This window comes from Mauremys mutica, chromosome 5, assembly GCF_020497125.1.
Source record: "Mauremys mutica isolate MM-2020 ecotype Southern chromosome 5, ASM2049712v1, whole genome shotgun sequence".
Classification (NCBI taxonomy): domain Eukaryota; kingdom Metazoa; phylum Chordata; order Testudines; family Geoemydidae; genus Mauremys; species Mauremys mutica.
In genome coordinates this window covers 34,596,829-34,668,917 of record NC_059076.1, presented here as the reverse complement: position 1 = coordinate 34,668,917, position 72,089 = coordinate 34,596,829, and the positions used below count along the sequence as shown (strand labels likewise).

The following is a 72,089-nucleotide window of genomic DNA, read 5'->3' as shown; positions in this document are numbered from 1 at the left end:
TCTGCGTCCTACTTGAGCTTTTCTGAGTACATTACAAACAAAAATCACAAGCTTATTCATCGATTTCAAGGCCAGAAGGGACCATTTTGATCATCTAGTTCAGTGATTCTCAAACTTTTTTACTGGTGATCCCTTTCACATAGCAAGCCTCTGAGTGCGACCCTCCCTTATCAATTAAAAACACTTTTTTATATATTTATTACCATTATAAATGCTGGATGCAAAGCGGGGTTTGGGGTTCAGGCTGACAGCTCACGACTGCCTCTCCCCACCCCATGTAATAACCTCGTGACCCCCTGAGGGGCCCTGACCCCCAGTTTGAGAACCCCGATCTAGTTTGACCTCCTGTATAACACAGGAGGTCAAACTCCCCCCACCAAATAAATAAATAAATTAAATAAATAAAATTCCTAGAGTATATTTTTTAGAAAAACATCCAATCTTGATTTTAAAAATGTCCGCAATGGAGAATCCACCATGACTCTTGGTAAATTGTTCCAATGATTAAATTACTCTCACCATTAAAGATTTACACCTTATTTCCAGTCTGAATTTGTCTAGCGCCGACTTTCAGCTATTGGATTGTGTTTTACCTTTCTCTGTTAAACTGAAGAGCTGATTATTAAATATTTGTGCTCCATGTAAGTACGTACAGACTGTAATTGTCACCCCATAACCTTCTTTTTGTTAAGCTAAATAGACTCAGAGATGGTTCCCAATTTACATTTCATTTTGAGACCTATCAGTTAGCCAGTTTTTAATCCATTTAATGTGTGCCATGTTAATTTGATATCATTCTAATTTTTAATCAAAATGTCTCATGGTACCAAGTCAAATGCCTTACAGAAGTCTAAGTATATTACATCAACACTGTTACCTTTATCAACCAAACTTGTAATCTCATAAAAAAAAAGATATCAGGTTAGTTTGACAGAACAGAAACCCATGCTGATTTGCATTAAGTATGTTACCCTCCTTTAATTCTTTATTAATCAAGTCCCATATCAGCTGCTCCATTATCTTGTTCAGGATCGATGTCAAGCTGACAGGCCTATAATTACCCAGGTTATCATTGTTAATAGCAGAGCATTTCTGATTCAGATATCATAAAATCATAGAAATGTAGGTCTGGAAAGGACTTGAAGAAGTCTTCTGTTCCAGACTCCTGCACTGAGGCAGGATCAAGTATACCATCCCTGACAGGAATTTGTCTAACTTGTTCTTAAAAGCCTCCAGTGACAGAGATTCCAAGACCCTCACTTGGAAGCCAATTTCAAAACTTAACTGTCCTTTATAGTTAGAAAGTTTTTCCTAACATCTAATCTCAATCTCCCTTGCCACAGACTGAGCCCATTACTTCTTGTCCTACCTTTAGTAGACATGGAGAACAATTGATCATCATCTTTTTATAACAGTCCTTAACATATTTGAAGACAGTTATCAGGTACCTTAGCCTTTTATCAAGACTAAACATGCCAAATTTTTCTAACCTTTCCTCATAGGTCAGGTTTTCTAAACTTTTTATAATTTTTGTTTCCTCTGCAACTTCTCCAATTTCCTGGCATCTTTCTTAAGTGCGGTGCCCAGAACTGGACACAGTACTCCAGTTGAGGCCTTACCAGTGCCAAGTAGAGTGGGACAATTACCTCTCGTCTCATATACAATGTCCTGTTAATATACCCCAGACTATTAGGGTTTTTTGCAAGTGCATCTCATTGTTATTTCATATTCAGTTTGTGAGTCACTCTGCCCCCTAGGTCCTCTTCAGCAGTACTGCCACCTAGCCAGTGGGAGCCATGAAGGGGGTGGCATAAGAAATGTACAGTGGCTACATCCCCTGGAGATGCCTTTATATAGGGGAGATCCTCTGGGGCCTGGGTCCACCAGAATTAGGGTGGCTTTTTGTGCCAATGCAGTGGTGCAATGTGGCTGAAGCACCTGTTTAGGATTGTCTACAGCTGAAAACTGCTTAAGGTAAGTGCTGCCACGTGAGACGTTTACACATGGTTCTAAATGAGAGGATTCCGAGAGAGAAAGTGGGTGGGTAAATCAGTTGTCAGCATCCTGCCCATCCAGTTGAGATCACCAGGGTCCCATTTTAATGATAGAAAAAAATAAAATCTTTTCTGCAGAACACCTCTACGTTGAGTTGACTTTGAAGGAAATCATTTTGGGAATAGCACCGGTTTGACACAGCATTGAAAGTAGAATCGATGTTTCTTGTTTAGTGCAAGCTTATGCTTCTTTTTGTAAAGTTCAGTCTCTTAGCTTTTCTCAACATGATCGATGCAAGAAAATCCTTCTCAAAGGAGCTAACATTTCAGACTTCCTCTTCCAGGACTTTGAAGAACCCACTGCAGCTTATACCATTGGTATTTTTAAAAGCCCAATTTTCAATCACAGGTCACTCCAGTCTTTCCAGCAACCATAGCCACATGTGTTATGTGATAGGGTGACCATAGTACCAGTGCATTGGACCAAATGTTCTGGGCCCTGACATTTTCAGGATGCTGTGAAATCAAGCTAGCTTTGTGCCAATGTAGCAGACTCTGCAGTTCATCTCAACAGCTGGTGTCATGGTTTGTTTTGCTGTTCTGCTTAAAAATGATAGCTGCTAGGACTTCAAAGATGGACTGAGGTTTTCACTGATAAACGTTGATGTAGGCAAAATGCTTATTGGTGCAGCCAGTTGATGGGTAAAGGTGAAAAGCTGGAAGTGCAGATAAAATCAGGACCAGATTGAAGAAGCTGCTTAGACACCTAGCAAATTGCGAGAGTTAAACAGTCAAATGATATAGTAGATGAATAGGGAATGTTTGGAAAATTGATTTCCATATTGCTGTTATTGTAGAAAAAAAATTAATGGAGCCCTCATTAATTTATAATTAGTTACTAATGATTATCTCGACCGACAAGATGGTACAAAAGTCAACAGGTACGAGGTTGTATATGTAAAACCTTTAAGCATCAAAATCAGCATATGCTTCCATTCATACACACACACACACCCCTACATCAAAAGGTCCTGCAGCTGGATCTTATAGTTATCAGTCCTTAGTGTTGCTTGGTCAGTTCCAGTGGCCAGCTGAAACTGCACATGAGGGAGGGGAGGATCTGGGTCTCTGTCAGACACGTCTGACAGAGGGGTGTGTGTGTGAATGGAAGCATATGCTGATTTTGATGCTTAAATTGTACTCTCAATAAACACGGCGTATTGCCTTATCCCCTTGAAAAAGATTGTGTGTGCTTCTTATAAGCATAACACTAGTAGTATCACAGCTGTTGGCACTCATTAGCCCCCGTGTTGGCAGTATCAGCAGAGAGGCCAAGAATCGAAAGGGCCTGGAGCCCTCTTAGGCATAGAGAATGCCAATCCAGATCAGAACTGAGAGGAATATGGGGGAGGTGGTGCTGTCTAGATATACCTGGTCTGTGTCTAAATAGAGAATGCAAGTTTCTGCTGCTGTCAGTTCATTACCTTTCACCAGTATTTTAATTTAAGAAAATTCAAAATACATTTTAAAAAAACTAAATTAAAGAAAAAGTGACTTCTGCCAAACCATGAGCTCCCACTCAAAAATAACTTCCCAGGAGCTAATATTATTAACCGGCTTGGGACGTAATCCATTATCAGATAAAGCCAGGACTGAACAAGCAAGATTCTGCTTTATTATGAAGTCCCCTTTTATCTTGACTTCCTCCCCAGCTCTATGACTTGCCCCCTGACTTTAGCCCCCTTTGCACCTTTATGTTTTTCTACCAGCATGTCAACCTGCTCTAAGGGTATTTTCCTTAAAGTCTGCAATGTGACTAGAAGAAAGCAAACAGAAATGGCTTCAATCACTCACAGTGCTTAAAAATTCATAATCATTTCTACAGCTAAAGGCAGAAAAGCTAATTATTTACTGTCCCAACCAGTCTCAGCATCTCCTGGGAGAATGTGCTACTGAGTTGCTGTGCTGATACATCTGCAGGAGGGAACACTCATAGCTGGAACCCAAATGTATCGGGCAGCATCACTGGTGGGGATGTTTTCAGCTTTGAACAGAAGTGCTGTAGCAGGTTAACTATAAAGTCGATGAGCTCAGCCGTTGGGGACAGGGGAGAAGGCAGCGCCTCGCGTTGCTCTCTAGTGAGCCTTCCAGCCATTTTAGGAGTGGCATCAACTATAGGGCTGGATTATTAAAACTAGGGGAGGTATTTTAAACCACAACCTAGGGGGGTGGAGGTAAACAGGCTGCTCTGGTGCAGAAGCTCCAGAGGAATTCCCTGATTCCCCTCATCCAGCCCCACAAACAAATTCTTTCCCAGCCCTCTTCTCAGACAGACTCATGCTCTTTGTCTCTTGCCCCATAAACAATATACTGAATGTGTCCATATCAGTGAAGATAAACATGAACATTCACAGGGGGTAGCTGATACTGGTGGATGCATTTCTACACTTGGGAAAGTCCTGTGCATTCGTTTTCACTGAGAGAATTTGGTGCTGCATCCAAAAAGGACTGATATGAACTAATAAATAAACTGTTACAGAGATATACTGTACCTGTCACTGAGAGTGACTGCAGGCAGGGAATAATGGCAGGACACTTCCCTTGAAAATGAACGTGACTAGCGACTTTCTCCTGAAAGGAAGGTCCTTATTCCCCTAACCCTCTGCCTCCTTCCTCCTTGGATGGCACACAAGCATACACAGAGCGCAACTTAAAACTGTGTTGGTAATGTGAGTGATGCAGAAGGAGGATGATATTTGAGTGGCAGCAGCATGTCAGACATATGGCCAGCATTGCAGATTCCCTTTTTTTCGAGATGAAAGAGTCATTTTCAAAGTGCGTTAAAAGAAAATTAGTGAATTGGTGCCCAAGGCAACAAACAGAATAGGTTGAGTTGTGATTACTTTTTCATCCTGTACTGCCCTCTATTGATGATGAATTCAACTGCAGGGAAAAATCTAAGTTGCCCTTATTCACTGTGAATAATAAGAATAATTTTATACTGCTATTTTCTACGTTCAGCTATCTCACAATTTAACCCCTACCCTGCCTCCAAATCACAGACTGCACTTGTTGGCAGACATTTTCAGTTCAAAAAAATATTTTTTACTTGCTAAGCTTAAAAGTATCAATGGTGATCCATTTAGACCCCTACTGTGTGCAAGTTCAGTAAGTGAAGGCAGAGTTTTCAAAATACTCAGAACAATGCTAACTGAAAACCTGATATGTACAAAATATTTCTGAGACGTGATGGTGCCAGGAGAGTCTCATATGGAACACAACATAACATAGCAATGTGTCTTCTCTTTCTAGGTTAAACTAATCAACTCACATTTCAGCCGATAAAACTTAAATCAAATAACAGAAAAACCTGCTAGGAAACAGCAATGAGAACAATTTCATCTAGCCTAAATAAATAAATAAATAAAGATCTGCCACCTTGACTTTGCAAAGGAATAAACGTTTTCAAGTAATTAGAGTGGGAAAACTGCAGAGGACAGAAAAAACCTGTGATGAATACCAGAGACAAGGCAGGGAAAAATAGTAATTAATAAGAACTCTGTATTTCTAAAGCACTTTGTACTAAATACTTTACAAATAATTAATTAAGCTTCACAACATCCCTGTATTTAATAGATGTGGGCAATTGAGACACAAAAAAGTTACGTCCACAATGTTTAAAGCAGGGGTGTCTAAATTTAGGGTCCTACCTCCATATTTTGGCTCCTCAATAAAAGTGGCCTGATTTTCAGAAGCACTGAGAACCTGCAACTCCTATTGAAACCAAAGGATTCCCACTCCTATGCAACATGACTTAACATTGAAAGTGAAAGTGGCCCATTATATTCTCCTCTTACATAGGATTCAGCTGCAGCTTAAAAGTAGCACATCCCCAAAGTGTATCATTATTAATATGGACAAAGCGTAGAGGACTTGGAAGTTCATTTTGAAGAAACTTCCAATAAGTATGGATGCTGATTCCAATCCTCCCAGGCCTGGAAAAGCTGGACTGAAAATCACATAAGAACAGGCTCTCTGGTGAGATTATGGCTACTTCCTGCTTCTGGTAGGACTGGAAATATCAAGGGAACAAATGGCCTTTTTTACTTCTAGAGAGAACCCATGAGTGCGCAGAGCTGTATGGAAATACAGAGTAATTTAAAAAATTAGACAAACTTATTTCGTCCCCTAAAAAGATTCTTTTCAAGTGGAAGAACAAAGGTTTTGAGGGAGAGGGGAGGAAAGTTCTTATTTTTTTCAAACTGTTTTTCATATCCCTAGCCTGTTTCTTATTTGCCTATTGCTATTTCTAAATCATCCTGTTTCTGGTGCACCTAGAGTTTGGCAGGTTTCCCTGTGTAAAGATACATTGTTTCTGCCTTGTTTACTAAACTGCCTAATTTTGGGGAGGAGTTGGACTAGATTTTCATTTAGATCATACAAGCTATTCTGCATGAAGGGAGAACAGGGAAGTGGCAAAAGCACCATGTATGAAATTCCTGAGTTTGCTGGAATGATAGGTTTACATTCTGGCAATCTCAGGCCTTCTACCTTAAGTAGAAAAGTTGAGTTCCAGGCAGTTTACTGTGTGTGTGTGGGGGGGTGTGTGTGTGTGATCTTTTTGAGTTAAAAGACAAGAGTCTGCTCCATGTGGACATTAAAGGTCCTGTGGCACTTTGCCAAAAAATTCTCTCTCACTGCTGTTCATTGCCGCAGAGTGTCTTTGTGATTCCTATATGTGCATAATTTTCAAACTGCTTTGGGATAAAATCTGCTATATGAGTCAAATTGTGACTGCTCCAGCATAGGCAAATGCAGAGGATGCAGACTACTCTTGTCTCATAGTGCACCCATAGCCAGAGGAAAACAAAGTTTAGCTGCAGGCCTTGGCAGATGCAAGTCAGGGCAGCTGAGTAAGGTTGCTAGCAGTGCTAGAAACTCCAGAAAGAGTGGCACCTGAATGTGATGCATCTATTACCCATTCTCCTGAACACCAGCAGAACGGCACTACGCCTTTTCGACAGACGTAGGAAGGCCATCTGCCCAGCATGCTCTCTTATTAGGGATGTAAAATATTAACCGGTTAACATTAGTCTTACCAGTTAACCCATCTTAACCGTTAACCCCTGGGCTGATCGGCCCGCTGACCCCAGCAGCCCCGGGCTGGCCGGCTCGCCAACCCCAGCCACGCTGGGTAGTCTGACGAACCTGACCCCAGCCCCGGGCCAGCTGGAGCAGCCCCAACCCCTTTCCCTTTAATTGGTTAAATGTTTAAATGATTAAAATGATATCATTTAAATGGTTAACTTTTTAAATGATATTTTACATCCCTATCACCTCTGGAGGAACTGCTAGTTGGACAGTGCCCCTTCTGCACTCTGGTTTAGCCTCTGTGGAGGCATAGCTGAGCCCTGCAGATGTAAGATCTTGTTGCTGAAGCTAGTGTCTGAATGGATTTCACACATTTTTGAATTATTTCTGCCAAATAAATCCCTCCAAGATACCCTTATGTTGCATCCTGGTGAGGTGATGCCAATGAAATTCTTCAGTCACACAAGATTCTGTCATGGACCCACCTTCAGTTGACAAGAAGCCCAGAAACACAGAAGACCTTACAGATTACAGGTATGGGAATCTAAGATGAAAAGAGGCAGAGCATAAATGGAGAGGTTGCTCACCATGGAACTCACAGTCCTATTCCAAGACTTCTTCTGAAACCTCCAGAGGCCTGTGCAGAGAATAAAAGGGTCTGATATGCTACTAAACTATACATGTAGATAAGAAAGGCTTTGCACAGCTCATAATTGTGCTGGGTCTGGGGAGGCTTCTATTTGGGTCCCCTATTATGACAGCTTCCTAATTGTTTAGAGTCACAGCTTGAGTTTCAGCCACGTTAACGTGAACACACGCAAAAGCACATCCAGCCACTGGGTGAAGGATGGTACTCACAGGACAAATCTGCCCTAGTGTTTAGTCACTAAAGCTCCAGAGATGTCAGGCACAAGCAATCAGGTAAAAAGACTGAATGAACTGTTTCTGAACTAGCAAAGTGGTTTGCAAAGCTGGGATCCATCCTGATTCCCATGACAAGTGGACTGACTGACCTCTTAGAAAAAATTATAATTGGAAAAGCAATGGGGTAAATTCATCCCTAGCATAAGCAGGTTCCATTCCATTGGTTTCAATGCAGCAGTGGTTGCTTCCCAGTTCACCAGATGGTGATTCAGAGCAGTTTACTAACAGAGTTTCTCAGGAATCAGAGGGGATTTTTATATTGGTCCCAAATAAAATCTCTTCTCTGGCATGAAATAGGAGAAATTGGTTGAAGATCTGTCAAAAAAAAAAAAAGGAAGAAGAAGAAGAAATAGTAAATTTAAAATTATGGTGAGAATGATCCATGCAGAATGATTACCACTGTCATTAAAATATGCAACTCATTAATTTTAATTTAATGTAAATGTGTGTCTTTATGGAGAGGAGGGCTGCAGCTGAATCCTATGTAACATTTCCCCATTGCTGTGGGGACTTTCCCATCCTGTCGTTGGAGTCCCATCCTCTGCTTCTGTAATGCTGAAAGCCTCTAAAACAATGAAAGCAACTGAGATTGAATAGCAAACAACAAAAAGTTCAGAGTTGATCAGTGCTGATGAGAGAACTCCAGCTGGGTTCTCTGGGGAGCAATAATCAAGAATTAAAGTCTTGATTTTTTTTTAAGCTAACAAATGAAGCTTCTTTATTCTACTTAAATGGGATAAAAAAGGCCTATTAAATAGAGCTAACACTAGTACTAATCTGCAAGCCACATCCCTGCTGGCCCCTGAGAGGGGAAAAAAAGGGATTTGAAAAGTGTTTAACAAAACCCACATGAAAAGGGAAGAGCAGATGATAACTTGACGTCAGAAATGGAAAGGAAGAGGCAGCCTGGTGCAGTGCAGCTTTCCTACCCTGTCCCCCAAATCCTATAGAGTTCGCACTCTTCAGGCCCTCTGCAGAGAGCCTTGCAGAGTGGGAGATGGGGTGGTCCCTGCCTTTTACTTCCTGGGATTTGGTCCCCTGTGGATCCTCCTTCATTGGGTTTATGTACGTTTCTGGCAGGAGTGATCTGAGCAGTGGGGTGGAAAGGAGTGATGTGCCCATTCCTGGGCAGGCCTGAATATTGGCTCACTTTACCGCCACATTGGTAGCATCTACTGTATGCTCATTTCCATATAAATATTGCATAGGCCTGATTTTGGCCCATAGGGTAACTAGTCCACCATCTACAAAGAGAGGAGGAGCATGAGTGAAGTTAGCTGAACAATCCACTAGTCTAGGGATTGTCTCACCCTTCTCCTGTGCGGATGCCAAGTAAATAGTACATGTGCAGCTCTCTGATAGGGAGGGGATTATTATTAAAATGAGATTTCAGGGGAAAAAGTCATTAATCTAGACCAGTGATTCTCAACCAGGGGTCTGGGGCCCCCTGGTGGGGCCACGAGCAGGTTTCAGGGGGGCCACCAAGCAAGGCCAGTGTTAGACTCACTGGGGCCCAGGGCAGAAAGCCTGAGCCCTGCCACGCAGGGCTGAAGCCCAGGGCCCTAAGCACCACCACCCGGGGATGAAGCAGAAGCCTGAGCAACTTAGCTTTACGGGGGCCCCTGTAGCATGGGGCCCCAGGTAACTGCCCGGCTTACTACCCCCTAAGGATGGCTTTTATATGCAGAAAATAGTTGTTGTGGCACAGGTGGGCTGTAGAGTTTTTAGAGCATGTTAAGCGGGGGTGGGGGGGGCTCAGAAAGAAAAAGGTTGAGAACTCCTGATCTAGAACACTGAAATAATGACAAACTTGCTCCCGGGGCCATATTCTGCAGTAGTTGTGCCATATTCTTACGCTATCCCTCCCTCAGCAGGAATCTATCCCGCAGCCCAGCATGAGGAGTTTGGTTTTTTTTTTTCACCTTCATTATTTTTTTATTTTCATGCACCTCTGCGCTTCCACCCAGGATTGGAAAGTGTTGACGTACCATGAGAGAGGCTGTTCCCATGGCCTACCCATAAACAGGAAACAGTGGACATTTTGCAAAGCACCCCGGATTCTCCACACCCTTGCACCCTTGTGTAGACATTTGCACCTTGCACAATAGCTGTAAAATGTTACCTTTCTCTTTTGGGAACATTTTACACCCACTTTGCACAAAGGTGCAAAGAAATGAATCTGAGCCAAGCAGTTTAAACCGTCTGGATAAGACAAGTCTCTGAACCTTAGGGCTTGTCTACACTAGCAAGCTTCCAGCAGCATAGCTGTACTGATGCAGCTGAGCCGCTGTAAGATCGCTTGTGTAGCCACTCTCCTGTCGACATAATAAAACCACCTCCACGAGCGGCGGTAGCTATGTTGGTGGGAGAAGCTCTCTCACCGACATAGTGCAGTCCATACCAGCGCTTCTGTTGGTGTAATTGATGTCACTCAGGGGGGTGTTTTTTCACACTCCAGACTGACATAACTTATACCAACAAAAGTGGTAGTGTAGACGAGCCCTTAGAATCTTCTAAGCTTCACCTGTTGCTATCACAACAGCTATTATTACAGAATAATGACATACAATAATCAAAGAAATCATCCCCTGACTAAAGCCAGCAGGCGTTTTGACACTGATTTCAGTAACAGCAGGATCAGGACCTTTGTCCATGGGTATCAGAGTGTCCTTTTCAAAGACTCAAACCCAGTGCTTAATTTGTAATGAATGAGGTGTCGGGACTCAAGCAATTAGGTGTCAGGGCTCAAGCAATTTTTTTATTTTCCTAACTGATGCAGCAAGCCCAGAGGTGCCAGGGCTCTGAACTGCCAAGCCTAGACGTGCCGGGGCTCATCCTGGCAAGCCCTGGCACAAATTAAGCACAGCCCAAACCTGATTTATATGATTAGAAATTGCACTCAACTAACATCACTGTATATTTTAAATGAAAATTCCTCTTAATAGCCTGATTTTAATGTTTTTTACAATGTATTTATTATCTCATGCAGTGATGTTTTGTAACTTGGATTTTTTGGCTAACGAGTAGCTCATCTAATGAAAATAATGATTTTTTCATGCTGTACTACATGGTAATTTAAAGCATTTCAATTAAACAAGCTGTCTCATTAGTGTGCCTTGATAAAACAGTTGCATTTTCTTTGATATGGTCAGAAATATCTATCATGCTTTTGGGATGCAATCAAACTCTCCAATAAACTTGTTGCTAAAGACGGCTGCCTTGTACCATGTACTTTCAGAGCAGTCAAATGACCTAGTTTAGAAGTGTTTGAAGCTATTTTATAATGTGGAATAAGAACAAATTAACCTTGTTTAACAAGTAGTTTTCAATTTGTGTTCCAACATTCCTCTAAGCTCTATCATCCCAGAGGCAGGTTATATAATATATATTTAATAACATTGGAAAGCACCCCTTACATGTTGTACAAGACCCTTGGTGTGTGGCACTTCCGTTACCCTCAAAATGTATCTTATGCCACAGGGTTCATTATTTGATTATTCTATTTGTATTTATGTGAGCAAGTCTAGGCACCATTCTTTTCCCCTTTGATTAGTTTGGCCATTTCTTCCAGGTTACAAAGGACTTATCTGAATTAATAAAAATGACAAAGGTTCTGTAGAAATGCTTGTAGCAGAAATAACTGTATGTGTATTTGTAGCCAAACTGAGTTGCACTTTCCTTGCAGTGAACTGCTATGACTGAGGCCAAATATTTCTTTGTATGTGAGGCCAGATCCTTGGCTGGTATAAATCAGTATCGCTCTATTGGAGGCGATGAAGCGATGATGATTTACACCAGCTGAGGATGTGGTTTTGATTCGCAGTGCTGTCATTTCCCATGCAAAATCCCAACACAGTGCCAGGTTGTGTTAAAGTGGTGACATGTAGGAAGATGCTATAATATAAACTTTTACTTTTGGAGTCTCTGCTTCAAATATAGTGTACATCACAGGGGGAAATGAATTATATGATCTCATTCTAATGATGGGATATTTTATCCGTGTCACACCTTGATTGGTTTTAACTGCTGAAGAGAAATAATCGAGGGCTACCAGAGAACTGTGGTTTGGGGTGGCTTGCAAGTCAGAAGGGAGATGCACTGACCGGACTGAGTAGTTTGCACAGACAAACTGAGTAGTTTGCACAGACAAATAGACAATGTGCAATGTCTGCTATAATTAGTCTTTTCAGGAAACAGAACAAACAAACCCAAAGCTGAAAAGCCAGTTCAAAGGGATCTGAATTTACGTGTGTATTTATGATACTGGTAGGTCAGGAGCCAGCTCATGTCAAGGTCCCCATGTCTCACACTGACAAATACTTAGCCGGAATCAGTCTGGCTCATCTATGTTACTAGTATTGTTAAAATAGGTATTTAGGATAGTAAGAAAGTATTTGGTGTGTGTGTGTGTGTGTGTGTGTTTAGACTTTATTGAATTCTTCTGAGTTGCTGCATGCTTTAATCTCACTTATAATGTCTATATTCCATATTGTAAGATTATATTTAAGCATTTGTAATGTAAGCCTCTGTGACTGTGTAGCTCACCAGACAGGAGAAAGACATTAACTAGTGTGAAATGCTGGTCTCCAACAGAAGGTGTTATGCCCTGTTGGACAAGGAAGGCCAGTTGACACCAGATGGACTAGTATGGAACATTAAAGAGGACAAAAGACTTTGTTGTTCACACACACACCCATGAAGATTAGTCATGCAAGTTAAAGGCTTTGTCTACACTGGCAACTGAACAACAAAACTTTTGTCATTCAGAGGTGTGAAAAAAACACACACACACCCCAAAGACAAAAGTTTTGTGGACGAAAAGTGCCTGTGTGAACAGCGCTTTGTGGGCAGGCGTGCAAGCTACCGCTGCTTGTTGGGGATGGAAGTTTTTTGTCGGCGGGAGAACTCTCTCCTGCTGACAGACAGTGGCTACACTATGCACCTTTTCGTGGCATGGCTTATAGCGGCACAGCCGTGTCACTAAAAGATGCGTAGTGTAGACAAAGCCTGAATTTGCAGCTCAGACCAGAAGCAGAGAAAGGAATAATATCCCCTAATAAGCGGAAATAGGATCTTTATGCTGTTTGCACTCTGAGGGGGCAAGGTTTTCTAGGCATAAGCAAGAGAACTCCAGTGCTTAGCCTGGGTTAGCCCTAAAGAACACATAGAGTTTGCTTATTATAGAAGCTTCTATTACTTTTTGAAATTTAAGGTTGGAACTTATTTGTGACTGTGTGTTCACCTGCATTAATCTTATAAATAACTCTCTTGTTTCCTTTATAATAAATCTGTATATAGTTTATTGTAGGAGTGGCTACAAGTATTGTCTTTGGTGTGAGATCTAAGGTGCAACTGATCTGGGGTAAGTGACTGGTTCTTTGGGAATGGGAATAACAAAAGGCAGGCTTACCTTTGTGGCAAGGCAGACCGGAGTACCCAAGGGAACTGTCTATGATTCCATGTTAAGGCTGTTACAGTGCCTGAGGAGTTTACACTGTGATAAGGTCAGGCCAGATGGCTACAAGAGCGTGGTCGAAGGTAGATATATTAGCTCCAGGTTAAGCAGGTCCCTTTTCCCTGGGTAAGATAACAGGGCCTATTCCAGGACACTCAGGAACTTTCTAGAACTAATTAAGGCTAATCAGGACACCAGGTTTAAAAAGGCTCTCACTCCAGTTAGTGAGGTGTGAGTAAGGAGCAGAGAGTGAGAGGACGTGCTGCTGGAGGACTGAGGAGTACAAGAGTTAACAGACATCAGGAGGAAGATCCTGTGGTGAGGACAAAGAAGGTGTTGGGAGGAGGCCATGGGGAAGTAGCCCAGGGAACTGTCGCGCAGATGTTCCAGAAGGCACTCTGGACAGCTGCAGTCCACAGGGCCCTGGGCTGGAACCCAGGGTAGAGGGTGGGCCCGGGTTCCCCCCAAACCTCCCAACTCCTGATCCAACACAGGAGGTTCCACCAGAGGGGAAGGTCTCTGGGCTGTTCCCTGACTCACATGGTGAATCAGCAGAAACTGCGGGGTTTGTTCGTACTCTTTTTTCTCCATACTAGCCAGTGATGAGATTATCTGAGTGAACAGCAGATTTGAGCCATGAAAGTGGCCAAACTGAGGGCTACTGTGAATCTCTGGGGCTAGCAACAATCCGCCAATAAGTGCAGGACCCACCAAGGGGTAGGGGGGGATCTTTGTCACAACCCTTGATAACTGGTTGGTGAAATCTAAGTATAGAACACAACCAATTTGGGGTTTGTGCCCTGGTTTTTAACCATCTGCTCTTGAGCCACTGCAGGACAGCTTGACAGTATTAAAACTTGATCATTTTATGCACTTTCAGCAAACAGACAAAAAAAGAAAAAAAATGCTGAGAAATCACAGGGACCCAGAGTGCCCTGCCTCCCCTGAGATCAGAGCATGGAAGGGAGAATCCCCACATGGATCACCTCCCTAACACACAAAGGGATGCTTGGTGGGCAGGAGACAAGAAGTATCTTTAACATCATTTTACAGATGGGGAAACTGAGGCACAGGGAGGTGATGTGACTGACCCAAGGCTGGTTAGCCAAGCATAGAACCCAGGTCTCCTGAGTCCTAGTTTAGCATGTTATCCAATAGGCCATCTAGCCTCCCTTAGAAGGTGGGAAAGGAAGGATGGCCCAGTGGTTAGGGCACTAACTTGGACTCAAGAGATCAACATTCAGTCCTCTGCTCCACCATACATTTCCTATATGACCTTGGGCAAGTCACTTAGCCCCTCTGTGCCTCAGTTCTCCATCTGAACATTGGGATAATAGCTCTCACAGGAATGTTGTGAGAGGCTCAGGAACTACAGTGGTGGCTACCACATAGGTAGTCAGACACCTCCATGTCCCTTTCTCACTCTGTGGACCCCAGAGAGACCTCTCTGTAGGTCCAATAGCTATGTTAGAGGAGGGGATGGAGACTAGGGATTGATATGATGCTGTAGAGAACTTGGATGAACACTTAATTTTACTCTGTCTCTTTTCTTTTTCAAAAGTGTGTAACTGACTTAGGAGCCTAAGTCCCATTTTCAAAAGTGACTTAGGCACAGGAGCCTCTCATTGAAAATCACTGGGACTTACATTCCTCCCTTCCTGAATCATTTTTGAAAACAGGACTTAGGTTCTTTGGGTCACTGTTAAAATAAACACCACATATTCTTTTAAAATCCTTGTCACACTAATAACATCTTTGTGATTACATATGACAGAATGTTACAAGTCAAATAGTGTTTACTTTCCACACTTGATTCCCCTTCAACAGTAGAACTAGACTGGACAATATCACTTTCTGTTTCTAACGGCTTTTGCTTGATGGTTCTCAAGCACTAGCAGAATGATAATCTATTTGGGTTAGGGTATTGCAAGGAAATATTTACATCCAACACACAAGCCTCTCATCTACCCACCCCTGCTTTTTAAGAAGGCCTAAATTCTAAGCCTAAAATAAGCTGACAGTGTCCCTTTAATCAAAATTTAATGCTTGTTTTCTATCTCCTCCAAGCACTTAAAAATCTAGAGCCTTTGGAAAGAAAAGAATCATTAGTGCTGCTGTTTTCCTCTGGTTTCCAGCATGTGGGAAGTTTGACCCTGAGGTATCATGTTAATTTGTTTATTGTTTTGTTCTACATAGAGCCCTTTTTGGATCCATCTGTCACAGTATTGCTTGTTTTGTTGTTTAATGGGAGCTGTCTTGTGGGGAAAGTGCAGAATGAGCTAAAATCTGCTTGAGCACAAGATTAGTCCAAAACATTCCTTCAGCAGGGTACAAAAAGCATTTGCTTGCTTACAGAATAGAGAGAGACAAAGAAAAACACTTCCAAGCATGCCAGAAATAGTCTGTAATGTTGTATAAAGGCTTGTTACTGGTATGTCTGATAAAGCAGAAGTTGGCCATTAGGCCAGCATTTTCAGAAAAGCTCAGTTCCCATTTAGGCATCTAAAAAAGTGGCCCCATTGAGTGCTGAGCCCTTCTGGAAATCTTTGGCTCTGAGGCTGAGAACTGAGCACATGAAAATCCGGCCCTTTGTGTGTCCACATACATCTCAGAGTGTCTGGTACAAGGAGCAGCTCACCCAGGAGAAGCCTAATTCAGATAACCAGCTTGTCACAAACTCATGAAAAGGTAAAATCTCCATACAGAGCGAGGTATAATGTTGTAGAAATATTTTGTGTGTTCTGTGCCATATATGTAACCACTGATCATAGGCATAGATGCCTAAGGCAGCCTTAGCTTATTGATCCGTTTTTTCTGCTACAGTGTGAGGTTTTGTGTGTGACTTGCTGTATTTTTCTTTACAAAACAGAAAAGGAGAATCTTTTGAATTAGCCATTACCTCCACGCAATCTGCTTAGTGCAACTGGAGACTGACAGGCACTGTATTGTATAGCATTATTTCCTTGTTGCAACACACGCTATCTAATTTTTTTTACAACAAATTTCCATGTGTGTTGCACATTGCATGGGTATAGATAGCCCTTAGTTATTTTATTTTTCTGGTTGTAACACTAGCTAGCTTAAGTATTTATACCACATACATTGCCACATTCTTGACAGCTCCAAACTTTAGTAATTTTTAGTCCCTAGAGGAAAATAATGTTCTGGAGTATGCTGTCTAGTCTTACTGTTCTTCCCTTTTCTATCAATGAGTAATGCCTTCCTCAGGGGCTGCGCAGGTTTGTAACTACCCCACAGTGTGAGCATGGAGCTCAAATTCGGCCCTAAATGAATGTGCAACACACTGATGTAGGGAGGGCAGACAGCTCTTCTTCATGTTTTGGCGTACATAGTAGCATGATATTCTTTGGCTCCCAGTGTGCCCGGTGCGTGGGATGATGTTGCTGTCCTTTTCAGCATTTCCACCTTGGTACATATTAGAAAACAAACCTGAGGTTTATTTCGGTTGTATTGTGGCACCAAGGCAGTTTTCTCTACATTAAGCAAAAAATCCTTACTTTGAGGAAAGAGGCATTATGGCCCAACAACTAGGCCACTCAGTTGTGACTCTAGAGATCTGAGTTCCATTCCTGGGTCTTCTATTGACTTGCTATGTGACCCTGAGTAAGTCAGTTAATCCCACATTTTTGAAGGTATTTAAGCATTGTTCTGCAGACCAAAGCCTGGTCTACACTATGGGGTTAGGTCGAATTTAGATGTGTTAGGTCCATTTAAAAATGACTGCGTCCACACAACCAACCCCATTCCGTCGACCTAAAGGGCCCTTAAAATTGACTTCTGTACTCCTCCCCTGACGAGGGGAGTAGCGCTAAAATCAACCTTGCTGGGTTGAACTTGGGGTAGTGCGGATGCAAATTGACGGTATTGGCCTCCGGGAGCTATCCCAGAGTGCTCCATTGTGACCGCTCTGGACAGCACTTTGCAGGGCCGGCTCCAGACCCCAGTGCGCCAAGTGCGCGCTTGGGGCGGCATTTTGCCGGCAGAGCGGCAGGCGGCTCCGGCGGACCTTCCACAGTCATGCCTACGGGAGGTCCACCAGAGCCGCGGGACCAGTGGACCTCCCGCAGGCATGACTGTGGAGGGTCCGCTGGTACCACGGCTTTGGTGGACCTCCCACAGGCATGACTGCGGAGGGTTCGCTGGTACCGCGGCTCGGGTGGACCTCCCGCAGGCATGCCAGCGGATGCTCCACCGGAGCCGCGGGACCAGCGGAACCTCCGCAGGCACGTCTGCAAGAGGTCCCCCGGAGCAACGGGACTGGTGACTGCCAGAGCATGCCCTGCGGCGCGCCGCCCTGCTTGGGGCGGCGGGATTCCTAGAGCCGCCCCTGGCACTTTGAACTCCGATGCACTAGCCAGGTACACAGGAAAAGCCCTGGGAACTTTTTCATTTCATTTCCTGTTTGGTCAGCGTGGTGAACTCAGCAGCACAGGTGACCATGCTGTCCCCCCAGAATTGTAGAGCATAGAATGTTTCTACGCTCCCCCTATCATCTCCATCCCTGAGGTTATCGCAGACTAGAAGGCGAAAAAAACACACTTGCAATGACATGTTTACCGAGTTCATGCAGTCCTCCCGCAGTGATAGGGCACAGCTTAATGCATGGAGGCATTCAGTGGCAGAGGCCAGGAAAGAATTAAGTGAGCGTGAAGAATGGAGGCAGGACGCAATGCTGAGGCTAATGGGGGAGCAAACGGACATGATGAAGCATCTGTTGGAGCTGCAGGAAAGCCAACAAGAGCACAGACCCCCCACTGCATCCACAGTATAACCACCTGCCCTCCTCCCCATGTTCCACATCCGCCTCACCCAGACGCCCAAGAACGCAGGGTGGGGAGGCTCCGGCACCCAGCCACTCCACTCAAGAGGATGGCCCAAGCAACAGAAGGCTGTTATTCAAACAGTTTGATTTTTAGTGTGGTTACAATAAGCAACGTGGACTTGTCCTTCCCTCCTCCTCCACCCCACCCAGGCTACCTTGTCTGTTATCTCATTTTTTTTAATTAATAAAGAAAGAATGCATGGTTTCAAAACAATAGTTACTTTATTTTGAAGGGGGGTTGGCTTACACAGAATTAAAATGAACAAAGGGGGTGGGTTTGCATCAAGGAGAAACACACACAACTGTCACACCGAAGCTTAGCCAGTCATGAAACTGGTTTTCAAAGCCTCTCTGATGCGCAGTGCGCCTTGCTGTGCTCTTCTAATCGCTCTGGTGTGTGGCTGCTCAAAATTGGCCACCAGGCTATTTGTCTCAACCTCCCACCCCGCCATAAACGTCTCCCCCTTACTCTCACAGATATTATGGCGCACACAGCAAGCAGCAATAACAATGGGAATGTTGGTTGTGCTGTGGTCTGACCAACAGCGTCAGCAAGCTTTTAAATGTCCAAAGGCACATTCTACCACCATTCTGCACTTGCTCAGCCTATAGTTGAACTGCTCCTTTCTACTGTCCAGACTTCATTAACGGATCCCCTGAGCAGGAGAGCAGAGTTGCAACGGAAGTGGTGGACGAGGACAGTTAGCAGTCCTACTGCACCGTTTGCTGCCAGCAGCACCCAGGACCAGAACGGATCCCCCGAACTTGTTGCTGGGGAGCAGGACAGCCGAGTTGCAGGAGAGCAGGAGAGGAGAGTTGCAGCAGAAGCAGTGGAGCCGTACACCATACCCTGGAGGTTGCTAGGAGCTGGGCAGGAAAGACATTCCCAGAACCCCCGGCCAAGCTACATGTCCGACAAGGACGGTTAGCAGTCCTACTGCACCGTCTGCTGTGAAGGCAAGGAGCTGCTGCTGTGTAGCAATATCAGCTGCTGCAGGTGTCGAATTCTGTGTCAAATGCTTGGAGGTCCGGGTAGGGCAAGGTACCTCGGCCAAGGCAAAAGAGCAAGAGCCCTGGAGCTGTTACATGTGTCAACCACAGAAGTGCTATGAGATATTACAGCGCTGACCGGACTGGAATGTACGGCTGCAAGACTTCTTCACCAGTGACAAAGGACAGGAATATGATGCACCTAAAATCTAAAAAGGCCTGCACATTTCCTAGAGTCATTACCCTTGATAACAGAACGTCAATGACTGCATTGGCTGCTTGGATCACAGCAGCCCCCACAGTAGACTTTCCCATAACAGCAGCGGTGATGGTGAGCTGAGCGGGCTCCATGCTTGCCATGGTATGGCATCTGCATGGGTAACCCAGGAAAAAAGGCACGAAACAATTCTCTGCTGTTGCTTTCACGGAGGAAGAGGCGACTGACTACATGTACCCACAACCACCCGCGGCAATGTTTTTGCCCCACCAGGCATTGGGAACTTAACCCAGAATTCCAATGGGTGGCGGAGACTGCGGGAACTGTGGGATAGCTACCCACAGTGCACCACTCCGTAAGTCGATGCTAGCCATGGTAGTGAGGACACACTCTGCTGACTTAATGCGCTTAGTGTGGACATATGCCATCGACTGTATAAAATCGACTTCTATAAAATCAACCTAATTTCATAGTGTAGACATACCCTAAGTGCCTAAACCACTTTTTAAAATGAGCTCTGGGTTCCTAAATCACTTAGGATTTGCAATGCTCAGCAGAGCAACACCTAAACACCTTTAAAAATCTGGGCCTTAATATCTCTGTGCCTCTGTTCCCCCTCTCAGTCTTAATCTGTTTTGCCTATTTAGCTTGTAAATTCTTTGGAGCAGGGACTGTCTCTTACTATGTGCTTATATAGTGCCTCACATAGTGGGATCTGATCCCGGGTGAGACCTCCAGGCAGCACAAATAATACATTATTATTATTATTATTCAGGGAAATGACAGGTTGGCCTAGTTGCCACTTTTGGTATTATTATTTTGTTATTTATTTGGTGCACCTAGAGGCCCCACTATACTAAACACTGTGCAAACGCCTAGCAGGAGGTAGTTCATTTCCCACAGAGCCTACAGGTTTAACAGACAAGACAGACAAAAGGTGGGTGAAAGGAAATAATATTATCCCCAGTCTACAAATAAAGACTTCCGAGGCACAGACAGATTTAAGGACTTCCCCAAGGCCACACTGGCAGTCTGCCATAGAGTTGGGAATTAAATGTTGACCTTCAGAGTCTCAGTCCAGTGCCTTAACAATAGATCATCCTTCAGTACAAGATGGATAATTCTGTGTCATTTTAACATTTACTTAGCTAAAAGCAAATGAAACAAAATGATCTTGTCACCCTCTTTTCCTCTTTTTAAAAAAAAAGACCTGGTAGTGTGGGGGTGGCAGTCTGTTTCATATTTTTAATTCAGTAATGTATATGATGAATGTGGGGATGCAGTCTTCTCCCTTCAGATGATGATAAAAAGTGATCAAAATAGATTTTTGTTATCCTCTGGGCATTAAGAGCTTAAATGCAAAATGCATGACTTATTCTATCTAGCCAACACTTAGGGGTAAATATTCAGCATGGGGAATTAGTTGTTGTTAATTGGAGTTGTGAGCTGAATTCCCAGGGCACTGTACCCCTTTGTTTTAATATTGAAATAGGAAGAAGCCAGCACTGTGATCTAGGAAAGCATGTGCATTATGCTTTTTAAGCTGCAGTGCATGCTAAAAATCTTCATCATCTAAATGCTTAATTGCAATTGTTTTGATACATATATTGAAAATGTGGAGATATACCTGTCTCATAGAGCTGGAAGGGATCTTGAAAGGTCATTGAGTCCAGTCCCCTGCCTTCACTAGCAGGACCAAGTACTTTTCCTGACAGGTGGGTTTTTTTTTCTTTTCCCCTGGATCCCTAAATGGCCCCCTCAAGAACTGAGCTCATAACCCTGGGTTTAGCAGGCCAATGCGCAAACCACTGAGCTAGCCTGCTCCCCCAATTTTGGGGGTGAATTTACTAAATGCACCCTAGAGGGTGTTTTTTTAATGGCTTATGAACATCTCTTCCATATATTATTTTGAAAACTTGGGGCCAGATCCCTAACTGGTATAATTACGCATAGCTCTATTGACTTCAAAGGTGCTAGCTGATTTATACCAGCTGAAGATATGGCCCCACTATTCTTTCATCCATTGTCTAAATGGATAAAACATTACATAGAAAATGCAGGGGATTCAATTCTGGTCTCAATGACACCTGTGCAACCCAAACTAAATTCACTGGGGTTGCATGGATGTAACTGAGAACTGAACTTGGCCTTTATCTTTTCCTAATAGTAGTTCCAGTGAGCAGGTTTCACTGTGAACAAAATGAGCAATTTTGTAATGGGTCTGCTTTACAGTGGCATGGTTGAGGTTGTTACAGAAATCTACATCCTTGTGCAGTATTTCAGTTTTCTCATATGCATTCCCTGTCTCTCTCTGAATAGTTTTTAATTACTACAATAAAAAAAATCTCTCTAAGTCATTCAAGAGACCCAAGAACACTCTGAGTCTGCACTTCAGGTTTTTGCTCCATGAGCCAATCCAGGCTACACATGCTGAGAAAATGATAAAGTAGCAATCCCTGAAGTAGAGGCCACAGGTCAGACAACTCACATAACATCCTCTTTTAGCTGATCCTCCTTGCATGGTTAATTGCTAGTGGTATAATCCAAAAAGTAACAGATAAACCCAGACTAGCCTTGCCTGTTCCTGTCAGTAAAACATCACAAAGAAATGTTCACAGTGCTCCTGAACGGCTCAGAAAAATAAGCTGAGAAGATGTTTAAATGATTTATAACCCCTTAACAACAAATCCTTCCTGTACCTCTTCCTGTACCTCCTGTACCTCTTCAACACAAATACATATTTTTAAAGATATAGTGACTCATGATTGACATTTCATAATCCCCTTCCCCCCGCCAATGTGCCAATATTTGATGCATTTGTTGATCCTTCGCTATTCTATAGGACTCAACGTGGGACACCAGCTCCCTTGGTCTCTTGTCCTGCTGTATGGTGTCTGCTCAGTCTGCAGCTCGGTCCTGTGCTCACTCACCGAAGTCAAAGGGAGTTTTTATTGCAATGGGACCAGAGTCTAGCCCATATCATTCTTCTCTGCCTTGGTGGGCTTTCTTTCACCATGTGGCCAAATTGTTTGAGTCAGATCTTATGGTAAACTCTGAATTGTGAAATGGACCAGCAGCTTCTCATATTCAGTGCTTGGCGTTTTCATAGCACATTTGGTCTCTTAACTGATTAATTATCCTCCTTGCAACATACCTCCAAGACAGGTAAGTAGAAGTTATTACCCTGTTTTGCAATTGGAGAAATAGGAAGCAGAGATGTTACGGGTGAAAATGTAATCAATTTTATTGCCTCAGGTTTTGAGTGCCCATCTTGAGACAGCTTAATGTGCCTTATGTTGGGCACTCAAAAATTGGGGCATCTAGAATCAGTAGCCACTTTTGAACATGTGGCCCTAAATGGCTTATCCAAGCCCACAGAAGGAAACTGTGTCAGAATGAGGATTAGAATTCTGTAGATCATGCCCTCCTGGTCCTATGTTCAGGACACTGAAGCACACATTTGCTCTATAATGTATGATAAACATAAGTATGTTCCTCACTTTAAGACACATCCATAAATGAGACAAAACAGGAGATCCTGAAGAACAGTGGAGAGGTTTCCAGCACGAACCTCTCTGGAAACTGTGAGCATATCATATAGTAATGTGGCAAACAAATAGCGTGCAGCACCTCCCAGCATCCTCTGTACATTATTACAAGAGGAGTTTTATACAGAGCGACATGAGCTACAAACAAAATTAGTTTGCATCTCCCATGAAGGATAATATGTAGCTAATGCAAAGGCCCTGCACAGTTATGAATGCCCCACTGCAGCCTCATAGTAGGGATCTCGGAGCAAAGTGGAGAGAATCCTGCACCTAGTCTGTGCTGAAGTGAAGGCATCTGCACTGATCACACATAGTCTGGTGTAGATAGGAGTGTGGGGGCTGGACCACGGTTGATGCCGCTGTATCAGCAATTACGTACCTTCAGTGGACTGAATCCACATGCATATGTGATGTGTTAGGCCAGTGGCCACTACAACAGCTCAGGAGGTGGAAAAGGCTGTGGCTGGCATCCCTGGAGGGTCCGTGATTCAACTCCATGTTCTGCCCACAGGTTGGGTGTTGTATTCCATCCCATACAACTCCTGTGTGGAGATGCACACAGAGCCCATTTAATTGGGGTTTAGTGCAAGGCAGGTTAAATTTCACCTCTAGAGAACAGGAAGATTGCAGGTCTCCTCCAGACGGTGAGACTATTTTTTCAGGGTAAAAGAGGAACTAAGCAGGTACACAAATGGGTACCTATGTTGGTTTTATTCAGGAACTTTAAGCAAACTTGGTGCGCTAATCAGCAAAAGAGAAAAATAAACAGCTGAGCACTGTAATTCATTTACACTTCAAATATACTTTTGAGTTGGTTATTCCTCAATTAATCAAATAGCTGGTGTATCCCTAAAGTAGTATAAAGTGACACACTGTGTGAAATCAATTTTCCCTTCCAAAATCATTAAATTCAGTAGCCTGTGACTACATCCCTGCTAATTCTAGTACCAGTCCTTTCATCCTCCATTAACTTTGGCGCGCCTAACAGGCTGTCAAAAATAATTTCCCAGAATGTAAATAATTCAGAAATTAAAAATTAATAAATAATAACAGAGAACTACTGGGAGATAGACTGGGTCAATTAGTCGGCTCTGCATTCTGTTTCTTCGCAGCAGGGAGGCAGCCACATTCGTTACTAGAATCTTTCCTCCGATTCCTAGGTCTGATTTACGGCTCTTCATTACTGGATCCAGTCAGACACAATTACCTCCATCACCATCTCAGTTCCTAACTTCAAAGAAACACACATTTTCTTGTCTGCTTTTTTTCTCCTTGCAGCAGCCTCAGCTTGACGTCCCTGGAATTTCTTCCACGCGGACTAATTAATAAGACTTTGACTTATCATATTCACTTCTCTTCTTTGATGTCCTACCTTAGTCAATCATCCTATTTAATTAGAATTTCAATGATAACTTTACTTATCTTGTGGCTAGATGTAAATTAAAATAACGGGATTGTAATTCTCTTTCTTATGAGGTTATGACATTTTTGACAGAAAAAGTTTCAACCCAAATACGACATTTATGTACTTCCTATGCTAGGCATGCATTCTGCTAAATTGTTTTCCCCATTGCTACAAAATTATTTTGCTTGTTTCACAAGCTCCACTGAAATGGAAATGAATCCGGTTACTTGTAATGTAATTTCTACAAGTCCATGTCATGAAAGGTTACATTGGTTTAGATGAATTCAGTTGAATCATGACACACCTCACACAGTTAACAAGAAAAGATTATGTGATTTTTATTTTTATTTATTTATTTTTTAGATGAAAGAGTTTCAAGGGGGCACCAGATTTTAAGACTTTTCCCTCTCTCTGCCCTTTTAGTCAATTGGTAGCACATATCCATAAAGATTTCTTGCTTTCTTTCCTTATTTAAACGTCCAGTTCTGCTGTTCTTATTCAACCAATACTCTGGGCCAGGTTTTCATATAGGCTAAGGGGGTTTAGTGTAAATGAGAGTAAGGACTTCCGTTGCAGTCAGAGAAAATATGGACTGAATGAGGACTACTAATCAGGCCCTTAATGAGAAATGAGAGACTTTATAGAACATGCATATGAATAAATCACAGGATGACTGTGCAGTGCATACAGCATTTTTTTCATCCCCAAACACATAACTCAAGAACTGCTTAACTGTGAATAGTAAAGGTATCTGGTTGAAAAAGGTGCTTAAATGTCATGCTTTTCAGTATGGTATCATGAAGTCAAAGAGCTTGTCCACACACAGTAAATTGTACTGCTTTAATTATACTGCTGTAGCTACAGCTTGGACACAGTTATACTAGTATAAAGTTGTCTTAGACCAATATAGCTTATGGGGGGGTTGTACTGCTTTAATTATACTGGTACTATATCTCTATAACCTATATTGGTACAAGATCATTTTAATGTGGTATAGCTGCATCTACACAAGGAGTTGTTCTAGTAAGTGAAAACTCACACCCTAAATGACACAGCCACAAAAACTGTGTATAAACTCAATAAATGCCACACAGCCATTATATATAGTGCATCATTTTACAGGTTTTCCTCCCCATTCATTTTCATCCCCTCCTGTCTAGTCTATTGTACCCTCTACCTGTGTGCATGTATCCACCTCCGCTGATGCAGTGGGTGCAATGTGAGAGCTCACACAGTTGAGTGGGGATTCACTGTGGAACAGAGCAGGCCGTGTTTGCACAGCTATCTTTCTCAGGGCTCTGCCAGTGGAGAACAGCTTCTGTAGCTGGGGCTCAGTAGATTCAACATATTCCCCAGTTGCAGCTCTGCTTTTTTCTCTTCCATACTTATTTGTGTGCACATACAGTACTTGCTCCCCTCACCCACCATGTCTTTTAGAATTTTGGCAGACTAGGTGAGTAAGTCAATGAATGAATAAGAGATGAAATAGTAGTTCAATCTTGAAGCAAATTTTATGAACTAGAAGAGCCCAGAGGACTGCAGAAGTCTACTAGAGAGCAAGGGATCAGCAACACCACTGGGGCAGAGGACCAGCATAATGGATTCACAGTGGAAGCCTGCAAGTACTAGACTACCAGAATGAGACAGGACAGCCAGGTAACGGAAAGGAGGGGGTGAGAGGATACCTTCTGAAAATCCAATTATGCAAGTCTTGGAGCTCTTACCCTGTGAATTCAAGGGAGCTGCTAGTGTGAGTGAGTGTTCTCCAGTGTGAGTATGGAGTTTGGGGTTGCACAACTGAGGATCCTGGGAAGAGAGATGGTCAAGGAGGACTGTGTAAGGAAGAAAAGAGCAGTAACTAAGTACGGGGTATGGTTCAACAGCCCGTGGATTCACTTCTGGTTTATGCCTTGTGTTCTGAAAAGGGTTTCAGCTGGCCTTCTGTAGGTCAGGAAGGGAATTCCATCCAATGTATTCTGGGGGTGGGGTAGTTTTGATCTCCTTCTGAAGAATCAGGTATGGGAACAGCTGGACATGAAACACTGGGGAGGTAAGCCAGGGCTCTGAGGTGGCACTAAACATTCTCTCTTTCAGGTGCTTGGCTGGTTGGTTCTTGCTCACATGCTCAGGATCTAACTGATTGCTGTTTGTAAGGTTGTGAAGGAATTTACCCCCTGGTCGGATTGGCACCTGTCAGCTTTCCCCCAGCCCTTGGTTTAAAAACTGCTCTACAACCTTTTTAATTTTAAGCGGCAGCAATCTGATTCCATTTTGGTTTAGATGGAGCACATCCTTCCTGTATAGGCTCCCCCTTTCCCCAAAGTTTCCCCAGTTCCTAATAAATCTAAACCCCTCCTCCCTACACCATCGTTTCATCCACACATTGAGACCCTGCAGTTCTACCTGTCTAACTGGCCCTGTGCATGGAACTGGAAGCATTTCAGAGAATGCTACCATGGAGGTCCTGGACTTCAATCTCTTACCTAGCAGCCTAAATTTGGCCTCCAGGACCTCTCTCCTATCCTTCCCTATTTCATTGGTACCATTGGCTCCTCCCCAGCACTACACATAAGCCTATCTAGATGTCTCGAGAGATCCGCAATCTTTGCACCAGGCAGGCAAGTCACCATGCAGTTCTCCCGATCATCGCAAACCCGGCTATCTGTGTTTCTAATGATCAAATTGCCCATTACTAATACCTGTCTCTTCCTAATAACTGGAGTTCCCTCCCCTGGAGAGGTATCCTCAGTGAGAGAGGAAACCACAACATCATCTGGAAGGAGGATCCCAACTATGGGATCATTTCCCTCTGCTCTAGTTGGATGTTCTCCTTCCCTGAGACTTTCATACTCCTCAACAGCACAGAGTCTGTCAGACCAGAGGTGGGACCAGTCTACTGTGTCCTGGAAAGTCTCATCTATGTATCTCTCTGTCTCCCTTAGCTCCTCCAGCTCAGCCACCCTGGCCTCCAAAGCCCGTACATGGTCTCCAAGGGCCAGGAGCTCCTTGCACTGAATGAACACATACGTTACCTGCTCATAGGGCAGGTAATCATACATGCCACACTCAGCGCAATAAACTGGGTAGCCCCCACTCTGTTGCTGGACTTCTGCCTGCATTGTCTTTTTACTCCTGCAGCTGGTTCCTTTGTTGTTGTTTAGTTTTTATCAGGGGATGTTTTTAAGCTTAAGTTTAAAAAAGTTCAAGGAATGTTACGTGTATGCAGCCCCCCCGCTGCCCATAAACTCCCTCACAAAATTCCACTATTTGCTGGCTCCTCTGGTCGCTTAGGAGCGGGCTTTTTAAAGCACTGGTCTTCCTGAGTAGCCCCTCCCCCTGGTTAAAGGTTGATGGGTGCTAAAGGGCTTAGGGATCAAAGCCTCCTTAAGAAGCTCTCAGCCTTGCCTAGCAGGCCGCTTGGCTCAGCACTCACACAGTCAGCACACGGTCCCCCAAACAAACAGACCACATGGTATATTTCAGTCCAGAAGCAAACACACTACAACAAACACACACACACAACAGACAGCAAAGTTACCCCAAGGGTCACGTAATCGCTCCTTCTTCACCTGAAGAAGTCCCTCGCAAAACGCCCCTGTTGGCTGCTCCTGTTTGCTAGCTCCTAGTAAGCCCTAGTAAACTCCTACTTCAGGTATGATCAACCAAACTAGATAGTATTAAAAAATCAAACTAATATTTCAAGATGCATTTGTAAACTCTTCGTTTGACAGTCCTGTTAATCGTACAAAATAAATTGCATGTGTTTTAAAACAACAGGCCAGACCCTCAGCCAGTGTAAATCTGTGCAATTTCATTTAGTTCAATGCAGATACTTTTATTTAAACCAGTTGAGGTTGTGGCCCAAATTTGCTAAATCTAGGTAGAATCAGGAACTAGTGCTTGGTAATAAGATGGCAAACTGTTGCATTTCCAAACTACTTCATCAGTAATTTAATAGTGTTGTTCTTTCACAATTGGGTTCTGTTACATTTTTATATTTAGAGCATGATTATTTAATTTAATTTAATTGGTTTCCTTACTCCCCTTAGGGTTCTGGACCTAGAAAGTTCAAATTAAATACTCTAATTGCTCTGAAATTCACTTGTCTAAAATGTGCTTCTTTTTCAAATGTACTCTCATATCTAGTTCAGACATATTTTCTCTTTCTTTCACGAAGCAGGAAAATTCTGGTGCCCATAATTTGCATTTAAAAAGAGTCAATAATTAACCAAAATAATAATTATAGATATAAGACAGGGAGAATGCTGCACAACAAACTGTGAGCTAAAAATCTATAAATAAGACTATGAACACACATCAAAGGTTTCTATATACATGCTACTTCCAAGAGCAAAGCTCAAGTGGCTAATGATTGCATCGGAACCTTGAGATGTGTGTACAGGTCCTTTGAAAATGTATACAATAGATTTTATTTTTTGTAATATTGTTTAAACAAAAGTAGCAGAGAACACTTTCATTCATTGGGTGAAATTCTGCTCCGAATGAATAGGGGGGTGAGGGCTTGCATTGAAGCCAATGTTAATGCTCTGTCTTCAACCCTAGGCAGAATTTGGCCTTATAAATCAAATGCAAATAAACCGTGTCAATTACCAGATCGGCCACACTGCATTCTCATGTGCTGTGTGAAGAAAAGAATGGATGTTGTGCAGCGCAGAGAGACAAGCAGAGTGGAACCACCCAGAGCAACCACAGCTCAGGAGCAGGAGAAATTGAAACATATGTTTTAGAATATTTTGTTCTTTGATGCCTTGGTGCCCTATAGCGGGATGGGAGCAGGATCCATGGGGTAGAGAACAAAATGAAAAACACAGGCCTTCCTATTGCCAGCTAGCCACTAATTTCAAAGCGAAAAGGCCAGCCATGCTTGTCAGCACACTCTTCAACCTGTGAAGGCCTCAGTGTGTAGGATGTGATCTCAGACAAAGGTCCAACTGAAGAGACTTGAGAAACCCAATACAATGGGAATCTTTAAAGCTAGCATTCCTTTCTTCAGTGTAAGTAACACGCGCCATTGCCTAAAGGTAATTGAAAATTATTGATAGAAATAATTTTCTAAAATAAATAAGGAGATAACATCAGATTTACATTGGCGGAGTTGGCACAGCTGGAGTACTCTCATTGGCTGTTGGGAGACAATCTGACTTCCTCTGTGCTCAACTCTGACTGCTTCCAGTCTTAGCATCTGTTGTCAGAGTGGTACCGGTACCACTCATACCAGGCCTGGTATGAGTATATGGAGCTAGACATATATAACACCTATTAGTTGTTTCCTCAGAAACCTGGAAACACTGATCTGGTAGCAACCCAAGACATCACAAGTGATAATTTTTTGGACAGCCAATAAAGAAAAAATACCGAGAGCCCTAATCAGGCAATTCCTTTTTAAGCCCCAGTGATTACTTCCATTTCCTTTGCTATTTTTTATGGTACTCATACCAGGCCTCTGATACCAAGGTTTATATCCCAGGGCCTCCTCTTACTACAGCATCTGTCCCATGTACTGCACTGCAAGTGGGAGGTAGTACAAGTTAGGGGCATAGTTTGTTGGTGGACTATCCAGGCTCAGATGCACCAGATTATCCCCTATAACAACCCTCTACTATTATGTTTATGGTCTAGCAGGATTACATGGGTGGGTGTTAACAGAGACTGTTGAAGAACCCCTGCTACCATACACCAGGGAAAAGAGGAGTCCCCATCCAGAACTCCCAGTTCAGCTGCAAGTAGACCAAGAAATATTGCAGACAGCCGTAATGTATGTGGGGACAACTCATGTCACTGCTGAGTTTTGGAGAGCAAAGGGGGTGCATGTTGAAGATTGAATAAGACAGGAATAAAAAAAAGTAGAAGGGGACCAGACATGCACAAGAATCTGATGCAGCCACAGGTTCAAGAAACATTTGTACACCTCTTCCCCATATAACGCTGTCCTCGGGAGCCAAAAAATCTTAACCACATGTAAGCAGAGTCAGGATGAGCTCTACCCTGACATCTGGTGGTAAATTATGGGGAGTGCGGAAAGTGTTGCATTGGTATTTCGGTTATTTGCATGGGCACTCCCACCCTACTTAGCATACCGCAAAGCAGCATGGGATGGTTACTTTCACAGCTGTGGGAGCCCCCAATTTCGTTGTTATTGGGGCAGGAGGAATGAAATGTTGTCACCCTGATTGGGTAAATGGGGAACTACAAAATTGTCTTGTGATGGGGGGTTTCATTGTCAGCTGGATAGCGCTTGCTAGATGGGGCACATGGGTTCCAAAACCCATTGAGAGGAGAGAGGCGGGGGGCCAGTATCTGTACTTGGTGGTGCAGGCTCCTTGTGTGAGCCAGAAGCACCAGTTCCACCTGTGCCTCTCTCCACTGTGGAATGTCAGAGTTAACTTTTGATTCCCTTAAGAATCTAGATGCAGGTTACTGAGCTGAATTCACTGGGGCTCCCCTACTATGAGCTGAAATCACTGAAGAGCTGGACTTGCTGAGCTGGACTTGCTGAGCTGAGAGCACTGTGCTAATGAGTGGAGCTGAAATCACTGAAGAGCTGGACTTGCTGAGCTGAGAGCACTGTGCTGATGACTGGGGGAACCTGAAGCAATACTGGCAGAGCAGAGTAGAGCCGTTTGTGCAGCCACTGGGTGAGTGGAGCTGAGCAGCTCGTGAGGACGGCTGGAGCGGATCACAGGACAGCTGGTGGACCAGAGCAGCTGGCAGAGTGGAGCAGCCCACAGAGTAAGTGGAGCTGAGCTGTTTGCGGGGACGACTAGTGGAAGCAGAACCCCACGAAGAGGCAAGGCAGCTGGCCCCGAATCATGTAAGGTGCCCCTTTCTACCTAGGCTGGGGAGGGGGACCTCTGCAAAGAGACTCTTGAACTCTGGGCTGCCTGACCCGGGACAGAGACTTTTGAATTGTGGGACTTTTGGGACTGTGGGTGATTTAGGGGGGTTGCTGGACTCAAGGGCCCAGAGAGAAGGACACAGCCCAAGTTGCTGGGGTGGGTCTTTGCTCACGGTTTGACCTATGAACTCCAGTTGAGGTATTTTCCAAATTTCATGCTTGTTGTTGTTTATCTTATGTAATTAAATCTTTTCTGTGACACAAAGACTCTGTGCTTGCGAGAGGGGAAGTATTGCCTCCTCGAGGCGCCCAGGGGTGTGTGTAAGATTTTCCCAGGTCACTGGGTGGGGGCTCGAGCTGGTTTTGCATTATGTTGTGGGGAAGGGACCCCTATGTATTGAACCTGGCCCTTGCTGCTATCGTTTCGGCCCGGCAGAAGGGTTACACACATTATAGGTGAAACCGCGTTATATCAGACTTGCTTTGATCTGCCAGAGTGCGCAGCCCTCCCCCGGAGCACTGCTTTACCGCGTTAGATCCGAATTCGTGTTATATCAGGTCGTGTTATATCAGGGTAGAGGTGTACTTGGGGACAATTTTTCAGTTGCATTTTTGCTTGACCAGTGTAACTAGCTGTGACCTTCACATCTTTGTTCTTATTATAGGAAAAGGGAATGCATCTATGTGCAAACAAAGTCATTCTTTTAAAACCATGGTGTCTGTGCTTTTTCAACTGCACACATGGGCACTCCTCAGAAAGGGCTTTCAAGACCATGATTTCACCCATGGATTCCTTGTATAAAAAAAAGGGATGTGTCCAAGATGCCTTGTCTGCCTTTGTTCCATTAGCAAAAACAAAACAAACAAAACCTATCAGGTCATTTATGGTTTACATTTTTGAGTAGCAGATTTTAAACTTTCTTCCTGTGAAGAACCATAACTGCCACAGTGTAGAACAATAAGGCTTTCAGGGAATAATCTGATGTTTAGAAAATAGGCTTGCATAAAAAAACAGGATTACTAGAACTCTGGAAAAAACTGAAGGGTCTACCCAGATATACATTTTATCTACTTGACTTCAGTGGTTCACCTTTTCCAGCTTCACTGATCTTAGATAACCAGCTGCTGCAATACTACTTTTTAGACAAAATCCTGTGTTTAGCAATGGTGTCAAGCAGCATTCTGAAGACAGCTCATGAACTGAAACTTGTAATTTATCAAACTGCAAGAATTAGCATCTGTGTAAACTATCCTGCTTCACTCTTGGAATGCAGAAGAGGATTAGAGCCAGTCAGAAAAGAATGAAGAGAAATAGGCATCCACAGTGCAGTTCTTTACCTTGAATGGATCACTTGTTGGGATAGGAATGTGTTTTTTATTTTCCATTAGATAATTTTATTGCAGCAAAGAAATAAAAAATAGCAAAGGAAATGGAAGTAATCACTGGGGCTTAAAAAGGAATTGCCTGATTAGGGCTCTCGGTATTTTTTCTTTATTGGCTGTCCAAAAAATTATCACTTGTGATGTCTTGAGTTGCTACCAGATCAGTGTTTCCAGGTTTCTGAGGAAACAACTAATAGGTGTTATATATGTCTAGCTCCATATATTTTTAGGCTCTTGGCTTAAAACTCAAGATTCTAGGAGATTTCTCAAGTCCTCAGGATTGCTTCCAAAATCTCAGGATTATGGGAGTGGTAAATGCTGTCAATGCAATAGATACCATGCCTGCACCAGCCACAACCATGACAATGGCATCCACTAGATTAGAGGAGAAACAGAGAGATAGCAGCCTGTCTTTGCAGGACCAAAGAAGATAACAGTTGGTCCCACTGTAGGTCCCACTGTTGTCAGAAAACATGTGAAGTCTGGAGTAGACTATTTTCATGATTTAAAATTATATAAAGTTACCACGTCATTTTTCCCCTGAAAGTGAGAATTAATCCCGGTGTGGCAACTCAGGGAGCAACCAACGGGAAACTTTCAGGCTTTCCAATTGATTGGAATCGCTCCCTGTGGGCATAGGTAGTGTCTACACCATGGGAGGGTGAACTACGGGATTGCCAGCCCTGTGGTGCAGCAGAGCTAAGGCAGGCTCCCTGCCTGCCTTGGCCCCACACCACTCCTGGAAGTGGCTGGCACCAAGTCCCTGTGGCCCCTGGGGGGAAGGGCAGAGGGCTCCGTGTGCTGCCCTTGCCTGCAGGCACTGCCCCCCACAGCTCCCATTGGCCGGGAACAGGGAACCACAACCAATGGGCTCCACCCACAGGAGCCATTGCCGGACATGCAGGCCACTTCCTGGAGTGACACAGGGCCAGGGCAGGCAGGGAACCTGCCTGCGTGCTGCTGCCACCCTGGAGCCACTCGAGGTAAGCAGTGCCAGGCCGGAGCCTGCATGCCGAACCCCTCCTGCACCCCACCCCTTGCCCTGAGCCCCCTGTCTTGAGTCCTCTGCCGCACCCCTCCTGCATCCCAAACCCCTGCCCTGAGCCCCTTCCTACACATCACACCCCCTCCCACACCCCAGCCCCAGCCCTACATTCATGACCCTGCATACAATTTCCCCACCTAGATGTGGCCCTCGGGCCAAAAAGTTTGCCCACCCCGGTCTACACTGAAGCTAGCATTTAAGCCTAAGGCATACCCAGAAAGCCTTCCAGCAGTGCATCAAGCAAGGCAACCAAGATCTGCCACCTGTGATTCGCTCCTCCCCTCCACTCCCAGGGAGAGAAGGTGTGTTAAGCCCAGTGCTTGGCTCTGTCAGGGTTAGGGTTTGTAAGGTACACGCTGTGCTGTGTGTGTTAGAGCTAGAGGTGGCTGCAGTCAGTGTTTATGGGTCCAACTTAAGGTTGTCAACCTTCCCGGATTGGCCAAGAGTCTACCGGAATCGGCGTCGATCTCCTGGTGACTATTAAAAGCAATCCGAGAGATCTGAGTAGGCCAAAAGTTCTGCTGGCGGCGCAAACGCAGGCTCCCTACCTGCCCTGCTCCCAGAAGTGGACGACATATCCAGCTCTTAGGCAGGGGGGCAGCCAGGGGATCTGCACGTGCTGCCTCCACACCCTGCCCTGACTCTGCCGCTCCCGTTGGCCAGGAAGCACAGCCAATGGGCGCTGCGGAGGCAGCACCTGCAGGCAGGGGCAGCGAACGGAGCCACCCGGCCACCTCTGAGCCAGACCCCAGTCGCTTTCGGGAGGCGCCCAAGGTAAGCGCTGCCCAGCCAGAGCCGCACCCAGAACCCCTGCCCTGAACCCCTCATTTCTGGCCCCACCCCAAATCCCTTCCCCAGCTGCGCTCGGGCCGGTGCCTGGGGCCGCGCTGAGTGAAGGGAGAGCGAGAGGCGGCCCAATGGTGGCGAACTGCGGGCTCCAGCCCGATCATCTTCAACGCCCCCGCGGGGAGAGACTCCCAGCCCGGCCAGTCGCCCCTTGGTTTCCGTACAACATGGCGGCGCCCATGCCCCGCTCGACTGCCACAAGGCAGCTTGGCCGAGTCAACATGAATACTACTTCCGGGGTTTCTCGGTCACTACTTGAACTTTGACCCGCGCCCTTCCCCTTCCTCTTCCGGTCCCGGCGAGACCAGGTATGGTGGCTTCCATCTCCCGGCCTATGCTGGGCAGCTGGGCCGATCCGCTTCCATCCGCGGATTGGCGGGTCCGGGCGGCCTGGGGCTGAGTTCCGGGCGGATACCGGGCTGTGGGGAGCCGCGGGAGGGCGGCATTGGGGAGCGGGGATTGGGTTGCGGCCCGGATGGAGCCTCGGGACCGGGGTGTCCCGTGCGGGGCCGCGGCTGGGGCTCGCGCCTGCTGGTTACAGCGCATTCCCCGCCCCCCCCCCCCCTGCTGCGGCCTTGCGAGCCGCTGGGGCCATCGACAGGCCCCGGGGTTACGGGAGGCTCCGGAGCTGGGCAGGGCCAGACCCACGGGGTGGGGGCGCCAGGTAGGGAGATCCTGTGTCAGAACGACCGGGGGATGGGCCTGGTGGTTACAGGACTGTCGCTTAATGGGCAAGAGACGGGGAGCCGGCAGTTCTGGGTGCTATGACAGGCATAGGGGTTTACATAGGTGTTAACACACTGATGCCACAACGTCTGAACCTAGGTTTGTAGGTGCAGCAAAGTGAATAGCCACGAAAGCTCATGCTCCAAAACGTCTGTTAGTCTATAAGGTGCCACAGGGCTCTTTGCTGCTTTTACAGATCCAGACTAACACGGCTACCCCTCTGATACTTGTTTGTAGATGTGGCTACTTCCCCTCCTTTATAACGCACTTTGAGATTTAGAGGAGAAAAATGCCGAGACTGAGAGCTTATTATTGGTTTTATGTTTGTGGGATTAGTACTGCATCTTTACTATTAGCAGGTGTGAAACCTGAAGCATTGTACTGCCCATGTCAAACGTCAGAGTGTTGGTGTTGCCACGGCCATTAAAAGTAATATGATTCACTGATATCACCTACTTTTTGTTGTTGTCCAAATCTCCTCTCTCTCCCCCCCCCCCCAAAAAAAAGTTTAAACTTAGTAGTGAAAAATCGTTGTGAGACTAATGCTCTTTCTCTCACTTTTTTATTTAGATATAAAAAATGGTTCAGCGTCTGACATACCGTCGTAGGTTGTCCTACAATACAGCCTCTAACAAGACCAGGCTGTAAGTAAGATTGGGGTTTTTGAGAGTTTATCTATTGAAATCTAGTTTTTTTACACTAATTGCATGTTTCTCTGATGCACACAGGTCCCGGACACCAGGTAACAGGATTGTTTACCTTTACACCAAGAAAGTTGGCAAGGCACCGAAGTCTGCATGTGGTGTGTGTCCAGGAAGACTTCGTGGTGTAAGTATTACACTCATTTACTTGGTCATTTTTGGTACCATGATCACATACTTCAGCTCCCACTGTTGCTTACTTGCTGTGTGATATTTTTTTGTTTTTTTGCAGTTAAGTATCTTGCCTAGTACTTTTCAGTCTTTAATTGGAGATACTTACTTCATGTGCCTGTTGTGAGGATTAGTTGTTAAACCTCTGAAAACTTAAAGCATTTAATGGATAGTGATGCTATTTTTTTCTTAATTTTGGTGCTTATAATCCACAGCATCTGAGCCCCTTTATTTTAGGGGATAAGTAGCAAATGCCCATACAATAAAGTTGGGCATGGATAGGGTTAGCAGAATTCATTTTATTTTTTTTTAAATAACTTCAGGTGGATGATACTTATTTTAAATGACTTTTTAAAAATTGATTTAAATTTTCAGTTGCACTAAATTGTGGGGGTGTCAGACCATTATTTAATGATACTTCTAAGTTCTTAACCAGAATTTTTTTTACTTTGTTTATCTGTAAATTTCAGTTATCAATGGAAATATTTTGTCATTGGTTCAGGTGGGGGGATGAAATTGCAGTTTACTGACATTTAGCCATAAAAAGCTAATCGTAGATAACTATCAAAGGGATACTGTAGTAGGATACTTCATGATGTAGTTCTATGTGCAGATTGTGTACAATCAAAAGTGAGTTATAGTAATGACAGTATTTAAAAAAAAACCCTGTTCCTATAGTAAAGGTATAATTTTATTCCTACAGAAAGAAGGACATTGATTTAATCTTTGCTAGGGAGTCTTCCAGTATATCACTAACTATCCCCCCCCCCCCCCCCCAAAAAAAAAAACACTTAAAAGGGTTTGCAGGTTCAGTTGTAGTAGTGTGAAATGTGACGTTTTGAAGGATAATGTCTATTCTCAGAGTGGTAGCCATGTTAGTCTGGATCTGTAAAAGCGGCAGAGAGTCCTGTGGCACCTTATAGACTAACAAATGTATTGGAGTATGAGCTTTCGTGGGTGAATACCCATTTCATTGGCTGCATTATGTCCATTGTGTTTGATAGAAGACCAATATATTTGTAAAGAGAATATTTGGGGTTTTATTTTAATTTTTTGTAAAAGAGGTTCTTACTTGTTTGTAGTACATGGACTGCTTGCTGGGGGTTGCCAGAAAGCTTATTTGACCCAGGGCCGCCCAGAGGGGGGGGCAAGAGGGGCAATTTGCCCCAGGCCCCGAGCCCCACGGGGGCCCCCACCAGAGTTTTTCAGGGCCCCTGGAGCGGGGTCCCTCACTCGCTCCGGGGTGCCCGGCAAACTCTTGTGCGGCCGGGCGCAGGAGCTTCTGCTGCTCCCGGTCTTCGCCGGCGGCGGGTCCTTCCGCTCCGGGGCGCGGAAGGACCCCCCGCTGGCGAATTACCGCCGAAGACGGAGCGAAGACCGGGCTGCGCTTCGGCGGCGGGTCCCGCTTCGGCAGTAATTCGGCGGCGGGGGGGGTCCCGCCGCGGGTCTTCGGGGCACTTCGGCGGCGGGTCCAGGAACGGAAGGGCCCCCCGCCGCCGAAGACCCCAGGCCCCCGGAATCCTCTGGGCGGCCCTGGTTTGACCACATGATACCGACTCTCCTTGTTTCTAGTGCTAAATGTCTTTAAAAGATAGCTAGTACGTAATGTCCAAATGTCATTTTTCAGTAAAAGCAATTGCAGTGCTTTCTACAGTATTAAGTTATTCCAAATGATGTGGTCTACAGTATGATTATGTTTGGTATAGAATATGTAAGACGACTTGAAGAGACACTGTCAGGTTACATGTATGTAATGCAAATTTCCTTAGTTGTGTTACTAACACCACCATGTTGGGTTATTTAAAAAAATGATAGTCTAATTCTCAGCTTCTCTTCTTGCAGTATTTTGGTTGCAAACTCTCCACTGTAATATATACACATGAGCCCAAGCAATCTACTGACATGTAACTGCCAGTTTTCCCCAATGCCTGTATGATTCAGGGAGATCTTGGACCAATAAATTATCAAAGTAGGAACTTTTTAGTAAGATATTTGTAGTGAAGAGGTATTGCAAACACCTGTATCTTGTAAAAGCGTATCTTGCACATTCAGCAGCAATTGACTTTTTTTTCAAGAGAAACTGCTCAACATACTTGTGCTTAGTCTGAAGTGACATGCTTTAATGGTGTGCTTGATTTTCTTTTAATATGGCTAGTATCCAAAAAGTATGCATGATTATGAATTACTCTGTATGACACATCAATTTTTGCTTCACATAGGTTCGTGCTGTGCGCCCTAAAGTCCTTATGAGGTTGTCAAAAACAAAGAAGCATGTTAGCAGAGCCTATGGCGGTTCCATGTGTGCTAAATGTGTTCGTGACAGGTAAATTAAAAAAAAGCTAGGCAACTTTGTCATAAATATTGGTCAAAATGTGTGTGGGGGGGAAATTACTGTTCACATCATATTAGCAGTAACACATTTTTCTTCTTATAGGCCAAATTTTTCAGACCTGGATGTTTAAGTCTTTTTAACAGTATATTTTTCTTGACTGACTTGAAATGGGTAAACATGGGGCTGTGAAACTCAGCAATGATGTAATTAATGTAGATGCATTTATATATACAAAATCCTGTCTCCCGGATTCTAACTGGTACCTGCTTTGACTATCTTTTTTTATAAAGGTTTTAGATTCTTCATTGTAATTTGCCATCAAACATCATGATGTCCCTTCTGTATAAACCTGAACTTTGAGTTCTCTCCTGAATACTGATTGATAGAGGAGAGAGGTATAGTTATTTAAGGAAAGCATTAATGTCAAAGCTGACCCTGTTTAAAAGTATGACACTAGTTAAACTATCTACAGTTCACTGTCTGTCTTAGGGCTAAATTGGCACTGCTGCGATCAGTGCAGCAGCGTTAATTTAGTGAGTCTGGTTAAGACATGCTAAGTTGATGGGAGAGTGCTCTCCTATCCACTTCTGTAATCCACCTCAAGAAGAGGCAGAAGCTATGTAACTTACATGGACTTAGTGCCTTAGTGAAGACAAGCCCTTACTCTGCATACATAGCAGATTTTCTTACAACTCAAGTATTTTAAATAGTTCTGCCTGTCTTGTGTGAACTGTGACTAAGAATAGATATAAGTTGAAGTGTTTGGCTTTTTCATGCTGTTCACTGAACCCAAGGCCTGATAATTATTGTCCCTGTTACCTGAACACTGAGCCTCTCAGCATTGATGTAATGGCTTTCCTATATGGATAAATTTTACACTGCACACTAGACTAAGGCCATCTTAATTAATTTTATAGCAAAGTGCCAATGTGTATTAGCCATGTCATAGACCAGGGGTCGGCATCCTTTCAGAAGTCGTGTGCCGAGTCTTCATTTATTCACTCTCTAATTTAAGGTTTTGCGTGCCAGTAATATATTTTAACCTTTTTAGAAGGTATCTTTCTATAAGTCTATAATATATAACTAAACTATTGTTGTATGTAAAGTAAATAAGGTTTTTAAAATGTTTAAGAAGCGTTATTTAAAATTAAATTAAAATGCAGAGTTCCCTGGACTGGTGGCCAGGACCTGGGCAGTGTGAGTGCCACTGAAAATCAGCTCGAGTGCCGCCTTCGGCACGCGTGCCATAGGTTGCCTACCCCTGTCATAGACTGATATAACAAAAAGGTCCCTGGTGCAAAGAGCTTTGTCTATGCACGTGTTAGACAAATTTGATTCCAGATCTCCAAAGTTAAAAGGTTAACATGCTTGAGCACTACTGTGTTATGTCCTACAGAAAAGGTGATCTAGGGTTCCATTAAACTGTTTTTATTATTGATTAACTAGGAAGGTGACAATTCCAGGGTTGTTTTGCTATTGGGTTACAAAATGATTCTCTGTATCACGTAAATAAATCTGCATATGGCACTGGAGGGAGTTGCTGTTGCTAGTGGGGGGAGAAAAGATCCTGACTACCATGCAGGAGGGGAACGGGTTCTGGGCAACAGGAAGGAGCCACAGATGGGACATCAGTGTAACAAATGTCTGCTGCCATGTGGCAAGGCACAGTTCTAGTATTCTTTGTTTTGGGGTGGGTCTAATATCTATATAATTAGGGATGGGAGAAGTATTTGTACAGGCATAGATTTGAGAATCAGATTAATCCTGACACTAGTATTTGAACTTGCTTAGACTAACAGCAGCTTTTTTTAATGAGATTGTTAAACTACACTTTCATGTCACTTAACCACCTTTGTATTAAATAGTAACTAGAAATATTCATATGGTATATTTGTGTTTTGATATGGCAAACCATCAAGCAAGCTGTCAGATGACTTAAGTGTTCAGTCTTTTTAGGCTTGAGATCCTCTACATGACCATGTCTAGCCTACAAAAATAATCACGTTTAAACATAACTGTGGCCTCTTTGTGCATGAAGCGGGGTGGGGGGCAGGAGAGGATGTAATCATATAGGGGGAACTGTTTTAATGCTGAAATACCTAGGCCTTTGCAGTTTTCTGACAGTTTTTTTTCTTGGCAGAGTGGGCAGAAAAAAACCATGTGAAGCCAAAAGCATTTTTAAATTCAGATGGTATGCATGTCATAGTTCAGTAGTCTTGGGAACAGTGAAGAGTGCAAGTAGAAAAGTTTTTTAAAACTAGGTTTTAGGTATCATTTTGAGCTTAATAGCTGGGTTTGGAGAAATGTCTAATATCAAAGCAGAGTTTATATATTAGAGCTAATGAAGGATTTTTCTCTTCCCTAGAATCAAACGAGCTTTCCTTATTGAGGAGCAGAAGATTGTTGTGAAAGTGTTGAAGGCACAAGCACAGAGTCAGAAATCTAAGTGAATCTCTTTGTATTGTCTGCTTAATAAATGAAAATTCAACTTTTCTTGTGTCCTCGACCATTCTACACATCTCCACCATCATTCTACACATCTTTGGTCAAAGCTAGAAAGCATCTTCACCATAAGATTTGCTAAATGCAAAAATAACCTTTTAGTTCAGTGTTCTAGTGTAGTCTTCGCTCACAAGTCAAAATGTTCTCTGTTGTAGTTTTCACAGCCAATATAGCTACTCTGTGAAGAGCTTTAAAGTCACTGCACAGACTAGTTATGCAACTTCTTAATGATCACTCAAATCTCTCTGTGCATAGGGGAAGAATGAGCTTTCACTTTGCCCCCACTCAACCCCCCTTTCATGTTCCTGGCCTGCCACAGTACAAAAGGGTCAGAGCGCTTCAGAACTCCTCTGCAAGCTGAATGTAGTTGAGGTGGGAATGAGTTTTGCTAAATAGGGATCTCACCATTGTTCCACTAGGCCAGTCGGTGGGGAGAAGAGTTTTGTAGCACTGGTGGAGGAGCTGCTTAAGTGGCTGGGGGATGTCCTCAAATGTAACTTGTTACGCATCTCCTCATCAGCAAGTTGGAACGTGTCATTGATCCTCCACGCTGAATAAAATTTTGTGATTTTTACTGCTACTGTTAAATTCAGGTAACTACTACCATTTCCCAAAGTGTGGTGACTGGAGAGATGACTGGTTACAGGATGCTGGCTCTATCTGTAACTGATCCTACAGACAACCCAGGGATAAAGAAACAAGGAGGGTGAAGCCTAAGTTTCTGTACTGGCTGCTACAGAGGGAAATCAAGATTTCCTCTGAACCAGTGAGATACGAGCTGTAGACCAGCTGACTGGGTAATACATCCAGGGAAGCAGCAGCAGGTCCAACCATGTTCGGATATCACACAGTGCAATACAAGGTCTGCACACCTATGGTGCTCAGGAGTGTGAGGTTTTCACACCTGAGTGTTGTAGCTATGTATACTTATGTTTTAAGTGCAGACCAGGCTGATGGAAAAGCATAACAGTGAGCCCTTGATTTTTAAAGGTTTTTAACTGTTTCTCCGCTCAGTGTTACAAGGCCCAAGTAACATGTCCAAGTCTCATTTTCAAAAGCGACTTGGTACATATAGATAGCAAAACACGCTAAACAAAACGGTGGCAGTGAGTCTCAGTCTAGCTCAACTGACTGAGGCTCATACTGCAGGGCTAAAAATAGCAGTCTAGATGTTCCTGCTTGGGCTTCAGGCGGGGTTCTGAAACCTGGTGAGGGAGAAGTCTTAGAGCCCAGGCTTCAGCCCAAGCAAGAACATCTATTTTTAGCCCTGTAGTGTGAGCCTGAGTCAGTTGGTTTGGGGTTCTGAGTCATTGCTACAGGGTTTTTTGCAGTATAGATGTACTCAGGCACCTAGGTGCCTGTCATTGGAACATAAGATTTAGCCATTTAAATCACTTATTCCTTGCACAGTCCTATGTTCCAGTGACACCTAGGGGACTAAATCATTTTTTAAAATGGGACTTGGACATGTAATACTTAATTAGGCCTTGCAACACTGAGCAGAGCAATGCCTGAATACCTTTAAAAATCTAGACTTGAGTGACTAGTCTCCAAAGGAATGCAATATTCTGTGAAGACAAGTAAAATACAAAATACTCTGCTAATATTGATTTTTTTTACAGTGAGATTTGTAGTTGCCACAATGTAACAAAGTGGGAAGGGCGGAGAAATGGTTTCCACATTTGAGAAACTCCTGTAGTGGTCACCAGCCAATGCATGACCATCAGCTCAGAGTAGCTTTCTCACTAGTTGCAGTTTATCTAGTAGTAAAGTATACAACTTTCCTTTTAAAGGTGATCTCTAAAGGGAAAAACAGGCTTGTGCATTTTTTTCCCCGTTAAAATATCCTTAAATAATACCTAGCTCTTATACAGTGCTGTTCAGCAGTAGATCACAAAGGAGGTGAGCATAATCTCTATTTTCCAGCTGTTTTTTTCCTTAATTATTCTAGTTCTGTCTATGCTAGAAGACTAATTTACCAAAAAAAAAAGTCAAAAGAGCACAAGCCCAATTTTATTCAGCTGCAAGCTGCCTTTAACAGCTTTTCCCTAAGGGCAAAGAACCCTTAATTCTGCCTATCCAGTAACCAGCCAATATTCAAATATGGAAGGGGAAGAAATAATTTAATATTAAAAATTTAACTAAGGGGAGTTGTCCTCAGTATCATTCATTGCTCATTCTTCCAATGTTACGGACCTCAGCCATGGTCACTTTCATGGAGAAACAAGGTAGGTCTCTGTTTAAAATTCCTGAATAGCTGGGTGGGGTATTAACAAAAGAGGTGAAACAGTCTCTGTCCCCCAAGAGAACTGCCTTTTCACCTGCCAAGGCAATGAAGACAGTTTTGTTAACATTCTCAAATTGAATGACCATACAGGTATTTAGACTGTAAGCTCTTCAGGGCAGGATGCTTTATTATATGTTAGTACAGTACCTAGCAATAACAGAATCAAAGACCATTTAAACGGAGCATTAGCTCCATCATCTCCAAGCCAGCTTGGAATGTGTTTTTGAAGGCTATAAACTACTAGAAAGATCTTGCCCTGGGATTGTAACATTAACTAAATTGACTGAGCAGCAGAGTGTTAATATACTAAAGTTAAGTTTTCAAAGTTGAAGTTCATATTCACTGTCTTCCTGTAATATAACTGCATTGGCTCTGCAATATGCTGAAAAGATTTGATTTCAGACAGAAAGGGAAATGAAGACAGGTGTTTAATCTACCCCATAAGTGGTTTTTCAATTAGATATGATTCAACATGCATGATTTACGTTAATGTCTGTTAGATTAGATTTCCTTTAGGGCTCTTGGGGGTGGGGGAAGAATGGTGGGAAAGGAGTTAATATTCATGGTGAGCTTCCATTTTAGTTTGTATAACATCTTCAGTTTAATTATTGCTAAATAATGAACAGGCAGAAAGCAGTGGAATTAGGCAATTTGCTCTGAACTGGGGTCGGGGGGAGGAAGGAAGGGGGTGTTGGAAGGAAAGAAAAGAAACCAATTATAAAAATGAAATTTGAATGAACAACAAGGGCAACTAAAATCTTAGTTTCCATGTGCGATAGACATTAGACAAAGTATCAGGGAAATGATAATAAGGCTGTTAGATCTGTTTTTTTTAAACATTGATGACAGACTCAAAGCAGACAGTTGCAATTTAGATATCAAGGCAGTTTTTACAGGTGTGATGTGCCTCTTAACTAGCAATGTCTTCAAGGTAGTCACTAGATTCAATTATTTAGAGAGACAAGATATGTTTTCTTTTAGAGCAAGCCTGCTAAACACTGACAAATAACCAGAAATAAGTGGTTGACAGTGGGGCTTAGGTTTCATGTACAAGTTTTATTGCTTCACCTGTGGAGTCAAATTATGCCTATTGAATACTAGCAATATTCCTATTTACAGGACTCTTTACAGATGTATAAGAAGACATGATCCTTACCCTGATCCTTACCATTATCCTGCTGTCAATTAGAGTTTTGACATTAACTTCAGTATGAGTTGGAGCAGGTTGTAATTTACATATTATTGAATAATGACATCAGTGGGGGGTTGGGCAGGTAATGCTGCTTTGGGGAGAGATGTGGAATGCCCATGGTGATGGTAGAAATTGCTTCTGTGTGTGTGGAATTCCTACTTAAAGTCCCAAGTGTAGGTTCATAAAGGGATTTGTCGCTGCATCAGTTTCCCCTAGAAAAAGACAGGGTCTTCCTCAATTTAATAGAGTTGCAAATACATCTCAAGGAAGTAGAGATTTTTTTTTCTCTTCATGCTGATGATTAAAGGACAGTGATAATATTGGAAATGAATCAAAATCAGAATTAGTTTCAATTGCAGTATTGAAATTTGTATCCTTTATTTCACCTTCATTACCTGTTCTTCTTTTCCCACAATTTAAAAAAATAAGATCACCTGCATGTGCCAAACTGCATTTGATTAATTGTGGGCAGAAGCATGTCAGCATGCTTTAAATATTCAGATGGGCTTAATGCACTAGATATGTCCTTTCATCCAAATTTGAGAAATCTTTTTGATAAAATGTATATTTTTCCACCCCCATCTCTTAGTGCCATCATCCTTCCTCTCAAACAGGGCAGTAACCTGGAAGTTATTTTTGACTACTACCTCCCTTTTGGTCCACAGCTCCAGCCTACCTCCAAATCTGCTGATGTTTCCTCCATAACATTTCCAAGCCAGGACACTTTTTTCTCTCCAACTAGCTAAAACAATTGTCCAGGCCCTCATCATATCATGTTCTGACTACTGCAATCACCACCTCTCTGGCCCACCTTGTTCCCATCTAGTCCTTATGAAACATAGTTACTAAGATGGTCTTCTTTGCCTGTTGCCCCAATCATCTCACCTCACTCTTAGGGTACGTCCATACTACCCGCCCGGATCGGCGGGTAGCAATCGACTTCTCGGAGTTTGATATATCGCATCTCATCTAGATGCGATATATCGAACTCCGAACGCGCTCCCGTCGACTCCGGAATTCCACCACCGCGAACGGCGGTGGCGGAGTCGACGGGGGAGCTGTGGACGTTGATCCCGCGCCGTGAGGACGGGTATGTAGTTCGAACTAAAGTAGTTTGACTTCAACTACGCTATTCGCGTAGCTGAAGTTGCGTACTTTAGTTCGATTCCCCCCCCCCCCCCCCCCCCCCCCCCCCCAGTGTAGACCAGGCCTTAGAATTGTCCATTGGCTCTCCTTTAGTCTCAAATTCAAGCTGTTTAATCTCAAGGTCCTTCACAGCACATGCTGGGACTTAGGGCTTCAACCCCATGGGAGGTGCCAGGGCTCTGGGAAATAATCTTTGAGAATTTAAGCTCTGATGGTAACACATACTTTTGATTGAGGGTACATTATAGTGGGAGCTGTACAGAGAAAAAAGAGAGTAATTAACTTTTGATCTCATCTGACCTGGGCCAGATTTGAATGAATGACCTAGAGGTGAAAGGCTTTAGAACGCAACTCCAGTCCTCTGAAGAATCCTGTTTTCCCACTGTTCCCAAAAATGTCTTTCGGTATATTGCTATCCTCCTTTGATACTCCAGTTAGTCCTCTTTCCTTCAGTGGCCCAAGTAGTCTTTTACTGTGATAGCTCCCAGTATTTTCCTTTTCTTAAAATCTCCATCTTATTTTTCTGAGCAAATGCTACAAACAATCTCTCCTGGGAACATCCAGAATATGCTAACAGATGGAAAAACATGTAAGATTAAATTACTGTGGACACAATTACTTTAGAAGAGTATGCCTACCACTCTGTGGCCACCTCAGTCAACTACAACTTAAAATATATCAATTTAAAATAATATATCAAAGTTGTTGGTGATGAAACAAAACAAAGACTTTTAACTAAGCAGATCAGGACTAGTTTCACCTCAGTTATGTTCTATTATTTAAATCTATTCAGAGAGAGCAACAAATTCAGCTTATTAAGACTAGAATTTCCATTGTATGGGGTTTACTACCCTGGAGGTATAGCTGTCCTTGCCTGTTATGAGAAACTGCTGGGCACCACAAGTCTCCAGCCCTGGGCTCTCTTCCCAGCCCCACAGTAGCACTGAACAGTGCACACCTTTGTGTTCTGTCCATAACACAGTCCAGTGTCAAACATGGGGAAGAGAGAGACCACAGCAGTAAGAAATGGGGAGAAAAACAAAGAGAAAAGATGTGGGGAGAACTGTAGAGAAGAATGAGAACTGAGAAAAAGAAGTGGGAAATAATTGAAGTTGGGTAGGGAGGAGAGGGATGAATAAAACTGTAACATAAAGGGCAAGAAGAAAGAAAAACACAGAAGGGCAAGGGGGGGGGGGGAACACCACAAGAAGGAAAAATGAGAGGGCAGAAAGAAAAGGACAGGAAAAAGAAAACAAATGTGACCTCAGGTACGCTAGAAGGACCAGGCACAGTTCCACTGCAAGAGAGAGATCCAACCATAAAATGTTGGGAGCCAAAATCTAAAATGTAAATGTGAGATATCATTATCTAGTTGAATGTGATGGTTCATTGATTTCTTTCTAAACTTCACAGGCAGGAGCAACTTTTTCTAGAATATCTTTATTTAATAGTTTTACATATGGCTTTGATCTGCACTATTTACAAACTACTTTTGTGTGTTGCATTATTTATGTTTAATTTTGTGACTTTGTGTGATGGTTCTTGTAGTACCCAGGAGTCTGAGTCACCTTGCTACTCCCTGCCTTCAGCTGAGGGAATCTTGCCTATGCCTGGCTGGGTATCAATTCTCTGATAGCACCAGTTTTCAGCTACTCAAGCAATCTCCTCTGGGCTATGCCAGACTTGTCTTGTTGGAGGTTAACAGTAGATGCATCCCAGTTCTCAAGTGCTTTGCATCATTCCCCAGTGATAGCCTGACACTGGCTATTCACAGAAATCCCAGATCCTCTGCCCATGTAAAATCACATATCACTTATGATAAAACAAATGTAGGTTTCTTTAAGAAAGAAGAGATTCTCCTAGTAATAAGAGAGAGTGCTGGAAACAACCAGATACAATACAAAACAAAATCTGCTCCTCTAAAATGTGTCAGATGCCCAAAGACCATACTGGACATGACAAATGCAAACCAAATAAGTCTGCAGTCAATTACAACCTATTTATGGGTGGGCAAACGTTTTGGCCCAAGGACCACATCTGGGTATAGAAATTGTATGGTGGGCTCAGGAATGCTCATGAAATTGGGGTTGGGATGTGGGAGGGGGTGAGGACTCTGGCTGGGGGTGAGGGCTCAGGGTGGGCCCAGAAATGAGGAGTTCAGGGTGTGGGAGGTGGTTCCAGGCCCCTAAAATTACTTGTATTCAAGCAAGTTCAACGGCAATCAGTCAGAACTATGTAATACAAACATTCAAATTAACATCAAGTTGACTGAGCCCGTTAAAAAGAAATGCTGCGTAGCTGGATTCTTTTTATTTACCTTATCTTTAAGGCTTTAGGTTCACATGAGGAGGGGTGACACACACTCCCGTACACCTCTCTCACACAGGGGAGGTGACCGACTTAACCGACCCTCCCGCCTGGCGCTCTCCGCCCTCCGTGTTGGGCTGAGCCCCTGGGACGGACCTGCCTCTCCTGGTACTTCGTGTGATGTTGCACTCCGTATGATTGTATGAAAATATGCTAATGAGTGTGAATTTAATGTGACTAGAATATGCTTCATGCAAAAAGTCTCTTTTAAGGTATCATTATAAAAGCTTATAATCTATGGAGTGTGGTCATGCTATTTGTATAAAGGTATCTCTCTTGAATCTGAAACTAGAGATATGAAATATAACGCTGAGGTCCTATTGCAATTATGCAAAGTGTGGGCTATTAACGGCGGGTGCTACTGTTTGCTGGGTTGGCCACTCTGAGGCTGAACACAGATGCGTTTCCCTGCGCGCTGGTGCCGGGAAAAGGGAGACACGGAACAGCCTGAACACACCTCTGCCTGCAGCGCCCCCACGTGCTGCCCCGCCGGGGCCGCGGCGGTAGCGGGCGTCTGCTAGCTACAGCACGTCTCGGCGCCCCTCCCGCCAGGTTCCAAAGTGTGGGCGTGGCCTCCTGCTCTGTGGGCGGGGCTTCAGGTGGGCCAGTCCCGCCCGAGACTCTCTCAGTTGACGTGTCTTGGCCAGGTCAGGTGCTGCTAGGATCTGGCAGGTGATAGTACTGCTATTCTCCAGACATGTATAGTCGGCTTGAAACTCCAGAGCTTGGGGGTGTTTTAACGACGTGATATTTTATATCTCGCGTTTGTCTCCAGGTGACCTTTACCGTGCTCAATTTTGTACTTTTTCGCCCTATTCTTATCACCTTCCAGGACCTCTCCGTGGCCCTACGTTCCCTCTGTAGCTGGTTTCCGCTTCCGCATTCGTGTAGAGTGCGGGAGACGGTGGCTGCGGCGGGTCAAGCCGGGGCAGCTGCGGTGCTGGGTTTGATTAGCCTTCCGTGGGGGTGGCTGGGTTGCCATCATGGAGACGCTCTACCGGGTGCCGTTCGCGGTGCTCCAGTGCCCCAACATCAAGCTGAAGCGGCCGAGCTGGGTGCACACGCCCTCGGCCATGACTGTCTACGCGCTGGTGGTGGTGTCCTACTTCCTCATCACTGGAGGTAGCGGGCCCGGGCGGGCGGAGGACTTGGGGGGGGCCCGGGCGGGCGGAGGACTTGGGGGGGGGCGGGAGCGGGCGGAGGACTTGGGGGGGGGCGGGCCCGGGCGGGCGGAGGACTGGGGGGGCCGGGAGCGGGCCCCGGGCGGAGGACTGGGGGGGGGGGTCAGGATTACGCCTGTTCTCTCCGCTCCTAGGGCTCCTGTTGGGCCGGGAGGCAGTGGGGTTTCCCGTACCTCTCTCGATGGGAGCCTGGCCGCGGGTGGCGCCTCCCCGCGCTCTGTGGGCAGCGGTGCCCCTCCTCCCTGTGGCGGTGGACGAGGGAGACCCCGGGTGAGGGGAGGTGTGAGACCCCCCCCACAGCCGCACGGGGACGGGGGCTTCCTGCTCTGCACCCCCCACCTGGGGCATCGCGGTTCCCCGGGTTCCCCCTGCGGCAGTGGGAAGCCCTGCCCGAGCCTGCCCGGAGACGGCCCCTGTAAGGACAAAAACAGCAGCCGGCGCGTGTTCCCACTAGTGAGCACTTTGTGTCCCTACACCCCGCTCTCTGATGGGGTTCCCAGAGAGGGATCTTCTTTGCCCGTGGTGTAAACCCCCCCACATCCGCGCTGAGGGGGGCACGCAGCTCCCCGTCCCCGCTGGGGCGATGGCCGCAGCTCTGCCAACAGCAAAGCGGTGGACCAGGTTTTGGGTGCGTGGTTCAGCGATAAGCCTTGGCGAGGATCTTTGTTCAGGTGTAGTAACCGAAGAGGTCTGTGGGACCAAATCCATCTCCAGATCAGAATTCAGTTGCTCAGTGTAGGCAATATCGGAAATCAAACTGATACTGTGGTTGATTTTTTGAGTCTGAGTCAGGAGACGAGTGTGCCATGGGGAGAAACCTTTGTTCCTATTGACAGATCTACTTTCCAGTCTTGGCTTTTGGAAAGGATAATTTTAAAGTAGCTCTTACAACATCTTCCTCTAGTGGTGAAGGATTTTGCTCTGTGTGTTTCAAAGACATTCAAAAGTTCCCTCCCTTAAGTTGATATGCAGCCTGAGAAGAGCAGCCCTAAACTCCCTTAATGCTTAGATTAGGCTACCTATGACTCATATCTGTTATGTCAGTGAGGTGTATTACCTGCTCCTCCCAACCCCCCCAAACCCCTACCCTTCTCTGTCCACTATGGAAATTTTGTCTTAATCCTGATGCTGGAATGGGACTTTCTAGTATGTGGTGCATAGAATGTAATCAGTGATCAAATCGGTGATTTCTGAGCACATCAGAAAACCTTATTTTAGCTTTGATTACCTGGTTTTGGAAGAGTGTTGATTAAGGAATGAGGATATTACTGTTGAGTAGTGACTTGGCAGGGGTCTGTTTTGCTTTCCTATGCCAACCCTGTAGCAGTTTTTGGCTTATTCATCACTACTGCTGCTTAATATGAGATGGTATGTGGATCACAATCTCTTTATTTATCAAACGAAACTCTAGTCAAGTGACACAATGTAGTTTGGTTTGATGCACCAAAGAAACAAAATTCTGCATTTATTACAATTATCTCTAAATGGCATGAGAAGTCTGTTGCGCTAGTCTGCAGAGCTGCTTCCCTCTCCGTTCAAATCCTTCATGAAGATCCTCTCTGTCACCTACAAGAAATATATCTCCAATTATTATTTATTATTATTTACAAAAAATATAGGTAGAGGGGCATGTAGAATAGGTTATATTAGGACTGTCAATTAGTCACAGTTAACTCATGTGATTAATTTTTTTGAGTTAATCGGGATTAATCACACTGTTAAACAATAGAATACCAATTGAAATTGATTAAATATTTTTGGATATTTTTCTACATTTTCAAATATATTGATTTCTATTACAACACTGAATACGAAGTGTACAGTGCTCACTTTATACTATTTTTTATTACAGATATTTGTACTATAAAAATGATGAACAAAAGAGTATTTTTCAATTCACCTCTTACAACTACTGTAGTGCAATCTCCTTATTGTGAAAGTGTAACTTACAAATGCAGTTTTTTTGTTACATAACTGCCCTCAAAAACAAAAGTGTAAAACTTTAGAGCCTACAAGTCCACTCAGTCCGACTTATTGTTCAGCCACTCGCTAAGACAAATAAGTTTGTTTACATTCATGGGAGATAATGCTGCCTGCTTCTTATTTACAATGTCACCTGAAAATGAGAACAGGTATTTGCATGGCACTTTTGTAGCTGGCATTGCAAGGTATTTACTTGCGAGATATGCTAAATATTCATATGCCCCTTCATGCTTTGGCCACCATTCCAGAGGACATGCTGATGATGCTTGTTAAAAAAAATAGCGTATTAAATTTGTGACTGAACTCCTTGGGGGAGAACTGTGTCTCTCCTGTTCTGTTTTACCCACATTCTGCCATATATTTCATGTTATAGCAGTCTCAGATAATGACCCAGCACATGTTGTTCATTTTAAGAACACTTTCACAGCAGATTTGACAAAACGCAAAGAAGGTACCGATGTGGGATTTCTAAAAATAGCTACAGCACTCAACCCAAGGTTTAAGAATCTGAAGTGCCTTCCAAAATCTGATTGGGACGGGGTGTGGAGCATGCTTTCAGAAGTCTTAAAAGAGCAGTACTCCGATGTGGGAACTACGGAACCCGAACCACCACCGGGGGGAGGGGGAGGGGAGAAAATCAACCTGCTGGTGGCATCTGACTCAGATGATGAAAATGAACATACATCGGTCTGCTCTGTTTTGGGTCATGATTGAGCAGAACCTGTCATCAGCATGGATGCATGGCCTCTGGAATGGTGGTTGAAGCATGAACGGACATATGAATCTTTAGCGTATCTGGCACGTAAATATCTTGTGATGCCGGCTACAACAGTACCATGTGAACTCCTGTTCTCACTTTTAGGTGACTTTGTAATCAAGAAGTGGGCAACATTATCTCCTGCAAATTGTAACCAAGCTTGTTTGTCTTAGTGATTGGCTGAAGTAGGATTGAGTGGACTTGTGGGCTCTAAAGTTTTACATTGTTTTATTTTTGAATGCAGGTTTTTTTGTACATAATTCTATATTTGTAAGTTCAACTTTCATGATAGAGATTGCACTGCAGCACTATTTCTTTTGTTTTTACTGTGAAAATATTGGTAATAAAAAATATAAAGTCAGCACTGTACACATTGTATTCTGTGTTGTAATTGAAATCAGTGTATTTGAAAATGTAGAAAACATCCAAAAATATTTAAATAAATGGTGCTCTATTCTTTAATTGTGCAATTAATCATGATTAATTTTTTTAATCGGTTGACAGCCCTAGTTTATATTATTTAAAAATCCTATATCAAGACATGTCCCTGACCACTTTCATTGTACATTGTATTTTCTGCTCCCTCTCCCTTTCTTTCCCCCTACTCCTCGTTCTGGGGCTGAGAATGTGCCTGCTTCCTGTGAGTTTATACAGTGCCTCATATGCTGCAGTTACCCCAGAAACAAATAAGAAATGTGAAGTCCAACCACAAGAGGCAGTAGCTCAAGTAAATTTGTTGGAATAAATTTAGAGAGGTATATAAGTAACTCCTAAAATTCTAGATTAAATTCAAAATTACTGCTAAAGTTTAGAGGATCTCTGTCAGGCTCAATGACGTTGCAACATGAATCTTCCCATGATATTCTCTAGTGTCTGTACCTATAGAGTAAGAAAGAATGGTCCCTAAATAGAACACTACTGTACATTTTGGGTCTTTTCAGCCAAAAGTGGTTTTTATTTTTGTTAACCCTATAAAGGTAAATGGAGTTAATCAAGTTCACAATCACAGATTAAGTCGATTATGTAGGAAAACAAGGTCTAGTGTCCTAGGCTCTGATATGATGAACAGTTATGACGCTACACATTCACAGTCCTTGAAGTACTGTACTAATCATGTATAAGCCACTTACCATTACGGGTATGTCTACACAGCAGCTGCAGTGGTGATTCTCAGATCTGGTAGACATACACATGCTAGGAGTGGTTGAACTAGTGTGCTAAAAATAGCAGTGGTGGTGTGGCAGCTTGGCTGCCTGAGTACCTACCCAGGGGGTTTGGCAGGATTGTACTCAGGTAACTAGCCTGAGCCACTGTGGCCATGCTGCTACTTTTTGCATGCTAGCTTGAGCAGAACTAGCATGTGTATATCTACCCAAGCTGGGAACGACCCTCCCAGCTGCTGTACAGATATACCCTAATGTAAAAAAAGGCTTTCTGAAATGTCCTATATTCATCCCACTATAATTTAAGGGTGTACCTTAATTAATTGATTGTGTTTCTTAGCATTTGAACAGGAGATGTAAAAAAGGCATGTAATTTACTAAACTGTTCTCTTTCTATTCATACTTCTATTCATGTAGAAGGAAATCATTCTTAATATTTAGAGATGGATGATGCTGGCCCATAATTCAAAACTAATGTCCTTTTTTTAATAGGAATAATCTATGATGTGATTGTAGAACCTCCCAGTGTTGGGTCTATGACAGATGAACATGGACATCAGAGACCAGTGGCCTTTTTGGCATACAGGTAGAAATTATCCTTTGTCATAATCGAATGGTCTCTCCCTGACCTGCAAAGAGATGAATGCAAGTGAACCACGATGCTCTTGTAGTGCTCCATTGACTTCAGCTGTGCTCTCTGAGGGCCCCAGGATCCAGAAATATGCATCTGATTGCACTGATTGGAGCCTTCATTTGCAAATGAATTGTTTAAATATCCACAGTATATTTTATATATAGGCTTAGAAGGATTTGACTTTTATTGTGTGAAATTTTAATATCTTTTTGTATTTTTATCAATTACATTTTTGCATTACAAGAAACGAAATTTCTGGTAGATGATACTAATTAATTTTCATGAGTAGAAGTCAAGATTCATAACAAGCTATATTTAATCATATTTCATAACTATAATAGCTTTTTAATTACTTGTCAGAGTTGACAGAATACACCAGTTGTATAATGTGTTTTTATATTTTTCCTTTCTGTTAAACTTTGTTTAATAATGGGTGAAAGATTTTTGTGTGCTTGTTTGTGAAAGGAAAAGTGGGTGGTTGCAAATATGTAACAATTAAAACTGAATACCCAGGTCTAGTTGTGTGTATTAATATAACCTCTCTTTAGCTGGCTTTCACTTTCTTTTCTATCCTAAACTCTTTTCTATTATTTTGAGTGACAATTTTTCTGTTCCACATCAAGTTCTGCTGTAAGGGCAAACCGCAAACCTTATTTTTCTAATTACTCTCAACAGCAATAAACTGTGGAACTCATATCCATAATTTGCATTCAGTTTGTGAACCCAAAATAAAATGCTGGATTTTGATAATTTGCAAGATCAAGGTCTTAGTTATTTTGCATGAGTGCAGGGGTCCACCCATATGGAGTAACTTGTAGTTTAGGGCCAGATTTTGTTCAATTTGAAACATAAATCTACAGTGTCTGTCCTTCAAAATTAGTTCAGCAGATGCTTCTTGCTTAGAATCTAAAATTTTATTAGAGGAGAAACTAATTTAGTCAGAAGTTAGTTGAGAAGATTAAGGAATAGTTTACAGAGCTCTGGATTTTGACTGTCTGGACTGGTTATCCTTAATTCCTGCAGAGAATGATGGGGCTTTTTTTGTTTTTTGTTTTTTAACTAAAGTACCTCATTGTAAAAAAGAGAGCTGACACTGTTTGTTTAAAAAATAATAAATAAAGAAATAGATCATAAAATACGTTTCTCATTGTTACTCTTGACTCTGGGAATTCTTTGTGTATAGTTTATGCTCAGAATTAACGCCTTCCAATATATGCCTCAGATTTCTTTGGGCCTCTGCAATATACATGTTTCAGAGTGGTAGCTGTGTTGGTCTGTGTCAGCAAAAAGAACGAGGAGTACTTGTGGCACCTTAGAGACTAACACATTTATTTGAGCATAAGCTTTCGTAGGCTAAACCCACTTCATCAGATGCATGCAGTGGAAAATACAGTAGGAAGATGTATATACACACACACGACATGAAAAAATGGGTGTTGCCATACTAACTGTAATGAGAGTAATCAATTAAGGTGGGCTTTTATCAGCATACATGAATCACTTTGCTCCAGGATAGTGGGAGCACGTTCGTGAAAGTCATGGGGGAGAACAGTGTAAAAGATTAGACTATTTATCAAGATTAGACACTAATATGATATGCTCTACTCCCTTGTAGATCCTTCCAGCAAAGTGCTTTACCAAGGTGGTGGTGTATACCTGTATTACAAATTGGAAAACTGAGGCATAGATGTATTAAGGGATTTATCCAAAATCATGCAGTAACAGAAATGAGAATGCAGTCTAGTGCCAGGGTTCTCAACCTTTTTCTTTCTGAGCCACCCCCCAACATGCTCTTAAAAACTCCATGGACCATCTGTGCCACAACTGTGTTTCTGCATATAAAAGCCAGGGCCAGGGGGTATCAAGCAGGGCAGTTGTCCAGGGCACAACGCTGCAGGGGGCCCTGTGAAGCTGAGTTGCTCAGGCTTTGGTTTCAGCCCTGTGTGGCGAGGCTCAGAGCCCCGTGCTTCTGCCCCATTAGGTGGGGCTTTGGCTTTCTGCCCTGGGCACCAGCATGTCTAATGCTGGTCCTGCTTGGAAGACCCCCTGAAATCTGCTCGCGACCCCCTGAAATCTGCTGTTTGAGAACCACTGGTCTAGCACACCTTACTCCTAATGCTGTGCTAGAACAAGGAGACACAATTCCTCCCTTGATATTGACTTGAATAACACTTCTCTTCTTGCAGTGACTGGAATTTGGAGTTTGTCTACAGTCTAGAAGTCTTGGGTCCCTACTTACATTCATTTGTTAACTTTTATTTTTGCTTTCAAACAAGATACATTTGAAATTACCACTCATATCTAAAATTCTATATAAAGTAATGTATAAAGTGTGGTGGTTTTGCATACAGTCACATTACCCTTTTATGAATACTCATGATTAAAAGCATCAGTAGGTTTCTGTCACCTTGCAAAGTACTGATCCAGAAGCTAAATTTTATATTAATCCCTTATGATTGACTTCATATCAGGAGACAGTGGAACATAACACTTATTGCTGGGGCTAAGTGTGTAAACATCAAAATGAACTCTCCTGGATTTTTGTAAAATGGAAGCACATCAAAATATTATACTAAATAGCTGGCTCTTGAAGTGGAAATAATACCTTGAGGGACTGGTGTTCTACTGAAACATCTTTTACTCCTTTTTTTTTCTTCCCCCAGAGTAAATGGACAGTATATTATGGAAGGACTCGCATCCAGCTTCCTTTTCACAATGGGAGGCTTAGGTTTCATAATTCTGGACCGATCCAATGCACCAAATATCCCAAAGCTCAATAGATTTCTGTTGCTTTTTATTGGATTTGTCAGCGTCCTGTTGAGCTTCTTCATGGCAAGAGTTTTCATGCGGATGAAATTGCCGTAAGTTGTTTAGTACATTTCATGCTGTTCTCCCCTCCCTTTCTGTTACTGATAAGCAGGGATCCTAGTTTTCTGTGATAAATCACAGATTTGTATGGTTCTTTCCCCACGATTAAAGTGGAATACTGAACTTCAGTTTCCCTAGCCACTATAAATATAGTTTTCAGTTGAACACAATGTTTTATTGGTATATTTACAATTTTTAAGCAAGTTCAAACCCTTCCAGTGCCATCAATCATTATGGTAAAATAAAATTAATAGAATTACAATTTGTATTTCTTACATATACCAAATTTTTCTGTCTGCTTTCTATATTTTCAGAAAATTGTTTTTTTAACGCACAAAATAAAAAGCAAAAATTGCTTTTATATTAACATTACTTACTTTCTGAGTTAGTCCTGGAGGCTGAAGTGAAATTTGAGATGCATTAAAATACACACCCCTATAAGTCATTGAGTAACGTCTATATGCCAAAGCAGTGTATTGGAGTGTGTTTAGCTATGTACAGTAGAACCAGGTTTATCCGAGCCTCCATTATCTGGCTCTCTGTACTAACTGAACCACCAGCTGCCCAGGGCTGACTGTGGCAAGGGCTCGGGCAGTCAGCGCATTCAAAAATCAATTACAAGTGGGGGAGGTTGCGCCCATTGAATAAATGGCACTGGTACTTTCATCAGTAAAATTTTAGTTAAGTTTACATTTTTTTTTTTCACAAAATGTAAAAACTAAATATTCTCTGTAAAAATGCATATTCCACTTTTTTCTGTGGCAAACCAATTTCTAGGATCCCAGCTAAGTTTACAAAGCACTACATCTGAAGCAAGGATAAGTTGTGTTTAAAAAAAAAAAAATTGGTGTAGATTAAACATACACAGCTTTGCTTTAAGGTGTTTTAGTTAAAATTGGAATCTGCCCTCTTTAGTGAGGTGTGGTGTTTTTGGGTCTGCCCATTCTGAAACATCATGTTGTGCAGGGAGGTGACAAGCTCCCTGTCAGAAATCAAAGCTACAATACAGTTTGATTCTAGACTGGATGGGTTGGATTTTGAGGAAAGATTAAAAGACTTAATCTATAGAGGTTGGCTAAAAGCTAGCACAGGCTTTGGAGAGAAGCATAAACAGCTAAGCATTGGGAGGGTGGGAGATGAATTAGGGGTATAACAAGGTGAAAAGAAGGAAAATTGAGGCTATCTGGGAAATTTTTCACAGGCTGTAGAACAATCTTCCAAGGGAGGTAGAGTAGTCTTTGTTCTTGCATGTATGTACTGACAGGGCTTTCGAGCTTCTTGATTCTGTGTTTTCCAGTCTATTCAGTAGCTTATAATGAATTTATTTTATTTTTGCTGCCTGCCTTCCTTTTCTCCTTCCCTTCCCACTTCTCAACCCCACTATGACCTCTAGAGCTGCCAACTGCAGCAGTTTCTTTGAGGGCCACTGCTAAAACCACTCCATGAATTAACTGTCGGGATGTTTTGGGGTTTTTTTGTTTTTGTTTTTTTTTTTAAATAATGATATGGTCATTCTCCATTTCTTGGAGAGTCACTAAATCTCGTCTCCAATATAATTACTGGCCCATAAAGTGCATGTGTTGGGTTTCCTGGCAGTGTGTAGCAATGCAGCATGAAGCATCAGCATACAATAGATTTATTTTTTTAATCAAATGTGTTTGGTCTCAAGAGTTCATGGTTATGTTTGAGAAACTCTAAAGAATAGGAAGGAAATCTTAGACTCATTTGTGGCTTAGACATATGTTCTAACAATAACAAGGTTTTACATGAAGTACTGACTTTGTATCATTTCCGTTAATTCCCTAACAGGCTTTTGTTTAACGATTATTTAATATTCAGGAATATCTTGCCTAAGGGAAAGTTTGTCACATGACTGCCAAATAACTTGCTAAATCCTCATTAATGAAAATACAAGACTTATCTGATACAGGACATGACACTGAATTTTACTTATATTGAAAGGCAGGCAGTTCCTAAGTTACTCAAGGCACAGAAAAGCCTTTGTATTCTGGTGGTATTCAGTACATTGATTTTGATTAATGTGGACATCATTCTTGTTTTACATCTGAGAACCACAGGTTTAAAATCTAAAAAGTAATACATACAGGTTAAATCATGATTCCTGTTGTTGTTGTAGTTCTACTCACAACAATAGATTTAAGCTGTCCCTTCTGTTTTTGCTCTGACTTTCAAACACAGAATTGTGCTAGATGCCTCAGAGAAACAAGTAAAGACCGTCCTTGCTCTGAAATGTTGTGGTTCAGACATGATTCAAGAAGTGAGAGCCATAGACCGACAAGGGGAAATTGGGGAAAGGAAGGACAAGGGTTGCAATAATATACAGCTACTCTGTAAGACGTGTGTCTCTTGGATGTTACATTACCTTAGTTCATTGAAGAAGTGGAGGTTAGAGGAGACAGGAAAGGAGAAAAGTTGGGGCTGAATTGTACCAGTTTGGGCTGACTAATGTAGGATCTTCAAATTGATAGTCTGTGTACGCAGCACAAATGCAGAACCTTTCGCAAAATGTAATAAAGGCTTCCAGAATTTATGATAATTAAGGCTAGGTTGAGAATAATAGACTAAATCTGCTCCAGTGATTTATATCAAAGTAAAATGGGGGTGGAGGGTGGAGTGCTCAAGCTAGTCAGCAGAGCAGGTTCCTGTTTGAACCAGTTTCACCCTTGACACTCTCAGCAAGTTTCTTTGCAGTTAATGGCACAAACACTAAGGCTAGGAAATGCTGCTACATGAAGGCTCCCCTTGGATTTGCTAGTATAGAAGTCCCTTGCTAGCCTGCTGGAATATCTTCTCAGGGCTACCTGGCTATAACTACCAACACCCAAGCACAGCTGCTGTGAATCTCTTCATTTAAATCCCTATCTACAGTAGTAATAGTGTACCAGTGAAGGAGAAACTTCCCAGACTCTTACAAGTTGGTAAAAAGGAATGGAAGAAATTTCTTCCAAGGAACGATTTACAGGATTCTTTATAAAATCCTTATTAAAAAACATTAACCCAATGTGATGGATATTGATCCCTCTGTGGGTGGACTTGGGAGGACTATAGACTCCCCAGATTACACTTCTGAAAGTTTTTGATCTTTAATATTCATCAAATGAAAATTTCCTTTTTGGTTAGGGAGGGTTTTTGGTTGATAAACGTAGAGTAGAACCCTCCATGGACATGAATGTGATGAAAGATCAGAAATAAGACGTGTTTCAAATGGCCAAAGATGTGGCCTTTTTTAAGGACACAGAGTTGGTGTTTTAAGTATTCCGACAGTGTTTCCCACCATTACAGCGCTTGTTTGCATATGTTACCAGAGCAACACAACAAAGATGCCAGTTTGTGCTTTACTATAAAATGTTAGAACTGTAAACTGAATTTCCGTTTCTTTAAATTTCAGACAATTGCCGGGAGTAGCTATCTTAATTTTATACAGACAAACTCGAAACTTGTATTTAGAGAAGTTGATCTAGGGACAACTGCAACTGATTTCAACCACAAGCCAATGTTTGGAGTTCACCGTGGAGAATAATGTGGTTGACAGCTAATAAAATCAGATTTTTTGGACTTGAGACCTAATTATAACTAAAGTCCAGTTAATTAACCCAAAACAGGGAAAACAGAGAATCCTTGGATCCATACTTTATTGTATGGTTATTTATGAACAACTTTATCCCGTGGTCTTCTGTTTTTGAAAATTATATTCTTAAGAGGCCCTGGAATTGTGGAACTAAACTTGCGTTAATATATCACATACACCACAGGAATAGGTTGTGTGTTCTGGTGAAAATTTGAATATGGAATAGTCTCATTAAGTTTTAACTGAGTGGAAAGTTTCATAAGTATTGATTGACCATGTTTCTAGTGAAGGTCTATGCCATAACATTAATTAAGGCTTGAACAGTCATTTTAGCTAACTGTTTGTTGTTCCCTATTTGCTCATTAAGATTTATTTTTAATAACTTTTTCAATTGTTTAAGTCTGACAAATGGGTACACTGGTAACCTGGTATAGCTTTATCTTGAAAATTGTAATCTGTTCAGTTTAGATGTGCTGTGCTCCTAATTTCTCTCTCTTAACTTTTATTTTGTCCTGTAGGGGATACTTGATGGGTTAGTGCCTGGTGTGATATATGCAAGCACAAAATGGATTTGCTTCTCTTCATGAAGAGCTTAAAAACAAGCAATCTATAAAAATTATACTGTCCCCCACAAGAAGGCACAAGAAAGGTCTAGTTACATGAACCAGCAAGTGCAAGAAGTGCTTCCAACTGTCTCCTTTCATAAATAAAAACCATCATTACCAGTGGTTGGTATATTTTTAAAACAGCATTTTATCACTAGTCTATTTCTATCTTTAAAAAAGAAAGTTACTGAACTGTTACTTAGCTTTAGGTATGAATTTGTATCTTGAAACAATTCACTATAAAATGTAAAACTGGTATTTTTCCCTTCCTCGTTTTTTCCTTTAACCTGACTGAGATATTGGGCAAATGTCTTACAATTCCTGATTTTAAAGTCTGCAGCACTCTGGCCTTTTTTCCTGTGGTCTGCCCCGTACTAAGTTTATACCTGGAGAGAAGTCTTTTGGTGATGTTTTACTATCAAACACACTGTGTCTAGTGAAGTTATTTCTAAGGCACCATTTGCCTTGATATTCATGGCAACGCATTAACAAATCCAGATGTACACTGGATACAACATTGTGTGAATGAATTTCTTTTTGGAACAGTGTATGAAAGGAGCCAAATTAAACATGTTTTCTACTAAACCACTTGCGTTTTGTGTGATTTCTAAAACAGAGTAATCTTTACAAATCATACACAATCTATTCTGTAGGTTCTGCAGTAACAATGCTACTACACAATGGTTGTTTACTTAATGTATCTTTTATAGTGATATTGTAAACTAGGAGGCAACTGTAGCTGGCTCTCGTAAGTTCACCAGAGCCTGCGGTTCTTCTCAGACATGCATTGTATCAAAATGGTATACCGTTACCAATAACAAGGTGAGTTATTGAATTACTTTGGAGGCTTTTGGTTTTGTTTTATATTGGCTAGGGTCAGACACCAATTTATTTTTCTTTGATTAGTGTATGCACATTGAGAGGAAATAATCTCATTCCTCTAATTGTTAACATTTGTGCAGATCATGCATTGCTTCTCTCTGTGAGAAGGAACAATCTTTGTCTAAAATCACAGCAAGGTCCTTTAGCATTGGCCTGCTAAACCCAGAGTTGTGAGTTTAATCCTTGAGGGGGCCACTTAGGGATCTGAAGCAAAAATCAGTACTTGGTCCTGCTAGTGAAGGCAGGGGGCTGGACTCAATGACCTTTCAAGGTCCCATCCAGTTCTAGGAGATAGGTATATCTCCAATTATAAAAATAAATAAATAAAAAAATCAGAAATTAATTCTGTCACTGGGAGCCATAGTTCTGTTTAGGACCTCAGTATGCCTACAGTTTTTGAGTTCTTTGTGTTTAACATCTACCTCCTGACATTCCATCATGAGAAGCAAACTTTCCACTCATTCCTTCTATTATATTTATGTAATCATCACTACATTCATTTGTTTTGCTACACCTTTGTCTATAAGGAGGGTTGGTGCAGTTAGCTTTTTTTTTTTTTTTAAAGCTATGAGTGAGTTCTGATGGATGCTTATGATCACAGGAATCCTGCATTTTTCCAAGTGTTGTTTGTATCCCTCTGGTACTGACAGTCTAAGTGGGGAAAGTACTATTTACAGAACCGGTACAGACCAGCTATTATCCTCTGCTGTAAGGAGAGCGCAGAAAGAAACACATGAGGGCAATAATAAGAGAGCCCAGAGGTGGGATACACGATGCAGAAATGGGAGTAGTTTGGTCAGTAAAGCATCAGTGCAGGACTGAACCTGGTTCAATTCTGGCATGGCCTTGAGAGGTTTCTCCTGTGAGGTAGTGTACCAAACAAACTGTAAAGGAGAAGCATTGCTGTATCTCATCTGACGCTTCAATTATGTGACTGGGTGTATGTTGTAAAATTGTATGCCGTTTGTTGTACGCATCAGCTGCTTCATGTGCCTGGTTTTGGGTTATTCAAGAAAATGTACAAATGAATGCAAGAAAATTATACAAACAAAATTTGGCTTTACCTTTTGTCTAGACTACCCCATCCTAAAACATATGGGAGAGAACCTGTCATAGTTCATCCAGAAGAGGACTGAAAAGCTGCATTAGGGTAAAGATATTGGTAACAGGAAAACATCTCTCCATAGTGGGAAATAAAGATACGGCTATTTGACTAGCTTGATGTAAACAGCACTTTCAGTCTGCTTTGTGATAGAAACTTAGTGGCAGTCAAATTAAGAACCCCTCCTCCTATGTTCAATTAAAAACAAACAAAAAAGGCTGTCCCTGCTGGGCTGGTGTGCTAGAAATAGACTTGAATTTGGAACTCTTGCATGCTCCTGGGTAAACTATTGGGAATCACATCAGCATTCGCAGCAAGGTGAGAGATGTTAGATTGGTAATAGTGTTGAGAATTAAACATGATTTCACTGCTCAGAAGTGTGGTTATAAAGACTGGGCACTGTCCTGACTTCCTTTTTTCTACTACCCCAGCCCGCTGAGATCAGAAGTAGGATATGGTGTACATGTGGCATTGAATCAACCCTCTGAAAAATAAGTTTCTGTGGTTTGAAATGTGCTGATAAAGACATTACAGTAAGTTGAATGACTTTAATAGTGTAGAGTTTGTAAGTAAATTTCATGACTAATCTGGAATAAATTTAACTGTGAAATACACTGGCGTCTTTGCTAGTCCCACTGCATGGGGATTATAAGTAATTAAAATGTATGGCATAAATTTTTTACAAAGGTTTGTAAAATACACAAGTCTTCACATTATTGTACAGGGAAGGAAGGGTATAATTGAGTAGACTGCTTTATTTGCACACCTCCAATGACACCAAATTTATTTCTAAATCTTCTACTTAATTGTAATCTCCCAATTCATGGATCATATTTGAATTTAACAGCAATATAAACTCTTAACTGTAGTACTTACAGTATCTTACTCTGTGTTATACCAGCCCAGTTTACTGCATCCTCATTCCAAGTGCAGTAATAAATACTAAGTGTTTCATGTTAATATCCTAACATGACAGATTTTGACTGTGGCATGAGTTTGTATAGAAATCTAAGATTCAAGCCAATGAACGTTAAAACTTGCATGGATCATATGCCAACTTAAAAGCAAGTCAGTAAATTTGCTTAAAAAATTCTTAACTAGTGCTCTTCCGCAGAGCAATTGACAAACATCAATCTTTTCATCACCCAAGGAAAGAAGCAAGCCTTCCTCTTTATAATGTGGAAACTGACACTACAACTTACCATTTCAAAAGTGTCCACTAATATAGTGAATCTGTGGGTGTGCAGTCCCTGACTTTCAAAAGCCCAGAGCCTGTAGCTCCAACTGAAGTTAGCGAGAACGGTGGGTGCTTAGAACCTCTAAAAATTAAGTCTGTGGAAACTAGTTAGTTTTGGGTATATAACAGACACATTTGAAAATTTAGGCCTAAGTGACTTTGCCAAGACAACAGTGGGCATCTGTTGAAATGAGTAGAATTTCAGTTGATCTTGGCACATGGTCTTTGTGCTTAAATTGTGTCAATGAAGAAGCTGTGCCTTTCAAATTAAGTGGAAATGAAAACTCTTTAGCTCTGTGCTGCCTTCAAGGCAGCCTATTGCTATTTGTAATGGTCTTGAGAGAGGATGGTTTCCAGAGTTCTAGTCTGAGGCTCAGGAGACTTGGGTCCAATTCTCTGCTCTACCACATCCTAATACTACTTGTTTGCTTTAGGCACGTCATTTAGTCTCTTTGCCTCAGTTCCCATCTATAAAATGGAGATTATAGTCCTTCCCTGCCTCATGGACAGTGTAACGATAAATACATTAAAGATTGAGAGGCACTCTGGGTGGTAATTAAGGCCATAAAAAGTACCTACGATAGGTATCCACTGCAACACTTATGTAGATCTTATGCCTAATCCAAGAAAAATGATGTAATAATTATAATTGCTCTTGCTCACATTGGGCCTGATTCACCACTGCTGTGCACTTTGTGTTACACTCTGCATAAAGTGGGTGTAAAATGCTAGCACTGGTGGAAGTGAATGGAACCCTGTGAGTGTGACCTAAAGCACCCAGATATTTCACACCCTACGCACCTAATAATCTTTGAACAAAATATGCCTTGTGAGGTATCATTTAAAAATTAATAAATGGCTGGTCAATAATACAATAGCAAAATGTATGGAGCAACGTTATATGTAAAGTTCTGAATTCCCCCATATGATGTTACTAGAATATGTTCAAGACCAGATGGCTTTGCCTATGTAAAGATGTTAAATAGGTCTGTCCTAAACAAAGGAATGGGGGATTGCCTCGGTTTACATACAAGCAGTAAACAGGACCATCAAGACAGCAGGAGGAGGAGATGGCAGGAAAGAGAACAATTTGTATTTTAGCTAATGCCAGTGAGGGAAGAATGAGTCTGGGGGTGAAGGAAGCTCCATACTCCGTCACCTTACTCACAGCTTGAATAAAGTTTACATGGAGGGATAACCTGCAGACGGTTTATTGGTCTATAAAGCTACAGTGCTATTTCTTTGGCACATTAGCTAGAGCAGGTATGTTTGTCAGCTGGGAATCACCTCTCAGCACCAAGTGCAGACATAACCTCAGTGCCCCCTGACTCCTCTAATCCTATTTCAGGCTCCCCAGCCCCTTTGCCATTCTCTGTTCCCTTGACTGCTCCTGTCTTCTCTCTTAGTTACCTGGTATCAATATGTTTTTATAGCTCCACTCCCTTCATTGTGTGGTGCTTCTTGCATGAATCATCCTGAAAACAGCAGAAATCAAGTGCATTGTACGCCAATACACTAGGGATCTAACAAAGACACTGCAGTGTCCAAACTCCTTTCCTCTAGCAGTGCCTCTTAAAAAGCAGACTTTCCTTTCCTGGTCTTGGACTTAAAACACCTTTTAATTGATAAGCTGAGAGTTCTTAAATTTCTTTGCAATGTAACTTAGTTGTTAGTTTTAGAAAAATAATTGAACATTTAACGGGCATGGCTAGTATATCACTATACATAATGGAACAAACAGAAAATGCATAAAATAACAGAAGAGTAGTATACACAGCAGACAAGGCATAGACAGGAAATGCACAAGTTCAGAAAAGCAGGAAAAAAGAATGTTCCTTCAGGCTTCCTTCTTAAAGATATCAAAACATAAGAACTGCCATACTAGGTCACATCACTGGTCCATCTAGTCTAGTATCCTGTTTTAGTCAGTGGCTGATAGCTCTGATCTGTACACCCCCTAAAGTTCTATTTTAGAGAGATCCAATCTTGTCTTCCACTCCTGGTTTCTGGCAGTCAGAGGTTTTGGGACACTCGGAGCATGGGGTTATACCCCGAACATCTTGGCTAACAGCCATTGATAGACCTATCCTCCATGAACTTATCTAGTTCTTTTTTTAACCCAATTATACTTTTGACCTTCACAACATCCCCTGGCAATGAGTTCCACAGATTAAATGTGTGTCAGGTACCACCTAACCTTTGCGAACAGGGGCTGCTAACAGGGAGTTTCGCAAGGGAGTTCTCCAGGTGAAGGAGGATCTAATACAGCATCTGTGGGGTAAGTGACTGTCTGTAGTGTGTGTTTGTTTGTGTTTGGGGGTTACTTGCTGTGTGCTGAGCTTGTGTTTGTCAGTCTGTTTGTTTGTTTGTTTGTTTGAGGGACCATGTGCTCTGGCTGGCAGTTGGAGGCAGGTTTGAAAGCTCGAAGCCTCTGGTAATTGGCTGAGCCTTAATCAGTGGGCGGGGCATTCACTCAGGCCAGGGCTTTATAAAGCCGCGCACAAGCGACCAGGGGCTGCTAACAGGGAGTTTCGCAAGGGAGTTTAGAAGGGGAGTGGAAGGGAGCGGGAGTCCCTCGCCGGCCGTAACCCCTTCCCTGTGCCGCCCCCCCTAAAATCCTAAAACCTATAAACCAAACTACATTCTAAAACTACTTTCCGTAAACCACCCTTTCACTAATTAGGAGACAATGCAGGCAGAAGCCCAGCAGCAGAGTGGGGGCTATCCAGTTTATTGCGCTGACTGTCGCATGTATGATTACCTGCCCTGTGGGTGGGTGGCGTATGTGTGCAGTCGGTGCAAGGAGCTCCTGGCCCTCAGAGACCATGTACGGACTTTGGAGGCCAGGGTGGCGGAACTGGAGGAGCTGAGAGAGGCAGAGAGGTATGTTGATGAGGCTTTCTGGGACACTGTAGAATTGTCCCACCTCCGCTTAGACAGCTCCTGCGCTGTTGAGGAGGAAGAAGGGCCCAGGGAAGTAGAGCAGTCAATGGGATTGGGGAAACCTTCCCGTAGTTGGGACCCTCCTTCCAGATGGTGCTGGGGTTGCCTCTCGCACTGAGGTTGCCTCTCCGGGGGAGGGAACTCCAGTTTCTAGGAAAAGGCAGGTGTTAGTAATGGGAGATTCGATTATTAGAAATGTAGATAGCTGGGTCTGTGATGACCGGGAGAACCGTATGGTGACTTGCCTGCCTGGTGCGAAGGTTGCGGATCTCTCGAGGCATCTAGATAGACTTATGTGTAGTGCTGGGGAGGAGCCGGTGGTCATGGTACATGTAGGTACCAATGACATAGGGAAGGGTAGGAGAGATGTCCTGGAAGCCAAATTTAGGCTGCTAGGGAAGAGACTGAAATCCAGGACCTCTATGGTGGCATTTTCAGAAATGCTCCCAGTTCCACGCGCAGGGCCAGGTAGGCAGGCAGAGCTTCAGAGTCTCAATGCGTGGATGAGACGGTGGTGTAGAGAGGAGGGGTTCACGTTCATTAGGAACTGGGGAAACTTCTGGGATGGGAGGAGCCTATACAGGAGAGATGGGCTCCACCTAAACCAAAGTGGAACCAGACTGCTGGCACTAAACATTAAAAAGGTTGTAGAGCAGTTTTTAAACTAGGAGATGGGGGAAAGCCGACTGCTGCAGAGGAGCGTGTGGATCGGACACAGACTTCTCTTAGGGGAGAGTCTGATGATAGAGAATCTCCAGGTTATAGTCAGGAGCAGAGGAATGAGAAGTATAATGTAAGGGCCGGATCAGATGATAAACAGTCACATAAAAAAGAATCTGGCACATCAGAAAAAGGCAGGCTAATAAACAGGGACAAGTTTTTAAAGTGCTTGTACACAAATGCCAGAAGTCTAAATAATAAGATGGGTGAACTAGAGTGCCTTGTGATAAAGGAGGATATAGATATAATAGGCATCACAGAAACCTAGTGGACTGAGAGCAATCAATGGGACACGATCATTCCGGGGTACAAAATATATCGGAAGGACAGAACAGGCTGTGCAGGGGGAGGAGTGGCACTATATGTTAAAGAAAGTGTAGATTCAAATGAAGTAAAAATCTTAAGCGAATCCACAGGTTCCATAGAGTCTCTATGGATAGAAATTTCATGCTCTAGTAAAAATATAACAGTAGGGATCTATTATCGACCACCTGACCAGGACAGTAATAGAGATGATGAAATGCTAAGGGAAATTAGAGAGGCTATCAAAATTAAGAACCCAATAATAGTGGGGGATTTCAATTATCCCTATATTGACTGGGAACATTTCACTTCAGGACGAAATGCAGAGATAAAATTTCTCGATACTTTAAATGACTGCTTCATGGAGCAGCTGGTACGGGAACTCACAAGGGGAGAGGCGACTCTAGATTTAATCCTGAGTGGAGCGCAGGAGCTGGTCCAAGAGGTAACTATAGCAGGACCGCTTGGAAATAGTGACCATAATACAATAGCTTTCAACATCCCTGTGGTGGGAAGAACATCTCAACTGCCCAACACTGTGGCCTTTAATTTCAAAAGGGGGAACTATACAAAAATGAGGGGGTTAGTTAGACAAAAGTTAAAAGGTACAGTGACTAAAGTGAAATCCCTGCAAGTTGCGTGGGCCCTTTTTAAAGACACCATAATAGAGGCCCAACTTCAATGTATACCCCAAATTAAGAAAAACAGTAAAAGAACTAAAAAAGAGCCACCGTGGCTTAACAACCATGTAAAAGAAGCAGTGAGAGATAAAAAGACTTCCTTTAAAAAGTGGAAGTCAGATCCTGTGAGGCAAATAGAAAGGAGCACAAACACTGCCAACTTAAGTGCAAGAGTGTAATAAGAAAAGCCAAAGAGGAGTTTGAAGAACGGCTAGCCAAAAACTCCAAAGGTAATAACAAAATGTTTTTTAAGTACATCAGAAGCAGGAAGCCTGCTAAACAACCAGTGGGGCCCCTTGATGATCAAAATTCAAAAGGAGCGCTTAAAGATGATAAAGTCATTGCGGAGAAACTAAATGGATTCTTTGCTTCAGTCTTCACGGCTGAGGATGTTAGGGAGATTCCCAAACCTGAGCTGGCTTTTGTAGGTGACAAATCTGAGGAACTGTCACAGATTGAAGTGTCACTAGAGGAGGTTTTGGAATTAATTGATAAACTCAACATTAACAAGTCACCGGGACCAGATGGCATTCACCCAAGAGTTCTGAAAGAACTCAAATGTGAAGTTGCGGAACTATTAACTAAGGTTTGTAACCTGTCCTTTAAATCGGCTTCGGTACCCAATGACTAGAAGTTAGCTAATGTAACACCAATATTTAAAAAGGGCTCTAGGGGTGATCCCGGCAATTACAGACCGGTAAGTCTAACGTCGGTACCGGGCAAATTAGTTGAAACAATAGTAAAGAATAAAATTGTCAGACACATAGAAAAACATAAACTCTTGAGCAATAGTCAACATGGTTTCTGTAAAGGGAAATCGTGTCTTACTAATCTATTAGAGTTCTTTGAAGGGGTCAACAAACATGTGGACAAGGGGGATCCGGTGGACATAGTGTACTTAGATTTCCAGAAAGCCTTTGACAAGGTCCCTCACCAAAGGCTCTTACGTAAATTAAGCTGTCATGGGATAAAAGGAAAGGTCCTTTCATGGATTGAGAATTGGTTAAAGGACAGGGAACAAAGGGTAGGAATTAATGGTAAATTCTCAGAATGGAGAGGGGTAACTAGTGGTGTTCCCCAAGGGTCAGTCCTAGGACCAATCCTATTCAATTTATTCATAAATGATCTGGAGAAAGGGGTAAACAGTGAGGTGGCAAAGTTTGCAGAGATACTAAACTACTCAAGACAGTTAAGACCAAAGCAGATTGTGAAGAACTTCAAAAAGATCTCACAAAACTAAGTGATTGGGCAACAAAATGGCAAATGAAATTTAATGTGGATAAATGTAAAGTAATGCACGTTGGAAAAAATAACCCCAACTATACATACAACATGATGGGGGCTAATTTAGCTACAATGAGTCAGGAAAAAGATCTTGGAGTTATCGTGGATAGTTCTCTGAAGATGTCCACGCAGTGTGCAGAGGCGGTCAAAAAAGCAAACAGGATGTTAGGAATCATTAAAAAGGGGATAGAGAATAAGACTGAGAATATATTATTGCCCTTATATAAATCCATGGTACGCCCACATCTCGAATACTGTGTACAGATGTGGTCTCCTCACCTCAAAAAAGATATTCTAGCACTAGAAAAGGTTCAGAAAAGAGCAACTAAAATGATTAAGGGTTTAGAGAGGGTCCCATATGAGGAAAGATTAAAGAGGCTAGGACTCTTCAGTTTGGAAAAGAGAAGACTAAGGGGGGACATGATAGAGGTATATAAAATCATGAGTGATGTTGAGAAAGTGGATAAGGAAAAGTTATTTACTTATTCCCATAATACAAGAACTAGGGGTCACCAAATGAAATTAATAGGCAGCAGGTTTAAAACAAATAAAAGGAAGTTCTTCTTCACGCAGCGCACAGTCAACTTGTGGAACTCCTTACCTGAGGAGGTTGTGAAGGCTAGGACTATAACAATGTTTAAAAGGGGACTGGATAAATTCATGGTGGCTAAGTCCATAAATGGCTATTAGCCAGGATGGGTAAGAATGGTGTCCCTAGCCTCTGTTCGTCAGAGGATGGAGATGGATGGCAGGAGAGAGATCACTTGATCATTGCCTGTTAGGTTCACTCCCTCAGGGGCACCTGGCATTGGCCACTGTCGGTAGACAGATACTGGGCTAGATGGACCTTTGGTCTGACCCGGTACGGCCTTTCTTATGTTCTTATGTTAACCATTGAAATCACTGTTCCTTGTACAGGTAAAACAATGATTATGATAAACTAGATTAAATCAATATTTGGTTTTGTAACCTAGGCAGGAGAAATTTAAATAAACATCAGCTCCTGCCAAGTTCAATCTTCTTTTGATACTTGCTGAAGTCATAGCTCATATCATTGGTGGCCCTAAACAGATTCTCCTCTCACCTAGCACTGGTTGTAATTCCAGAGTAAACTCTATTGAAATCCATGGAGATATGCCAGTGTAAGTAAGAGGTGAATAAACCCTGTAATTTTTCAAATGAATTTAACAGCCATGCTTAATTATGGTTTAAATTAGGTTGTGGCTGAACCAGCCTCATCTGACATGCTGTGGACAAAGCCAATTGTAGAAATTGTCTCAAAACTCATGCTCTAGTTAAGGCATCCCGCTTAGGTAAATCAGAGATGGTTATGGTTTGTTGAGGCAATGTGGCCATGTCTCTGGCCATGGCAGCTTAAACTGTGCTTAAGCATGGTTGTTAAATTTCATTGAAAGCTTGGTGTAGATGGAACCAGAGAAAGACCGAACCCCAAAACACCCACTCCTAAAAAACATTAAGACATTATTCAGCTACTGGCAGAGGCGATCCTGTTGAAAATAAAGTTTTTTGTTTTACTTCAAAATTCGAAAAGTGTCTGTAGCTGGCCAAATAAAAATATTTTTCTACCTTCCAGTAACTCTGGCAGCACCATCAACCCCATCTTTACTATGTTTCGAGCCGTAACGTTTCAAGGAGTAACTTTTTTCAGCTTTATATAAATGTCTGTATCTGCAATATGAAGTGTCAGTCCAAATCCTTGTTGACCACTGGATGGTGCTCACTACAATGCTATTCCCCTGCCTCCAGAGAATACAGAGTTGCTGGGGAGAAGAAACTCCTTTAAAAAGATGTTTCATTGCCCTTCAGTACTTTTTTACACTAATTTTTTGTCTGATTTTGTAAAACAAATACCAAGTATCAGAGTTGTTGGTGTATTTAACACATCATTTTTCTGCTTCTTAAGAGTACAAACATGAGAACAAATTTTCTCTTTGAACAAGTTGTGGCTGAGTTTTCAAACATAATTGAGCTGTTGAAATCTTTCCAACTGACAATTCATACTGAAATGTTTTCTCTGCCTCTTTCTCAACAAACTCTGCTTAAAATTTACCACTGGAGAGTGATCTTTAGGGCTAAAGGGGACGCAGAATAAGAAGACTGCCTTACCCTTCTATCC

At 42.7% G+C, this 72,089-nt stretch overlaps 2 protein-coding genes across 2 annotated transcripts; both read left to right on the top strand.

Annotated features, from left to right (window-relative positions):
- Positions 1-34,830: 34,830 nt before the first annotated feature.
- Positions 34,831-41,020, top strand: RPL34 (ribosomal protein L34). Its single transcript, XM_045017230.1, has 5 exons — positions 34,831-34,905; positions 35,894-35,967; positions 36,052-36,151; positions 38,415-38,518; positions 40,893-41,020. Exons 2-5 carry the CDS (start codon positions 35,903-35,905, stop codon positions 40,975-40,977), a joined length of 354 nt encoding a protein of 117 aa, XP_044873165.1. The 5' UTR covers positions 34,831-34,905; positions 35,894-35,902; the 3' UTR covers positions 40,978-41,020.
- A 7,871-nt stretch (positions 41,021-48,891) lies between these two features.
- On the top strand, positions 48,892-61,386 carry OSTC (oligosaccharyltransferase complex non-catalytic subunit). The gene is made up of 4 exons (XM_045019736.1): positions 48,892-49,143; positions 53,598-53,691; positions 56,403-56,600; positions 60,715-61,386. The coding sequence occupies exons 1-4, from the start codon at positions 49,005-49,007 to the stop codon at positions 60,731-60,733; spliced, it is 450 nt and encodes a 149-aa protein (XP_044875671.1). The 5' UTR covers positions 48,892-49,004; the 3' UTR covers positions 60,734-61,386.
- Positions 61,387-72,089: the final 10,703 nt, after the last annotated feature.

Bases quoted from the DNA above. Each gene is read 5' to 3' on its own strand.
- RPL34 (XM_045017230.1), top strand. From the start codon at position 35,903: ATGGTTCAGCGTCTGACATACCGTCGTAGGTTGTCCTACAATACAGCC. The intron at 36,152-38,414 runs GTAAGTATTACA...TGCTTCACATAG, and splicing joins GTCCAGGAAGACTTCGTGGT to GTTCGTGCTGTGCGCCCTAA. The intron at 38,519-40,892 runs GTAAATTAAAAA...TCTCTTCCCTAG, and splicing joins GCTAAATGTGTTCGTGACAG to AATCAAACGAGCTTTCCTTA.
- OSTC (XM_045019736.1), top strand. From the start codon at position 49,005: ATGGAGACGCTCTACCGGGTGCCGTTCGCGGTGCTCCAGTGCCCCAAC. The intron at 49,144-53,597 runs GTAGCGGGCCCG...TTTTTTTAATAG, and splicing joins CTACTTCCTCATCACTGGAG to GAATAATCTATGATGTGATT. The intron at 53,692-56,402 runs GTAGAAATTATC...TTCTTCCCCCAG, and splicing joins GTGGCCTTTTTGGCATACAG to AGTAAATGGACAGTATATTA.